Genomic DNA, 67524 nt, shown 5'->3' on the forward strand with positions numbered 1-67524 from the left:
GAGGGCTGTGGAAACCAGTGGGCCCATCAAGTTCAGTCCTTCCCTGGCCTTCAAAGAATTGTCCATGCCCACAAATGTCAACAGCCCCCAGGGACAAGGTAGGGACAGGTGAAGTAGGCATTGATGGTGGACTAAGGGATTGCACCCGTTCCTCAGATGTTAGATGTAGGTGAGTGAGGTGGCTGTTGCTGTAAGCCTGTTATAAAAGTAGTTGGGCTGGCCCTGGCCTGTGTGGCTCAGTTGGTTGAACATTGTCCCATGCACCGAAAGGTCTCCAGTTCGATTTCCAGTCAGGGCACATGTCCAGGTTATGGATTCATTCCCTGGTCAGGGTGTATGTGGGAGGCAACCAATTGATGTTTCTCTATCATATTGATGTTTCTCTCTCTCTCCCTCTCTCTCTCTCTCTCTCTCTCTCTCTCTCTCTCTCTCTCTCCCTCCCTCCCTCCCTCCCTTCCTCCCTCCCTCCCTATTTCTTTCTCTCTGAAATCAATAAAAAACATTTTTTAAAAAGCTAGGCTGGAACTTCAAGATCATGTGTTTGGGTGATAAGAGGTTTAATCCCTCCCCTCTTCCCCACTTTGAGGATTCCAGAGACCTGGCAGGGACTCACCAGGACACCAACCCTCACACATCTCGGGTAAGGACTTGAGCATACTTTCTCTTTGCACTTAGCGCAGTAGCCTTACCACTGAGATTTCATCTTCACTAAGCTTCTGGCCTTGGTTTCTGAGCAACAACCTTGCGGCCATGCTCATTCTGCCACTTACTGCCTGACAAAGGGTCTGCCATAGCACTAGATCATTTCATTCATTTTGCAAATTATTATTGAGTATCTACCATGTGCCAGGCACTGTTCTAGATACTCTCCTATCTTTTCCAGTATTCAAAAAAAAGTCAAGTGTATGTAAAAGTATGTAAAACCTATGTGTGCATCTTAAAGAACAAAAGACAATATTCCTGTAACCACCACCCAGGGCAAGAAATGGCAGTTCACACCTGCTACTTCATTTCTAGGGCTATAAAACTATCCCAAGCCGAAACTGGTTTGGCTCAGTGGATAGAGCGTCGGCCCGCGGACTGAAGGGTCCCGGGTTTGATTCCGGTCAGGGGCATGTACCCTAGTTGTGGGCGCATCCCCAGTGGGAGGTGTGCAAGAGGCAGCTGATCGATGTTTCTCTCTCATAGATGTTTCTAACTCTCTATCCCTCTCTCTTCCTCTCTGTAAAAAATCAATAAAATATATTTTAAAATGACTACCCTGACATTTGTGACAATTTCCTGCTTGACTTTGTAGTTTCTCATCTATATATAGATTTCTAAATGATATACTGTGATTTTTTGCTGGATTTTAAACCTCATAGAAATGGAATTGGACTGTATGCTTTCTCTCTCATTTCTTTTGTGATACATTTGTAAGGTTTATCTTTATAGTTGTACACAGTTGTTATCATTCATTTTTGTTGTACAGTATGACGTTGTTTGAAATACCATTCATTTATACATCCATTTAACTGCTAATGAGCATTCTTTTCAACTCTTGTCTGCTAGGACCAATGCTTAGGCTCACTTGGTACTCACATATAGGCACATGTGTCTCTAGTGAAATGTCCACCCTGGGAATCACCGCTTTTGAGAATTGCCAGGACTGTCCTCCATCCTGGAGTTGGAGTCCCCCTACTTTACGAAAGTCAACTGAAGCTAAGGGGGGTTTGATGGCCCAGGGTCACTCAGGCAGCTGGAGGCCAGAGTCAGGGCCTTTTCTAAATGCAGGCCACTGCCAGACTCAGCAGAGGCAGCCCTGGAGTAAGATGGAAAGAGGCACTAGCCTCTGGTGCAAAATGTAAGTGGACACAGGAATATTTGGCAACCAAGACGAATAATACTTGATGCCATTTTAATCAGTTATCTACAGCCTGTGCCAGCCACCTGTTTTGGGGTAAGGCAAGTGAAGGAGGGTCATGAAAATAAGAGGTCGAATGTTTTTAAAAAATTTTATTTTTATTTTGTTTTGTTTTGTTGCTGAGTTGTATTTTATTGTATGATTGTAATACAGTTTGTCGACAAATTCAGAAGCTGCAGAGTGTTTTGTTCTTTACAGGTTTTGTGTTTTGCTTTTGACATTAAACGAAGTGTTTTTTCATTCTTGTCTCACTTTTCTAGTATGGCTTTCTCCACGCTCTTAAACCTTTTCAGTTTGACAATTAGTTCCAATAATTGAGATAGCTACATGAGTCTCCCATTTTTATGTATCATACTTAAAAAAGGCTGGTGAAGCCAACTACCATTTCTAGGCCAGGAATGTTATTATTTTAAAACTTGATATTTTATTCATAATCTATTTTTCACATTAAATTTTTGGTTATGTTTTTTAAAAAAGATTGCACTTAAATGTTGTTTATCTTGATTACTGTTTGAGGGCGCTCCCTTAAATTCTGTGCTAGAGGCCAGTGCCTCCCTCACTTCACCCTAATCCCAGCCCTACCATCCCAACGTTCCTCAAACTCGTCACTTTGAACCTCCAGCGCCCTCCAGCCGGGCCCCTCACTGCCTCCGGCCACCAGGGCGCGCTGTCGGCTTGCCCCCAACGCACCGGGAGAGGAGCAGCGGGGAGCGGAGGGGCGGGGCGCGCTGGGGCGGGGCAGGGGCATCTCCGGCGAGGCTGGGTGAGAAGGCGGGGCCTCGGCCTCCGGACTGGGGGGTGGGGGTAACGCACCGTCCACTCCCAGGCCGCGTTGGGGAGAGGACCGGTCCGTAGGCTGACAGCCTGGGGCCTCAGCGGCGCCCCTTTCCCGGAGCAGAGCGCCCGGGGCCTCTGCGTCCCCTGGGGTGAGGATTCTCGGGGTGGGGCCTCTGCAACGCCATCCCAGGGCCCTCAGGAGAGAGGGGTGCGCCAGGGGTCATGCAGCATCTCACTGGGTCAAAGCTAGTCAAGGACAGCAGCCCGCACCCACGGCCCTCTGCCCCACGATGGTGCCTCATTCTTTCTTCCCCCACTCCTCCTCCCCCCCTCCCAGCACATGGAGTTAGCAGAGCTGGAAGGACTGCTCAGGCCCCTTAGCTGTCCTCTGAGAGCGCAGTTCATCTGCTTCAGCTTCTTGGACTTCATCAGTGTCAGCCATGGTCGTCGGTGCCAATTCAAGGCCAGCAGGAACCCCAATTGGGGTGCAACGAAGAAGGAACAGCTCCACTGGCACAGCAGCGGGTGAGGCCAGCACAGCTGTGAGCGGCTCAGTGTCACAGCTGAGCTGTGAGGCAGGGAGGTGGCCTGGGCTGAGGCAGCCTGCCGAGGGGTCCATGTCCTGGGGGTGTGTGGGGGGGGTCTGCTCCAGCCAGGAAAAACACAGGACTCAGTAGGAAGGGGAATTCTTTGCTCTCTAAGCCGGAGGGGAGCTGACTTAGAGAGACAGAAGTGTGTCCTGGTTGGCCGCCCTCTTCCCCCATGGTCCCAGAGTGGTGGGTCCGCATGTAAATAAAACTCTTTAAATCCTTGCAGTTTGATTGGTCCAAAAGGCACCGTCCTGCTCCGGTTGGTGGGTGAAGATGCTAATGCGGATATAGTTGCGCAGTTCCAATTGGTCAGGGAAGCCTCAGCCAGGGTGGAAATGCATTCCAGAAACTCCTTTATAAGCCTGGCCCAGTGTTGGGGTCACACAGGCAGGTAGTTCCAGGAGGCAGGCAGCTTCGGGGCTTGCCCACTGAGCGCCCAGAGTTCTACTTTGGGCCTCTTCTTTCTCAGGGTCACAGCAGTAACCGGTGTTCTGGGACCCACCAGGCCAAGACCAGAAGCTCAGGGTGCTTACATTCCTTTTTAACAAAAAGGTGAAATCTTTTTAGAACTGGAGTCCGGACTCAAACTGTGCTTAGACAAATGAAAGGGTAATAACCATGGAACACACATAGGAAGAAGAAAACATACGAGAAGGTCACCGTTCTGTTCCGGTCAAGACACATGTCTGGGTTTCAGGCTCCGTCCCCAGAAGGCAGCCCATTGATGATTCCCTCTTATCACTGATGTTTCTATCTTTCTCCCCTTCTCCCTCTCTCTGAAATCAATAAACACTTTTTTTTTTTTTAAGAAGAAAGGTTGGAAAATGAAAAAAAATATTACAAAGTGTGCCCTTCAAATTATAGGCCCTCTCTTGCTCAGACATAAGAAACATCAAATCAGCCATTCTATCAAGGTAACTATTAATGTGACCAAACCTTTTCCCACTATACCGCAGTACCCATGAACACTGGAAGCACTAGCTGGAATCTGACCCGTTACCCAGGACTACCTCAAGCAAGGAGTAGCGGTTCCTTGCAATATGCCTACCCTGCCTGTAAACAGGCAAACTGGAAAGATGGGAGATGTGTACTAGATTTAAGGGCTGCAAATAATACCGTAGTTCCTTTACATCCTGTAGTCCCTCATCCACATACCTTACTTCCCACCATTCCAACAAATAGTAATGATTTCTCATTGGACTTATGCATGCATTTTTTCAGCATTCCAGCAACAAAGCAGTCCATACCTTTTGCCTTCACCTGGGAAGAAAACAATATAAGTGGACTGTTATGCCCAGGGGTATAGTGAAAGTGTCACTTTTCTCAGGCATTGAAAAAAAACTTAGGTGATCTTAAATTTCCAAGAAATTGGACATTTTTTCAAAATGTAGGTCTGTTTCTGACACTGTGGGACTCAAGATACTTTTCACTTGTTACAACACTTGGCCTCCAGGGGGCATAAGGTCTCTAAAGTCAGGTTCCATTTTTACCTACCTAAGGTAAAATACCTTAGGTATCTTGGACATTTAATACCAAAGGCTGGGCTGTTAATCAATCCTGACCAAATCAAAGGAATTTCAGCTTTCTTTCTTCCCCAAACAAAGGAACAATTAAGAGGACGTTTAGGGTTAACAGGTTCTTGTAGGACTGGGCACCACATTTTTCACTCAACCTGTATGTGCTCTGCTCCACTCAGACCCGACTGAATGAATGCCAGAAGGTGAAAAAGCTGTAAGTCCGTGAAACCACACTTAACTCCAGCTCTTGGGTACCCTGATTATGATTTGTCATTGGTTCTTTTATATATATAAGGATAGAGGAAACACTTTAGAAACGATCACCCCAAAATACTGTAATCACCATTGGCCTAAAGGTATTACAGCCAACATCTAGATTCAATAGCAGAGGGCTGCCCCATGCACAAAAGCCACCCACATGGCCCTGTTATGCAGGCCACTGGTGAAATTGTCTGAACTGTCTATGCCCTACCTTCCGTTGAGACTTAAACTCTCACTATCCTCAGCATTGCTCAATCAGCAGTTTAGCCGCATATGAAGTACTGTGTTGCTTTCTCTACCCAACGTTACTTTAGCTCAATAACATTCTTATTTTACCTTTTCTTATTTTGTTAATCCTCTCCCAAGGATATTTTTCCATTGGTTTGTAGAGAGAGTGGAAGGGAGGGGCAGAGACACAGAAAGAGAAACATAGATGTGTGAGAACATGGCCCCAACCAGAGCCGGAATCAAGCCTACAACTGAGATATGTGCCCTTGACTGGAATTGAACCCTCGACCCTTCAGCCTGAGGGTTGGTGCTCTAACCACTGAACAACCCTGTTAGGGCCAATAACAAATATATATATTTGATTTTTTTTCAGAGAGAAAGGAGATGGAGAGAGAGTTAGAAACATCTATGAGAAAGAAACATCAATTAGCTGCCTCCTGCACACTCCCTACTGGGGATGTGCCTGCAACCAAGGTACATGCCCTTGACAGAATCAAACCTGGGACCTTTCAGGCACAGGCCAACGCTCTATCCATTGAGCCAAATCGGTTAGCGCGCCAATAACATCCTTAACACTGCGACTTTGCTTCCCTCCCACAGAACAAAGACGACCTTGACTGTGTTCTCTTACTGGGTTATCTCCAGACTCCTAGGGATGATTTAAGGGAGGTGCCCATTGACAAAGCTGATATACTTTGGTTTATGGAAAGATTCTGTTTAAGGAGTGAGCGGGGAAATTATCATGCTGGGTAAGCCATTACCTCTTCAGTTGATGTAACCGAAAGCTTTTATCTGTCAGGAATAAAATCAGCACAACAGGCTGAATTGATCGCATTACTTGGGCCTACCAAGCCTGTCCAACTCGCGGCCAGCAGGCCACATGCCTCCTTAAATAAACTCGAGTTTGACATGCCTGAAAGGTCTGCCAGCAAACACATGAGCTGACCGCCGCGGTGCTTTGGGATAGCATGTGACGTGGGCATGCTATGGCAACACGTTCTGCTGATTCTGCCTCCCACTGTACCCAGCCTCTAACCTCGGCCACGCCCATCTCCCCCAGATTTCTCACCGCAGCCCTCCTTTCACATTCTCTGAGGCACCAATCTCTCTCCAGTGTTCAGCCCTCTCAGTCCTCCTCCATCCACCATCCCCAGCATCCTTCTTGCTGCCAATGCTACTGCCTGAAGTGCAAATCCTTGTCATCATTTGCCTGAATTATTGCAAAGGTCTCCTAATCTTCTCCCCATCTCTGCTTTCTGGCTCCCCTTCCATACCATCCACTAGTTAGAGTCCTTCCTTACACCTCAGACTCCAAGCCTAGATCTGACATCACTCCCGCCTGAGAGCAGCCTGCCCGCCACCCCCGTCCCCAGCGTGGCCTGCAGAACAGAGCTCAGGTGCCTCAGCACAGCCTGCAGCACGCCCCGGGCTAGCTGTGCCCTGCCACTGCAGGCCACTGGTCATGGTCACCAGTCATGGCCTTTGTCCCCTCTGCACCCTGTACTTCTTTTAGTTCCCCCAGCTGCCCAGAGTGCCCTTCCCTCTTTTCTGTCACCAAAACTTGAGCTCCGTGAGAGCAGAGACTTTGGCACAGTGCCTGACTCACAGTGGGCACTTAGCATTAGTTGAATCCAGGAACCTTCCCAGTTGCTCAAGTGTGTGTGAGTGTGTGTTTTATATATGTGTGTTGCATGTGCTGTGTGTGTGTATGTTGCGTGTATTGTGTGTGTGTTCTATGCTAACTCAGGTTTCCTTTATCTTTGTTGTCCTCCCAAGGTACAATGTGGACGCACTTGGCAAGTTACCCAAAGTGACCACGAAAGTGACAGCTCCTGATTTGTGTCTTTCTGGTCACTTTGCTTGCCAGCGAGTCGCTGGCTGTTTCTATGGTGACAACAGAGAAAGGAGACACAGCTGCTCGCTGGGGCCCAGGGCATTTTGTCCCCCATTTGTTTGTGGTAATGGGGCTGCCCCAGATTGCCAGGATGGTCTCATCCAATTCCCAGCAGCATCGGTGAGAGTGCAGAAAGGCCTTCTGGTATTTTCAAAAACCAGCACTGTGGTGGCGAAACACTGGTTTAGAGGATCCCTGAGGTGAACAAGCCACCCATTAGGACCTCTTTACATACCACCGGCCCAGGGAGCACAGCACGCAGGAGGTGAGACGAAGGTCTCAAGTGGGAGCAGCAGTTCAGACGCTGGTTACAGCCTGGGCTGGGTGACAGCAGGTGAGGCCTGTGACCAGGTGCGAGCTCAGCTAAAGCATTCAGTGTCCCCAGCACTACATACTGTATGTCTTCAGAGAAATCAGGTCACAGCATATAGGCTTATTTATTATTTTATATATATGTAATTTATTTCAGAGAGAAAGGCAGAGGGAGAGGTAGAGAGATAAAAACATCAATGATCAGAGAGAATCATTGATCGGCCGCCTCCTGCACACTGGGGATCAAGCCTGCAACCCAGGCATGTGCCCTGACTGGGAATCGAACCATGACGTCCTGGTTCATAAGTTGATGCTCAACCACTGAGCTGCCCTGACCAGGCAGCATATCGGTTTATTTTGATGCATAATTACAGTATTATGAAATGGAAGAAGAAAATAAAAGTATAGGACAAAGACTCAACTATTTAATCTTTAGCAAGTTGGAATATATATTCATATGTAATTTATTGCTCAACTTCATTTTAATAAATACTAGACCTCTTCACTTTAAGTGCCCATTAAGTTTAATTCTTTAAAACTATATATACTCCAAAGTGTTTATTAAAGATATTTATAGCTGTCATAGCCACAAAAGGAGGCAAAAAAGGTTTCCAAAAAAAGTTTCAACATGGCCCCAGTACAGGGGAACAGAAACTGGAAATTTGCTGGTAAAGTTTAGAGATTCGCTGAGTTTCACCGAAAATGGGTAGCAATGAATGAAGACTTAAAACCCCATCTCAAACTGGCTTTTTGCTATTTTATGTAAGTGAAAGATCTTTCTCAATTCTGGCACATCTTGACCCGCAGGTTCAAATCATATTAACAAGGCTAGCTCTCCCTCCATCTTTCCGGCGTGCTCTGAAAAATGGCTTCAGAATTTACTTCAGTCTGAGGCTCCTGGACCTCCAAGTCCCGCTGAAGCACTGTCTCAACATTCCAACAGAGAAGCCCGAAATGGAATCCCAAGGTTCTGGCCTGTAGGAACCCTTAACAGGACCCATGTGATTAGGGCCCACTCAGGGTCCGGTTTCTGGAGGAGGCCACACACTAAAATGAAGAGAGAGACTGGAAAAGAGTTACTTTGGGACAAATGGGGGGCCAGGCGGGAGTCAACCTCTAGTGGGAAGACTCTAGGCTCTGGCCTTGTTATCCCTTTTATTGAGGCTGCTATGGGATACACCCAGTACCCTTAAGCAGCTTTGGGAAACACCCCTAGCCCTTAGGCTGGTAATAAGCGGATTATCATACCAGTAAGGATTTACATGATTACAAGATGGGGAAGTTGCTATTGTCTCAATTAGATAGAGAGTGGTTGGCTCTGACCTTTCAGAGCTCAAGGTTGACCAGCCTCTTTCTATTAGTGAGACAATGATTGGTTTCGTGCATATGCCCCTCCCAAACCTACCACTGTGGCCAGCAGAGCAGAATGTTCTGGTTGGCTAGCCCCGGATCACAGGACCCCTTTTATAATAGAACTGGAGGAGGGAGTCAACCCCATGTGAGCTGTGAACTGAAAATGAGAGAGGGTGGGAGACTGCACAGAGAAAATCCAGCACGCGTTATTACGAGAGGAAGCCACAGGTGTGTTGGGCAGGTGTCACAGAACAACTAGACTCTAAGCATCTAGTCCCTTCCAGGGGCAGAGGGAGCGAACAGCCCCTTTAGAGCCCACCATGCTGTTGTCCTTAGCCCACCCGCGCTCCACCCTGATTGCTATTGCCAGCTCCCTTTGTAGCTAACCGTGTCCTGAATCACCACTCAGCTGTCTTTCTGGGATAATTCCAATGTCAAACTTGCTGTCCTGGAGCCATAAACAAAATGTGCATTCAATAGCTTACATGTTGGGATGCTCTCTGTGTTGGAAAACATGCTCATGATACATAGCACCTCCGGAAAGAGGCACAAGAGAGGCTGACCTGGAGGCTTCCCGCCACCCCCGTCACCACCAACAGCTGAGGGATGTTTGAAAGGGGCTGGGGTGCTGCCCTCAGGGTTTACTGAACAAGTAGGAAGCTGGCTCCTCTCTCTGCCTGAAGTGAAGCAAAACCTACACCCCCGATAACCGGAAGCATGGGCAGCAGCCCCAGTGATGTGGGTGAGACAACTTGGAAAACAAAGTCGAGTATAACACTGCAGGAGCAGCTCCGCACTTACACAAAGGCAGTGAGGACAAAGCCGAGGTCAGCCTTGGGAAGCACAGGCGACCAAAGAGAAATCCCTGACCCTTAGGCCGGGGCACTCAGGGGGTGACCAGCAGGCAGTCACTGAGCACCAGCAGCAAAGCCCAGTGGGAACTTCCAGACTGACCACAGGATTGGGGGTCCCCAGGGAACCGCTTGGCAATGACCAGCAAAACTCCCAGTGGAGAGGGGGAACCAAGAGCCTTTTCAGGTAAAAACACCCCTCTTTATTTTTTTTTAAATTTTTATTTCTTATAATTCTTGATTCATCCTCACCCAAGGATATTGTTTTCCATTGGTTTTTTAGAGAGAGTGGGAGTGGGAGAGAGACACACAGAGAGAAATATCTATGTGAGACAGACACATTGATTGGTTGCCTCCTATACCCACTGGACTGGGGCTGGGGCTCTAGCCTGCAACTGAGGTATGAGGTTTGTGCCCTTGACCCTTGACCCTTGACTGGACCTTCAGTCCTCAGGCCGATGCTCTATCCATGGAGTCACACTGGCCAGGGCCGCCCCTCGTTATTTCTCCAAGAGCCTTATCGTAAGTGGGGAGGGGGTAGGAGGGAGCTGTGAGGAGGGAGAAGCCAAGTAACTTTAACTGAAACTGGGTCCCCTCTTCTCAGCAGTAATCTCAAAGCCCAGGCGGGAACACTGCAGGAGGAACTCCTTATGGCTCAGCGAGGCTCAGGAATAACCTAACGCTACCTGACATCTGACTGCTTCCCAGGCCACTACAGAACTCACTGGGAAAATGTGCCTTCCTCTTTTCCTCCTCCAGGTTTGATTAGGTCCACACGATCCCCTTTCCTTGTGTGTGCTCCTGTCAGGTCCACCCGCTCTGGCTCAAAGCGGGCGGCCCCTGCTGGACGCCGCATCAGTAGACACGGACTGCAGAGCCTGCCGAGGCCGCAGCTTCCTAGTGACATTTGTCCTCTGGGCCCGCGAGGCTCTCCGTTTCCCTTGGAGTAGTCAGACCTCCCAGATCGAAATAACACACTTAGCAGGAGGCACTGGTCGAAGCTGTGGCCGTCGGGAATCTTTGGAATACTCTTCCTATATGTGGGCATTTTCAGCAGATAGAATTCCCGCCTCCCCAAGCAGAAGCCAGAACTCAGTTACCCAGACTTTCCTGAAACCAGAGCCCATGTGAAGGCCTTGGATCCAGAAGACAGCCAGTCACAGAGCAAGCTTCCCGAAGGCTCCACGCTCCGGAGAGGGTGGGAGCAGAAGGAGCTGGCTCTCCTGGGCAGCACTGCTGACGGCTGGGCACCCGGGGTCCAGTGGGTATGGACTGGGTGGCGTCTGCCGGCCCTGCCCCAGGAGGGCTGTGTCTGCTGCGCGGATGCTAGGCCTCTGTGGCTGTCCCGTGAGCTGCCCACGGGTCACAGCCGCGTATCTTCTAGAAACTAGAGTGAGTTCTGCTCTTTGCAAAGAACTGTGAATTCCCACGCCAGTTTGGCTCCGTGTGCAGGAGGCAGCCAATCAATGATTCTCTCTCATCATTGATGTTTCTATCACTCCTCTCTGAAACCAATAGAAAAATATATTTTTAAAAAGAACTGTGACTAATACATATATAGAGGTCTACAAAACTTTTTAGAAGAATTGACCTATAAGCCATAGTTTCGCTACCCGTGGTTTTCCAAATATATCTATATATTGAGGTGCTGTTATGTGCCTGATTCTAAGCTGGTATCTCCTGTGCTACCTTATTTAAATTTCATAAATATAATTTAAAGTACAAATTATTATATATTTTAAAGATTTAGGAAACTGATATTCAAAAGGACACAATTCATTCTGCAAATGTTTACTCATGGCCTACTGGGTGCCAGCCCCTGGGAATAGAGCACCGAACAAAACTACTGCCTGCAGCTATAAAGAGAAAGGCTTTCTGTGTCAGAATGCCCTTCACCAAATGCCCCTCACCAAATGCCCCTCACCAAATGCCCCTCACCAAAACCAGAGGCACAGCACAGCAGCTGTCTGGACCGAGGACCTCAGGCCGGTCAGGCTTCATTTTAAATATAGAAACCCCTAAAAATAGCCGCCCTGCTGCAGGCTCCACAGGTGATTGGCCCGGCGCGGGGCAGGGGAGGGGGGAAGGGGGTAGGGAGCCAGGCCGGTGAAGGAGAGGGAAGGACAGACAGTCCTGTGGACCCAGCTGCAGCGTGATGGCTCTGGCTCTGCCTCTGAGGACCTGGAGCCGCGGGCTGGCCAGTGCGGCCCAGGGCGGCCACGGCGGGGCCGGAGGTGAGTGGGCCCGGGCTGTGGCTGCTGCACCTGGTACCCGGCCCGCCCAGCCTGCAGGGTGCGGGGCCTCCAGGGTCCCGGCCCCGGCCGCTGACTCCCCCTCTCCCGCCCCCTGTCCCCCCCCCCCCACCGCTGACTCCCCCTCTCCCGCCCCCTGTTTCCCCGCTGACTCCCCTCTCCCGCCCCCTGTCCCCCCTCTGACTCCCCCTCTCCCGCCCCCCCTCGTCCCCTCCCCCCGCTGACTCCCCCTCTCCTGCCCGCTGTCCCTCCCCGCCGCTGACTCCCCCTCTCCCGCCCCCTGTCCCCCCTCCCCCTCCGCTGACTCCCCTCTCTCGCCCGCTGACCCCCCGCTGACTCCCCCTCTCTGGCCCGCTGTCCCCCCTCAGGCAGCACCTAACACCCCTCTCCCGCCCGCTGTCCCCCCTCCACCTCCGCTGACTCCCCCTCTCTGGCCCGCTGTCCCCCCCCCCCCCCCCCCCCCCGCAGGCAGCACCTAACACCCCTCTCCCGCCCGCTGTCCCCCGCAGGCGGCACGTGGCGCCTGCTGACGCTGGTGCTGGCGCTGCCCGGCGTGGCGCTCTGCTCCCTCAACTGCTGGCTGCACGCTGGCCACCACGAGCGCCCCCCCTTCGTGCCCTACCACCACCTGCGCATCCGCACCAAGGTAGGGGTGTGTGTGCAAGGGGGTGCGGGGGTGCAGAGGGGAGTGTGTGTGTGTGCGGGGGGCGTGGGGGTGTGGGGTGCAGGGGGGTGCGGGGGGGTTGTGGGGGTGCGGAGGGGTGTGCGGGGGTGCGGGGGTGCAGAGGGGAGCGTGTGTGTGTGCGGGGGGTGTGGGGGTGTGGGGGTGCAGTGGGGGTGCGGGGGGTTGTGGGGGTGCAGAGGGGTGTGTGTGGGGGGGTGCGGGGGCAGCGCGGGGTGACGCTCGCTCCCCCTCTCTCCGCAGCCCTTCTCCTGGGGGGACGGCAACCACACGCTATTCCACAATCCCCACGTCAACCCGCTGCCCACTGGCTACGAACGGCCCTAGCCCCGCGTCCCCGCCCCCGCGCCCCCCAATAAAGATGTGGCAGCCTGGCTTCGCCCGTGGGACAGGGGATGGGACGGGGACGGGGACGGGGACGGGGACAGGGACAGGACGAGGGACTGGCGGGATGGGCGATGGGGCCTGCGCAAGCGCAGAGCGCGGGCTCCCCTCCAGGCCCGATGGGGCGGGCGGGGTGGGGGCGGCTCTCCTGTTACTCATGAGGCTCCAGGCCTCGGGCTTTCAGGGTGAAGGGAGTCCCGGTTCCTGGAAACAGCCATGCTGTCAAACAGGGTCTGCACTCCGCAGAGGCTCAGGCCCTGGCTCTGGGGGTGGGGGTGGGTAGGAGTGGGGATATCCCGACCTCGGCTCTTCTGTGTTTGCATGGAGCCTGGCTCTCCTGGCTTCCGGGAACCCAATCGAGGGGGTCGAAACCGACTCTGGGCATGGCATTCACTGAGACCGGCTGCTCACTGTCCATGGCCAAGGAGCAGGAGCCTGGGCTGAAACCCAGTACCCCCCTCTGCCCCCTCTGTCCTCCCCTGTGCCCCCCTCCCCTGACACTGCTCACACCACCACCCAGAGGAGGCGGGCAGGCCTGTGCCCTGAGGCAGAGAGAACATTCTCTCTACACAGAGGGTTCGCCCAGCGCTTCCTGGAACAGCCCCGGGCCGGACCAGAGCTCTCTCATAGCAGGGAAATGCGTTTTCAATCATTTAATGCGGCAGTGCTCACACAGAGGAAAGCCCATGCTGGCCCCGCCTGCTTCGGTAAAGGGGGTCCCACTGAAGAGGGTGGCAAGGCCGCTGGAGGCGGGCAGCACCCGCGAGGCGCTCAGCCGGCCCGCCCTATGCGGGAATTACTCCATGGAAGCAGGTTCGGGGCCGGCAAGCCCAGCCACGGGGAGCAATAAGCAGGGGAGCAGGTCACTGGGACAGAGGCTCACTGGGGGCCTCCCCGCTGAGCATGGCAGCGTCTTCGGGCTGGTCGTCCATCATCTCTTTGTACCGCCGTTTGAAGAAGCCCAGCTGTGAGGGAAGTGATGAGAAGATGGGGTGAGAGGGCAGGGAGGAGGCTGGGAGTGAGGGGGAAGGAACTGAGCTGACTGCGTGGTGCGCAGAACACATATGTGGACACAGCTGTCACGTTTGCAGTGGCCCCTGATTTCAAGACCAGCGGTTAGACACACAGTCTGGAGCAGAGAACGCACAGATGCCGTGGTCGGGCTCATTTCTGTCTTGCCGTAGCCACTCTGTGAGGCAGGCATTATTATGATTATTCCCAAAATAAGAGACAAACCCAGAAAGCCAGGGCAACCTGCCTGACATTAAACAGTAAGAGGAGCTGAAATGAGCCCCCAGGCCGGCCTGGCCCATGGCCTGGCTCTTCCTGCTGGGCCGCCCTGTCTGTGGGAGGCCTGGGTGGGCTGCGGGCGGCGCCAGGGGTGGGAGGCGGCACGCACCTTGTACAGCAGGAGCGTGATGAGAGCCAGCAGCAGCAGTCCGCCCACAGAGCTGCCCACAATGAGGGGCACGGGGTTGTGCACCTCCTGCTTTTCCAGCACCACCTCCGCCTGGAAGGAGGGGACCGGTCAGGAAGCATCGGGGCTCTGGCTGCCCCGCTCCTCCCAGGCTCCCCAGCCCTTACCCCGCCCCGGCCTCCAGGGCAGACTCCTGGGCTGAGCTCAGAAGCCCTCAGGGGTCAGGGACCTCTGTCCCAGCCGGGGTCTTCACCCCCCCCCCCCCCCCCGGCTGTGAGCCCCACAGGCACAGGGACTCAGTGCCAGAGGCCTCACCACTGGCTGCGCCTCGCACACAGTCCTACCTGGGCTCTCAGAAGCGCCTCCTGGCCCGGGAGCTGGGCGAACACGGATGTGTCGAACGTGACCTCCGCCACGCTCACCACCGACACCTTCTTCTGCAGCGTCTGCAAAGGGCAGGGAGCTGGCAGCTGGCTCCGGGGAGAGCTGGCACCAGGGCGATGCCCGCGCTGCCCTGAGGCGGCACACACATTCAGGGACCCCGGGGGCGGGGGTTGGGGGGCTCTGCCCTGGGCCCACACACCTGGCTGACCCAGCCGAAGCTGAGGTTGCCCTTCAGGATGAAGTCCAGTTCCTCCTGGACACCGAAGGAGGGGACGTCACAGCGGAACCTCCGGCAGGCGGCCGCCGAGCAGTCCTAGGGACAGGAGAGCAATGACGTTAGGGAGGGCCTTAGCTTAGGAGCCACAGAGGAGAGAAAGTGTCAGATTTGGGGTGAGGGACAGGTTAACAATCATAGGACATAGACAGGCTGTCCTCGAAATGTGTATGTACTTTAACAGTTGATAGTTCAATTTTGAAAATGAGCCGTATTTTAATAAACACTGCCCTAATACATTTTGGGGTTACCCTATATCAGTGGTTGGCAAACTCATTAGTCAAGAGAGCCAAATATCAAAAGGACAACAATTGAAATTTCTTTTGAGAGCCAAATTTTTATTAAAATTTTTAAAAAAAATGTATTTTATTTATTTTTTACAGAGAGGAAGAGAGAGGGATAGAGAGTTAGAAACGTTGATAAGAGAGAATCATTGATCAGCTGCTTCTTGCACACCCCTACTGGGGATGTGCCCACAACCAAGGTACATGCCCTTGATCAGAATTGAACCTGGGACCTTTTAGTCCACAGGCCAACGCTCTATCCACTGAGCCAAACCGGTTTTGGCCGAGAGCCAAATTTTTTAAACTTAAACTTCTTCTAACGCTACTTCTTCAAAATAGACTTGCCCAGGCGGTGGTATTTTGTGGAAGAGCCACACTCAAGGGGCCAAAGAGCCGCATGTGGCTCTCGAGACGCAGTTTGCCGATCACGGGCCTGTGTATAGCTCTGCAACCTCGCTCTGCGTTTCCCTGTGTTCCCCATGAGCTGCGGTCTGATGGGGGGCCAGGGCCTTCCTCACCAGCACAAAGCTCCCTGGACTCTGAGTCTGGAAGTCAGGCTGCTGGGGAGGCTCCATCTCTGACACACAAGAGAGACCCTAGTGAGAGAGAAACAGCCGTAGATGAGGAAAATGTCCCGGGCGAGAGGGTGCGGGGCGCTGTGGGGACCGCCCTGCCCAGGGAGGCGAGCCCGGCAGCACCTGTGAAGGGGCCACGGCAGCCACGTCCCACACGGCTGTGCCATGCAGCAGCACGGGGACCCAGAAGTGCACGCTGATGGCCAGCTCCCGCTGGCTCAGGTTAGTCACCTGCAGGAAACCGAGACAACATTCCGGTGGGCCCTGGAGCACCCCAAATCCCATTTCTTTCTGTTCTGGCTCCAGACCCCAGCTCCTCTCCATCTTCCCCATCAACTTTCTATGTTAGCAGCACCCGGGAGGGCAGCCATGGATATTTCCTGGCCTCTCACGCGATATCGATGCTCAGCTTCTTTCCTGCTCTTCTCATCGGAGGTTGAAAAGTTGACGTACTTGGTGGATTCTTCCTTCCTGGAGAAAGAGGGCTTGTTGGTGAGACACGGCGCTGGGGCCATCGGCAGTGACCCAGGTTCCCACAAGCCTCTGCAGCTGCAGCGTCAGCTCCCCGTGCCCTTTGCCCTCTTCACCAGAACCGCCAGCTCGTCCCGGTGCCCTGGCTCCCTCAGATCCCCATGCCTCTGCCCTTACTCCCCTTCTGGAAATTTCCTCCCATAACAGTTAACCATTTCCTATGGGAAAAAGGTGTTTACATGCGTTTTGTAGATTTGCTTTCTATAGCAGCAATTATCAACCTGTGCTGCAAGAATTTTTAAAACATGCAATACCTGACTATTTTAGTCAGAGCACTGGCCTCTTTTCCCTAAGTGTCAAAAAAAAAAAAAAAAAAAAAAAAAAAAAAAAGACAACGGCCAACAGAACAATAGCCAGCCAGTGTGAATGAACCAAAATTATATATATTTTTGGTCAAATTGGCAAAAATATATCTTCTGGGGGTGCCACAGAATTTTAGTAATTAGTTTATTGAGACAAAAAGGGTTGTGAACTGCTGCTCTAGTAGATTAAAGCTGACTTCAGGTGAGGCTTGCTCTGGCTACTGTAAGAACATATAAGCCTAGGGAGGCTTGCAGGAATGATTACTGGATCACTCAAAAAATGGATCTTGAGCGCCTCCATAATGGGGATGAAGAAAATCAATGTAACTATCCTGGGCAGTTAAATAAACGTGATGGAAGATGGCACATGGGCACAAGCTCATAGAGTGGACATACAAGTTCTTGGCTGCAGGTGGCTTTCCATCCATCTATTCATCCATCTGTCCTTCCATCCACCTATCCTTCCTTCCTTCCTTCCTTCCTTCCTTCCTTCCTTCCTTCCTTCCTTCCTTCTTTTCTTCCTTCCTTCCTTCCATCCATCCTTCCATCCACCCATCTATCCTTCCATTCACCTATCCACCCATCCATCCATCCTTCCATCCATCCATCCATCCATCCACCCATCCATCCATCCATCCATCCATCCATGGCCTTCTCCAGTAAACATTTACCCTGTGCCAGGCTGTGCTTGGCTCTGGAGATTCAATGGTTAAGTTATAAATCTTGCCTTTGCAGACCCCACAGCTGTGGCTGTCACTTTGATGATTAAGAACATAGGAGCCAGCCCTGCCAGTGTGGTTTTGTGGTTGAGTGTCAACCCATGAACTTCTGATCATGGTTCCATTCCCAGTCAGGGCACATGCCAGGGTTTTGGGCTGGACCCCCAGCAGGGGCAGTGCAGAAGACAGCTGATCAGTGATTCTTTCTCATCATTGATGTTTCTATTCCTCTCTCCCTCTCCCTTCGTCTCTGAAATCAATTGAGAGAGAGAGAGAGAGAGGGAAACATAGAGGCCAACCACCTGGGCTCACATCTGAGGCCCACCACTTCCTGCCTGAGTAATTTAAGGAAACTACAGAACCTCGAGGGAGCCCTGTAGTGTTTTACTCTTTTGAAGTGGGCTGCTTTCTATAATGGAGTTGTGATGTTTGCAGCAGTACATAAATGTCAGAATTTGTTTCCTTTAATATTGTTAGTTTTCCTCTGACCCCCCTCTCTGCATCAGTTTTCTACCTTAAAATCATCTCATTCTAAATCTCTTTTCACATTTGAGTCAGACACACAGCCTCCGTAGGGAAGTATGTTGTCTGGAGCTGGAATAAGCTCTGGCCCATCTAGGTTTGACTCCTGGTTCTGCCACTTACCAGCTGAATGTCAGGCCAGGTTATTTAGCCCCTTGATTTCTTTGTTGGTAAAAAGAGGTAACAATAACTATATCATAGAGTTGTTCGAAGGATGAAATAAACATAAATACATGTGAATTGCCTCAATGCCTGGCTCATCATAAGCACACATTACTATAAGCTCTGAGGGTAAGTTTTAGTATTTTCCCATGGACATAAGGGGAAATGCACACAGAGTGTGGACGGGCAATGACATTGCTTGACCCCCATCCCTCGTTCCCCTAAAAATTCACACATCAGCAGTGGGCTGTCCCATGGCGACCCTGCCAGTTTCTGACCAAGTCTCTCACCCTCTGGAGGCCAGCCTGGCTGGCCCCAACTCCTCCACCTTTGGCACCCAGAGCAGCGCCCTGCATTCGCCTTTCTTGTGCCTGCCGTGGCCTCCGGCTGTTAGAGACCTTCCCATAGTTTCTCACACCTCCGCTGCCTCTCAGTTTTGTGAAAACCCGACCTTTCCTTTCCTGTGTGTGTGGAAAGACCATATCCTGCTGGGCACACGGTCCCGCCTCGAGGGCTGAGAAGAGCCTCAGTCTCAGTCCAGTAGCTTAGCTTGGGCACACTCCTGGTTAGCACCAAGGACAGGACTGACTCCAGGCTGCATCTCAGAGAGAGGAGGTGGCACACAGCAGCACGGTGTGTGCGTCCCCCAGCAGGCCAGGGTGGCAGAGAAGAAGCAAGAATTATGCCACAGGCGCACCTCAGGGATATTGTGGGTTCAGAACCAGACCGCCTCTATAAAGCAAATATTGCAATTGAGTCCATCGAGTCTTTTGGCTTCCCAGTGCCTAACGAAGTTATGTTTCCATGAACACTGTAGTCTATTAAGTGTGCAATAGCATTATGTCTAAATAATAAACATACCTTCATTAAAAAAAAATACTTCCTTGCTAAACAATGCTAACTATCCGAACCTGTTGGAAAATGGCACAGATAGACTTGCTTGACACGAGGTTGCCACAAACCTCCTGTTTGTAAAAAACACAGTATCTGGCTGAAACCAATTTGGTTCAGTGGATAGAGCACTGGCCTGTGGACTGAAAGGTCCCAAGTTCGATTCCGGTCAAGGGCATGTACCTTGGTTGCGGGCACATCCCCAGTGGGGGCTGTGCAAGAGGCAGCTGATTGATGATTCTCTCTCATCAATGTTTCTAACTTTTTATCTCTTTCTCTTCCTCTGGGTAAAAAAATAAATAAAATATATTTAAAAAAAAAACACACACACACAGTATCTGTGAAGCACAAGAAAGTGAAGTGCAACAAAATATATGTCTGCATGTGGTATAAGCATATGGCGGGTCACAAATATTTACATGTGAGGAACCAGAGGGACTGGTTCAGATACTCATCCTCAAAAGAGCAGGCTGGGCTGCAGGGGAGGTACTGGCCTTGGAGGAAGGCCAGAGGCCCAAGGAAAGGGCCAGGGAATAGTCACCTGCTGATCACTGTGTAGACAGCGTATCTCACTGGGAGCTCCAGCTGGAAGGTGGTCTTGTTGGTTGCAGGCTTATTATTCTCACTGGAGAAAGCGGGGAGCCCAGTTGGAAAGGAAACCAAAGAGGAATCTCAGGCTGGTAAAGGAGCCTAGAGGGTGGAGGACACACCAGACCTGGCCTGGGCTTACCTGCTGACATTGGCCCTCAGAAGCAACTTGTCTCCCAGGGTGGCCTTGTAGAAAACATCAAATGTGACTATGAAGGTGCCCTGGTGGCAGAAGGAAGGAGGAATGGGGAGAGGGAAGGTTATGGGGCACTGAGGAAGGAAGTGGGTCAGGACGGGGAGGAGAGGGAGGAGGATCTGGGGGTAAGCACTGACCTTACTGCCCCCTCGGAAAATGGGGTGGTTGATGCTACAGCTACTGCTCCTCAGGCTCTCACTCCCTGTGGGCTCTGCCTCACAGGCCAGGTGAAGTGGGCGCTGATGGGGCTGCTTCCGGAGGAGGAGAGAGAATCCAAAACAGTTACCCACATGCATATATGAGCTTCATAGATGACAGTGGTGGCATTACAGAGCAATAGAGGAAAGGACAAACTTTTCAATTAATTATCTCGGGAAAATTGGCCCATACAAAAACAAACAAACAACAAATTGGATTCCTGTCTCACTCCATCCATTAAAATAAATTCCAACTAAAAGACTTAAATGTCAAAAGGCAAAATTATAAAGCTTTTAGTAGGTAATATAAGGAAGTATTTTTTCATTACCTTGGAGGAGGGAAATATATCTTAAATAAGATCCATACATAAAAACACTAAAGGAGGACCTCCGGTCAAGATGGCAGAGCAGGTAAACTCTGTGATCAGCTCCTCCCATGGCCACATCTAAACTACAAACAAACTACAGAACAAGCATCATTGAGAAGCACCTAAAGACTAGCTGAATAGAAGTCCTATAACTAAGGCTATACAGAAGAAACCACATGGAAACTGGTAGGAGGAGTAGACATGGGACAGGTTGGTCCCAAACCTGTGTGTGGTGGTTAAAAATCAGGAGGGATATTTTGGCTGTGGAGGTCCCTTCCCAGATCAGCCCCATAACAGGCTCCCCAGCTCAGTGTATCTGAGCCAGGAAGAAAAGCATCCTCAACTTCTGGCTGTGATAACCAGCAGGGGTTGTGGCTGAGTGAGATGGGGAACATACAAATGGAGATTAAAAACAAAAAGAACCAGTCAAAAATGAAGAATACAATAATTGAAATGAAGAATACCTTAGAGCAGTGGTTGGCAAATTGTGGCTCTCGAGCCACATGCAGCTCATGAGCCATGGTTTCCTACTCTGTTGACTAATGAGTTTGCCGACCACTGCCTTAGAGGGAATCAACAGTAGTTTAGATGAAGCAGAGGGTTAACTCTGCAACTGGAAAACAAGGGAGCAGAAAACACACAGTTTAAGGGCCCTCTGGGATGCTGGAATGAGAAAAGAGAGAGCAAGAAATTGAAAACCTATTTGAAGAAATAAAGATGAAAAACTTCATCATTATTGTATGCAATGGAGGAGGAAGAAGAGAAAAAGGAAGAGAAGGATAAAGGGAAGGAGAAGAAGGAGGGAGAGGGAAGGAGGAAGGGGAGAAGAAAGAGAAATAAAAATATAAATAATAAAATGGAAATATCTACATACCTATCAATAATGACTCTATTTAAATATTTTGTTGACTGGATAAAGAATTTAAAGGGATTAGCTAAAGAACACGGCAATGATAGCTTTAAATGTAAATGTATTAAATGCTCCAATCAAAAGACATAGAGTAGCTGAATGGATAAGAAAACAAGATTCATATGTATGCTGTTTATAAGACACCCACCTCAGAATGAAAGATACACACAGACTAAAAGTAAAGGGATGGGAAAAGATATTTTATGCAAATGGAAATGAAAAGGAAGCTGCAGTACAATACTATACTAGACAAAATAGACTTTAAAACAAAAGCTATAACAAGAGACAAACAAGTACTCAGCAATGTCAGTTCTGGGCATTTATTTAAAAAACCCCAACACTACAAAAAGACACATGCATCGCCCTGGCTGGTTTGGCTCAGTGGATGGAGCGTCGGTCTGAGGACTGAAGGATCCTGGGTTTGATTTCTGTCAAAGGGCACAGGCCTGGGTTGTCGGCTCCATCTCCAGTAGGTGCAGGAGGCAACCAATCAATGATTCCCTTTAATCATTGATGTTTCTATCTCTCTCTTCCTCTCCCTTCCTCTCTGAAACCAATAGAAATATACTTTTAAAAAAGACATATGCATCCATACGTTCATTGCAGCATTGTTTACAATTGACCAAGATATAGAAACAGCCTAAGTGTCAGTGTGATTGATGAGTGGATAAAGAAGACGTGGTATATATATATATATATATATATATATATATATATATATATATACACATACACACAAAGAAATATTACTCATCTACATAAGAGAATAAAATCTTTCATTTGCATTAGTGTGGGTGGACATAGAGGGTATTATATTAAATGAAATGGGTCAGACAGAAAAAGATAAATGTCATGTGATTTCGCTTGTATGTGGACTCTAAAAAACAAACAAACAAAAATGAACAAGCAAAACAGAAACAAACTTAAAGCTACAGAGAGCATTTTGATGATTTCCAGATGGTAGGGGGTTTGGGGGAATGAATGAAAAAGGGGAAGAGGCCCTGGCCAGTGTGGCTCTGTGGATAGGGTGTCGACCAATGCAACAAAGGGTGTGGGTTCAATTCCTGGTCGGGGCATGTACCTGGGTTGCAGGTTCAATCCCAGCCCCATTCAGGGAGGGTACAGGAGGCAACCAACCAATGTGTTTCTTGTACATCAATGTCTTTCTCTCTCTCCCTCCCTCCCTCTCCCTCCCTCCTTTTCCCTCCCTCCCTTACACTCTCTCAAAAATTCAATGGAGAAAATATCTTCTGGTGAGTATTAACAAAAAGAAAAGGAGCACAGGAGATTAAGGCATACAAATTGTCAGCCATAAACTCAGTCATGGGGATGTACAGCATGGGGAATGTGATCAATAATGTAGTCACCATGTATGGTATCAAATGGGTAGTAGACTGATTGAGGTGAATACTTTGTAAGTTATATAAATGTCTAATCAATATTTTGTACACCTGAAACTAATATAATATTGTGTCAACTATGGTTAAAAAATAAAAAAAATATTTTAAAATACACTAAAGAATTATAAAAATCAACCACAATCAAATTAAGACATTTATTAAAAGCCACTATAAGGAGACTGAAAAACAACAAAGATATTTATTGGAAAAGATATTTGAGCACATGTACCTGGAAACGGAGTAGAAACCAGAATATGTAAAAACTCTTACAACTTAATAAGAAAAAGGTGGACAACTCAATAGAAGAAGAAGAGGACCTAGAAAGGAACTTCCGAAAAGAAGATACCCAAGTGACCAGGAAATGTATGAAAAGTTTTTCAACTTTATTAGAGAAATGAAAATTAAAACTGCAAGGAAATATTATCACTCACCTACTGGATAGATGAAAATTTAAAAAATTGGATAATGACAAGTGTTGGAGTGGATGAAAGTCACAAGAACTCTCATACACTACTGGTAGAGTTTCGATAGGTGAAAATGGTTTGGCTTTACTTATGAAAATTGAAGACACACTTATCCAATGATCCAGCATTCCCACGTGTGGTATGTACCTTCCAAATATTAATGCATAGGCATACCAGAATATATCATCAAGAATGGTCATGGCCAAAACCACAAAACAACTTAAAATGACTGTCAATTATAGAACAGGTAAATAAATGGTGAAATAATCATACAACAGGGCTTCTATGTAGAAGTGAAATGTTCCACAGCCACAAACAACAAGAATGAATCTCACAAACACAGCATTAAAGAAAAGAAGAAAGACCAAAGAAAGTAACATGTTTCTATTCAAATAAAGCTCAAATATTGGCAAAATTGAACAGCATTAGGGATGTACTCATGGGTGGTAAACACTATAAAGAAATACAAGGAGTATGCCGAAACTGGTTTGGCTCAGTGGATAGAGCGTGATATTTAAAAAAAGAAAAGAAAAGAAAAGAAAAGAAACACAAGGAGTGATTGTCACAAGTCAGATAGCGATTACTTTGGGGAGAGAGTGAAGTTTGATGAGAAAAGGTGAATATTGAGAGCACCCTATTTTATTTCTTGACCTGGATTTATTTCCCACCGTGGTGCTAATTGCATAGACATTTACTTAATATTATTTGTTAAAGTGTATATCTGCTTTACGCACTTTTCTGTGTGTGTGTGTGTGTTTTTAAAAATATATTTTATTGATTTTGTACAGAGAGGAAGGGAGAGAGATAGAGAGTTAGAAACATCGATGAGAGAGAGTCATCGATCAGCTGCCTCTTGCACACCCCCTACTGGGGATGTGCCCACAACCAAGGTACATGCCCTTGACCGGAATCAAACCCGGGACCTTTCAGTCCCCAAGCCGATGCTCTATCCATTGGGCCAAACCGGTTTCGGCCTTTTTTGTGTGTTTTATCTTTTATCATAGGAGACATAAAAGGGGCCTACTATAAGCCAGGGCAGGGGAAAGGTCCCAGCCAACCAGACCCCAAGGAGCTATTTACCTGAATTCCCAATACTCGCCGATAGGACAGCCCTGCTGGGTAGTAGAAGGTGATCACAGTTCTGTAGGAATCCTCACCCTCATTCCACACAGCCACTGTCAGGTTGAGTTCTGGGGAGCTTCCCACCACCAGGGCCTGCGGGCTGAAGGAGGAAGTACAACCGGAGAGAGATTCCACTGGAAAGGGTTTGGAATGGAATCAGGGGCAGGGGCAGGACACTGGGAGCTCATGAGCTATTAGCTGATAACATTCCAATCATTTCTGTTATAACGACAGCCAAAGGGGAACACAAGCACTCATCCTGCTGGTGGGAGACCCAAAAGCTTGCATGCCTGGATGTGGGAAGAGAGAGCACTCACCCTGAAAAGCTGAGGTGGACACTCAAGTCCCCTTCACAGAGGCGATCTTGCCCACAGTTCTTCTCAAAGGGGAGCTGCAGCAAAACAGTAGGTCTCTTCCCATCGATGTCTTACTTCTTCCCCAACTCCCTCATTAAGAGCACTCATCAACAGTGAGCATTACTGAGCCCACACCCTGCAGACATTGTTAAGAGTCGATACTCGGACAGGCTTTGGGTTGGATGGGGTGGGAGAGGTAGGAAAGGTAGGAACTACAGGTGACTAGACCTGGTTCTTGCCAAGAGAGCAACTTGAAGAGAGTCACAGAGGTAGATGCACACGGCTATGACTCCAGGTATGTGACAGGTGGCACATCACCGTGACATGCTACGAGGCCAGAGAAGAAGAGACAGATGCCGAGTGTGGATTCCCAAAGAAAGGGAGGTAAGACTGGGGCTTCAGGGCCTAAGGATCGCTGAGGTGGAGAGAAGATGTCCTCCACATAAGAGGTACAACAGGGACAAAGGCACAGGGGTAGGGATGAGGCACGTTAGGAAGGGTCTGTGAATGAAAACCGGAGTGTGTGTGTGTGTGTGTGTGTGTGTGTGTGTGTGGGTCCAAGCGGACAGGGTCTCTGTGATGTGGATGGCGGGGGGGGGGGGGGTGCCCTTTTGGACTCCATGTGGTTAGTGGGCGATTGGGAGCTACTGGAGTTTCTAACGCACATGGGGACAATGAAAGTCAGCACATCCCTGGGGCTTGATCGGGAGACAGACTCACAGAAGCCGTGAAGAGGTCCTGGGAGCCCACGGCCAGCACAGGGCGCAGGTTCTGGGCCGAGGGGATGGGCTGCCCCTCCAGGGAGAAGTTGACCCGCAGGATGATGGGGCTCACCACGTCCTCCACGCAGTCCTGAGGGAGGATGGGCCTTTAAGAACCCCTCTCTGCCTCCCTCCTTTCCCTGAGGGGGGGTGGGGGAAGAGTGGCTTCCCCTCCACCGGATTCATTTCCCACTATCCACAGCGCCCTAACCAGCTTCTCTGACCCCAACTTCCCTCTCTCAGCCTCCCGCTTCCCACCTCACTCAGCGAGCGGGGAACAGGGGTGCCAGCCTGGGCTCCCCCTCCCCCTCCCCCTCCCCCTCCCTTTCCCAGAATGCAAAGTCCTCACAGGTAAAAGCAACTTCAGGGTCTCACAGTGCTCTCCCAGACCCAAGACTTTTTTTCGAGCCACAGTCCAGTTCCTGGTCTCTGCAAAGACGGCGCGAGAAACCAGCCGGCCGGGGTCCAGCGCCAGGTCATACCTCACAGAGCTTTGGACGTCGCCTGAAGCGGAGGAGGATGGAGGACAGAAAGGGAAAGAGAACCTCCAGGGTCCTGTCTCGTCGTAGTCATGCAACAGATATTGCTGAGTAGTTCCTATGGTCCACGTGGATTAGGGGGAACGGGCCAGGAGAGGCTGGCGTGGGGGAGGGGCCGGGTCACTGGGGTGTTGTGGAGAGGGGGTGGCCTTTACAAACAAGGGGAAGGGGAGAGCGGGGGGGGGGGGGGGGGGTGGGGTTAAGCAGGGCTGTGAGGAGGCCAGGTCACTCTAGGGTAGGGGTGTCGAACTCAATCAGAGAAGGTGCCAAAATCTAAAATCCAGCCTAAATCGCGGGCCGAATGGTTTACTGAACAGTCATAAACTGTCATTGTGAGGGAAACGCAGCCGAGTGCAGTGATGACAGCACGGTGCGGGCCACATTGCAAGGCCTGGCGGGATGGATTTGGCCCGAGGGCCTTGTGTTTGACACATGTGCTTTAGGTCTAGGAGGAGGACTAGTTCCTCCAGGAGGAGGATGGGAAGGTGGAGAACAGACATGGTGAGAGCTCCAAGCCCAGGAGGAGAAGAGGGCGGCCTCCCGGTGGGCAGTGGCTGGCGGGGGAGGGAGGTGCACAGACTCCAGACTGACGCTGGAGGCAGACCTCTGGCCCAGGCGGGCGGGGAGAGGGGGCGAGAAGGGACCCAGGTCTCCGCCACCAGCAGAAGTGGGTGTGCAGTGAGACTTGGCTTCAGGGCCCACCGGTCCTGAGGATAGGGCTGGGCCTGGGGGCTGAGGGACTGTGCCCACTGGAGGAGACTCACCCAGCCGGTCCGGTGAGCTTTTGCGGACAGTGAGACAGACGGTGGCGCTCCCAGCTTCCAGCGGGGAGGGCACCTCTCCCAGGCACTGGTGCTCAGCCTGCCCCACCTCGGAGGGGGCGAAGCTGATGGCCACCCCCACGCTCAGCACTGGCCGGCTCCTAGGGGCACACACAGGGCTGAGGAGAGGATCTGCCTCTGGGAGGACGAGGAAGGGCAGGTCAGACGCACGCCAAGCAGGGTGGGATGTGGGGGCTGTCACCTGAGCAGCAGCACGTGACCCCGGGACCCCACAGCCAGGTCTGCCAGTCCATCCTGGGTGAGGTCCTGACCGCCACTCAGCGACTGCCCGAAATGCTGGAGCCGGGGGGAGAGCTGGGAGCCCGCGACACGCTGGCCAGGGAGGAGAAAAGAGGAGGTCAGGGGAACGATGGGGAGAGCTGAGGAGGAAGGTTTGGGAAGGAAGCTGCAGCGAATGGGATCGGAGTGGGGAAACTGGATAGAAGCGATGAGGTAGGATGGCAGGCAGGCAGAGCGAGGGTCTCAGGGACCCTGAACAAAGAGAGGGGGCGATCTGGGGCCAACTCGTCATGAGGGTGCAGGTTGACGACAAAATAAAAGCATCACAGTGGGAACACAATAGAGCCAGTTATTAATTTATTTGTGTTTATTCATAAACGTTGGATGAACGGACTCCCATTGAGCTATATTTACACACAGCCTATGGAGTGGATTAGTTATTTAATGTTTCATAGAAGGAAACTAAAGCCAACTCAGCCCTTTGCCTAAAGGCACACAGCTGGCCTGCTGGCCAGGCATTTACATGGGCCTATAGCACCTGTGTCAAACACAAGGCCCGCGGGCCAAATCCGTCCCGCCAGGCCTTGCAATGTGGCCCGCACCGCGCTGTCATCACTGCACTCCGCTGCGTTTCCATCACAATGACAGTTTATGACTGTTCAGTAAACCATTCGGCCCGCGATTTAGGCTGGATTTTAGATTTTGGCCCCTTCTCTGATTGAGTTCGATACCCCTAGCCTATAGTCTCTTAACCATTAGCTACAGTCTCTTAACCACCAGCTACAGTCTCTTAACCATCAGCTACAGCCTCTTAACAATAAGCTGCCCACGACAAGCCGAAGCCTGCTGGAACCACAGGAGAGAGGAGACAGTCTGCGTAGTGGGCTGGTGGGCGTCAGGGAAACAGGCCGCTGAGAGGAGGAGGGCGTGGCTCCTGCCAAGGCAGCAGGTGTGTGTGTGTGTGTGTGTGTGTGTGTGTGTGTAGGGGGTTGGGGGGGGGGGGCAGAGGAGCAGCAACAGGTGGATCTAAGAAATGCGAAGGCGGCTGAAGAGGGGCCTCACCTGGCTGTGGGCGGGGCTGATGCCCAGCCCTGACGTTCCGTGGAACAGGTACACGGCTCCCCGGTTCTCCTGCTCCCCCGGGGCCCCGACGGCCACGTCCGCCAGCTTGTCCCCGTTCACGTCCCCCAGCGCGGTCAGGGCCGCCCCAAAGCGGCCCCAGGGGTGGCCCTGCTCCCCGCGGAGCACGGCCTGGCACTGCCACCTGGCCCTCTGCAGAAGAGAAGCAGCGCCAGTCCCAACCTGGGCAACCCCTCCCCCCACACCCAGCCCCACCCAGCAGGTCCCCTCAGCCACTCACCCCCCGGGGCAACGGGCACACAGACACCCGGCCCCCCCGGGTCGGCTCGTAGTAGTGGGGAGCCCCGACGAGGACCAGGTCGGAGCTGCCATCTCTGTCCACGTCCACGGAGCAGAGGGAGGCCCCGAAGTAGGAGCCAATCTGGAGGCAGAGCCTCAGGTCACCCTGTCTGCCCTGGCACAGGCACCCCTGGGCCAGGTCCCGCCTCTCCCTGGGCACAGGGCCCCCCACAGAGTCTGGAACCCCTTCTGCTCCCTCCTCCCCGGAGACCCCCCTCAGGGCTCCCACACCCACCTGGGCCCCTGGGACCTCAGCCTTCGGCCTCCACTGCCCGGCCTCCCGCGTGAAGAGGACGGCCTTCCCGGTGTGCTGGTGGCGGGGGGCCCCCAGGACCAGGCTCTGCACCCCCTTCCAAAGGGCCAGCTCCGCGGAGTAACCTGGGGGGCTGGGCCTCAGCACAAAGGCCGGCTCCTGCCCCCCCCTCAGCCCTCCCCTCGTCCCCTGCCCCCAGGCCGCCCACCTCCCCCCTGTCCTCCCAGCAAAGCCTCTCTCACCCAGGTAGGAGTCCACCATGTCCACATTCTCCTGGGACATGTTGATGAAGGTGGGCTTCATATTTTGGGGGTACAGGAAGGCACCTCCAGACCAGCCGAAGCTCCCCACAGCGCCCAGAACGGGTCCTTCCTGGGAGAAAGGTCTGGGGCTGAGCCAGGGGAGAGGAGAGAGCAACTCCATGGCAGCCTCACTCATCATTGGAATTCCTCTTCCCCATCCGGGCCCTGCCGGTCACCCCACCGCCTCTCACTGCCCAGGGTTAGGTCTCCTCAAATCCAAGTGTGCAGCCACCACCCTCCTGGGAACCAAGATGGCACCCGTCACCAGGCCTTGCCAGGCACCAGTCCTCTCCTGCTGGGACTCAGCGCCTCCCTCTGGAAGCCGCAGCCTCCTCCCTCCTGGGGTTGCTCCTCCCCGGGAGCCATTTCCTGCTCCACTCAGACCGTTTACTTGGGAACTGCTGGTTGTGGATAGTTTAGGACATTTACAGAAGTAGAGAGCATATAAAGAGCCCATAGCACCATGGCTCAGCCTAGGGACCAGTTCATGGCCAGCTCATTTCACTTCTACGTCCCCTCGCTCTCTCCTCAAACTGCCTGGAACCTCTGGACACATGGACCACACACTGGCCTTTGGACAAGGCACGTGATGTGTCATGAATGAGTCTGCATAGTGAGGCCCTTCCCACGGCCGTGGCCATGGCCCTCTCCTTACACCTGCCCTTCGCTCTGCCCGGCTATGCTGGCCTTCCAACTCTCCGCGACAGTGACCTTGTTCCTGCCCCAGGCCCTTTGCACGTCCTTTCCCCTCTGCCTGGCGTGCTCTCCCCACGCGTTTCCAGGGCTGGCCCTTCCTCATCATCGAGCTTCAGTCACCACCTGGGTCTCCTCTGAGCCCCTCTCTGGCTCTGTCCGACCCTCAGCACAGTGTGTGGTTTCCTGGTTGTCACCGCCTCCAAGAGAGAAGCATTGGCTGATCTGTGCTCTGCCGTGTCCCCAGGACAGGGTCTGCTTTCCTGTTTACTGCTGGGTCCCAGTGGCCAGCCCAGGGCGGACCTGAGACCGGTTTGCCACGCACACGCTCCACCCACCGTGGTGAGCACTGCGCTGAAGCCTTCTTGGGACATCTCATACTGGAAAGCGCTGCTTGTCCTCGACTGGGTTCCTGCGGGAACAGGCCACTGAGGCTCCGGGGCTCAGAGCGAGGGCGGGGCCGTGGCCTGGGGCGTGGGTCAGGTTTGGGAGCGCTGTGCGCTGTGACAGGGGGTGGGCCTTCAGACCCGCAGGGGACAACTGGGTCCGCACACCTTCAGTCCTGAGACCCCGGCTCCTTCCCCAGTTACCCTCCACGGCGAAGATCTTCGCCTGCAGCCGCTTCTGGATGCTGCCAAGCGCCGCGAAGTTGTCCACCTTGAACACGTGGTCCTGCGAGGGCGCTGAGCCAATGACGTCCAGCTCCCGCCGGGCGGCCGGTTCCTGGAAAGCGTCTCCCACCTGCAGAGAGGGGGCTGAGGGGGAGCCCCGGCCTCTGCTGCTGGGCCGGGGCGGGGGGGAGGGGGGGAGGGGGGGCAGGTGCAGGCCGAGCCCGTGCGAGCGGGGGGGGGGGGGGGGGGGGGAGAGGGCGCACCCCGATGGCGTAGCGGACGATGCCCGCCCTCTCGGCTGCGGGGATGACGTCGCTGTATTCCAGGGGGTCCTTGTATTTCTGTCCGTCCGTGATGACAATGAGGATCTTCTTGGCACGTTCTCGGGCCCCGTTCTGACTGTGAAACAGATCCTTCCTGCCGGGGAGGACGGGGAGATGCTGCTGAGGGCTCTGACTGGGAAGAAATCGTCTCAGCACCAGTAGCTCATCCGAGGGCGCCCCAGACCGCCAGGCATGTGAGAAGTCCGCTCAGCCCTTCCGGAAAGCCATGCTGACGGGGCCCGGAAAAGCCAATAGCGAGGATTCGCAGGGTCCCTGCTCCTGGAGGTCCATCCGCGGTGGACTCACTCCGGAGGCAGTGTGGTGGGCAGGACTCCGGGGTCAGCCGCTGCGGGCGAGCCACTTGGCTCTCTGAGCCTTTGCTTCCCTCCATCACGACGAGAGTGACGATACTGCCATAGCCAGTCCCCCAAGATGGCCCCAGGAGCCCCACCCGGCCCCCTTCCCACGCTGAATCTGCCCGGGGCTTGCTCTACTCGCCCGCATGCAGAGGAAGAGACCCTGCCAGTTACGGTGGCTTTGCCCCAGGGGAGCCAGCCCTGAGCCACAGGAGAGAGGCCTAGCTACCCGGTGCCGCTCTCCCGGTCCAGCCTCAGGGCCCCCTGACCGGCCACACGAGGGACGGGAGCCTGTGTGACATGGCTGAGCCCCGGACAGGACAATAGCAATAAAGGAGCTGTGGCCTGAGCCCCTGAAGCTGGGCGTCGTTAGGCAGCAATAGGCCATGGAGACAAACGGTACCAGGTGATTCCGGGGATCAAGCAAGGCCACGCTGTGACCACGAGGGCCTGTCGGAAGCGGTCCCTCTCGGAGCTGTGCAGCCCGTCACCCCGTGGCGGGTGCTCTGTAGCCTGCAGACCCGGGACTCTCCCCTCCATGCCCGTGTAACCCTGCAGACACCTGACTGCCCAGCGCCAGGGGAGGGGTCAGCACAGGTCCCGGAGCTCCTGCCCCACCACGCTGCCTCCGGAGCGAGTCCACCGCGGATGGACCTCCAGGAGCAGGGACCTGCGAGTCCTCATTATTGGCCTCTCTGGTCCCCGTCAGCACGGCTTTCCAAAGGGGCTGAGTGGACTTCACCAGCCTGGCAGTCTGGGCGCCTGGACTCCCCGGCCCTCCGATGACCTTCCTCCCAGAGTCAGTCCCTCAGCAGCATCCAGGACACTCTGCCCGCTCTCCCACGTTCTGTGCTGGCCTCACCCTGGCCCTCTCCCCGGCCTCCGCACCCCGTCCTCTGTGCTGGCCTTGCCACCCCGTGCTGACAGGGGCCCGGACCCGGCTGTGCTGGCCACTCGGTATCCTGTGAGCACGTGTAGTGATGCTCCCATGTGCCAGTTTTAAACATAAACCCAACACCAGAAGTTACCGAATACCACATGAGCACCCGGTTAAGGAAGGGGCAGGCGTGGTGAGGAAGGAGGGGTGGGCGGGGAGGGGGAGAGGCGGTGCCTGCGGGGAGGGGAGGAGGGCCGCTAGCACAGCCCTGGGTTTATCCTGTGCCTTCTCCGCAGGAGCTCCTCCCACGTGTTTCTCCTTTCATCCTACACCAGCTGGTGAGCTTATTCTCACTGGACAGAGTTCGGAGACAGAAAGCTCAGTGACTCCCAGGGCTGCCCAGACCACAAGTGGGGAGCCAGCACGGGGACCGCATGTGTCTGAACCAAAGGCCGGAGCTGGCTGCCCCAGGTGGGCTCAGGGTCCAGCAATGTAAGGCCAGGCCAGACCCTCCCTTCCCTTTGCGTCCCTTTCCCTAGAGTAGGGGTGTCGAACTCAATCAGAGAAGGGGCCAAAATCTAAAATCCAGCCTAAATCGCGGGCCGAATGGTTTACTGAACAGTCATAAACTGTCATTGTGATGGAAACGCAGCGGAGTGCAGTGATGACAGCGCGGTGCGGGCCACATTGCAAGGCCTGGCGGGACGGATTTGGCCCGCGGGCCTTGTGTTTGACACATGTGCCCTAGAGCCTCCCTCAGCCTAGAGAGAGGGCTGTATCGGACCCAGCGGGAGGCGGGATCCCACAGGCAGCAGGGGTGGGGGAGGGGGGATCCCACAGGCAGCAGGGGTGGGGGAGGGGGGATCCTACAGGCAGCAGGGGTGGGGGAGGTGCAGGCAGCAGGGGGTGGGGGAGGTGCAGGCAGCAGGGGGTGGGGGAGGCGGGATCCCACAGGCAGCAGGGGGTGGGGGAGGTGCAGGCAGCAGGGGGTAGGGGAGGGGGGATCCCACAGGCAGCAGGGGTGGGGGAGGTGCAGGCAGCAGGGGGTGGGGGAGGTGCAGGCAGCAGGGGGTGGGGGAGGCGGGATCCCACAGGCAGCAGGGGGTGGGGGAGGTGCAGGCAGCAGGGGGTAGGGGAGGGGGGATCCCACAGGCAGCAGGGGTGGGGGAGGGGGGATCCCACAGGCAGCAGGGGTGGGGGAGGGGGGATCCCACAGGCAGCAGGGGTGGGGGAGGGGGGATCCCACAGGCAGCAGGGGTGGGGGAGGGGGGAAGGGGGAGCTTACACCACCCGCTGGATGGCGGAGGCCGTGAAGGTGAGGCCGCTCAGCTGGAGGATGGGGTCCAGCAGGCCCTGGGGGCTCGGGCTGGCCCGGAACTGGGAGAAGCTGAAGTGGGTCTCCAGCACGTTGGAGTACTGCATCAGCGAGAACTGCGGGCGGAGGGGCGGCTCAGGGCCGTGGTTTTGGGGTGTAATAGGTGTTTTATTTTGGAACAGTTTTGAACTTAAAACCACGGTCTGTGAGGCCAAGCACACACACTGAAACCCACAAGGGAAGAAAGTGACTCAGAAAGAAACCGGGGCGTGGGAATCCATCGTCTGCGAGGAACAGCCTTGCCAGCGGCAGTGTTTGCCAAACTTGGACTTTAAAACCCGGTGACACATGAGATCAGCTGGCAGGGTGCTTCCTCCCTCCTCGGGAATCACACTCACTCATTCCCGGGGGTCACATACTGAGATGGGGCAGCCACGAGCTAAGGACTGTAAAGAACCATCTCTGGCCAAGTTACTATCAGCCACATTTCACAGCAGAGTTATTTTACAGATTTTCCATGCTTTCAAGCAGCAAACACATCATGTTTTCTGTGGCACGTGGGAACCTATTAAATCACCTGGGAGGGGACTCCTGGGGTCAGACTCAGATTGGCCCTGCGCTGGCACCTCGCCTTGACCCTGGCCTCATCACAGCACAGATCCCCTGAGCCAGCCGCCCCCTCCCCCTCGATGCCACGGCCCTCCCAGGCTGTGGCCCCCGGGAACAGATCCCCCTCATCCCACTGCGCAGGCCGGGGGGACCCCGTCCTCACCAGGGTGTTGGTGCCCTTAAACTGGTCCATCACGGCTCGGACGAAGCTCTTCATCTGCTTAAAGTCAATTTGGCTGATGCTGCCCGAGCCATCGATGAGGAAGACGATGTCCATCTCCTGGTGCGGGCACTCTGCAGGGCGGGCGGGAGAATCAGACACACGTGTGGTGCCAGCCATCTCCGGGAACCCAGACCGCCTTCCCCTGCACAGACGCAGGAATCGGTTCCCACCTGGCCTCCCACCCTCTCTTCAGAGGAGACCGCTCCCGTGGCTCCAGCCCTGCTCCCCTCAGCGGAGCCCCTGTGGTTCCTCTTCCCACAGGCCCGGGGAAGGGGCAGGAGGAAGTAGCGGGCAGGGGCCCAGTGGTTCCTCCGTCGTGTGGTCAACAAATACTTATTGAACACACTCTCTGAAATGTCATAGAGGTGAGGAGAAGGCATTTTAGCAAAGTGGTTCAGAGTGTGCATCCTGGAGCCAGCATGCTGGGCTCAAGTCAGGTCCACCTCCTGCCAGGGGTGGATTCAGACAATTATGTAACCTCACTGGCGTCAGTTTTCCCATCTGTGAAATGGGCACAATAATAGTGCCTCCCACGTGGGGTTATTTCCAGGATAAAAGGAACTGAAATGCACGCAATGTCTAAGATAGGGGTGCCTCCGGAAGCGTAGGTTGCTGTCCCCATGGGCACCACATACTGGCGTGGGACTGGGCCAGGGAGGGACACGGTGCAGCTGGGGCGGGCCACCACGCCTGACCCCTGTCCCGACAGAGCGCTCCTCCAGCCACAGGGAATCAGCTGTGCAGGCCCCTGTGGTGTTCCTCTTGGGAACCACGCCATCCAAAAGGGAGTTGCTCGCCCACAGTTACACCTCCTGTTCCTGGAAGCCACCTGTATCCAGCCACGCTCCAAGCTCAGAGCTCCAAGCTCTAAGCTCCAAGCTCCGAGCTCCGAGGTCCAAGCTCTACTTTGATGTCCAAGGTCCAAGTTCCAAGCTCCAATTTCTGAGCCCCAAGCTCCAAGCTCCAAGCTCCAAGCTCTAAGCTCTGATGTCCGAGGTCCAAGCTCCAAGCTCTGAGCTCCGGCTGAGGCCTCTGACCCATGGCTCTGCGCCTACCCTCTCCCTCTGCCCAGTCCTGCTTTCCTCACACTCACAGGCATGGCTCCCCGGAACATTCCAAAGGGAGCCTCAGAGTCTTCCCTGGGAAATGTGAGATAGGACCAGAGCTTTAAAAAGGTGCCAGCCCTGCCTGTGGAGTCCACACTGCAATGGGAGCCAGGCCTTGAGCCGGTGCAAAGAAGACGTGTCAGATGGTCCCCACGCTCGTGTGGGGGGCTGTGGCCCAGACCTAGTGGCTGCCTGCAATGTGCCCACATCCTGTGTGCCCCGGGCTGGTGGGGCCAGGCACCCAGCGAGGAGGAGTGAGGCCCAGCTGCGGCCGCTCCTCCTCGGCCTCCTGCTCTGCAGAGAGCGAGGGGAGCTTGGAGTGACTAAGACACTAATTGAAATAAGGATTCGAAACAGATCTCTAGGCTCCTAGGTTTTTCAAATTAATAAAAAATTTTAGAAAAGTCTTTGGGGCTTTTTAATACTAGAATTATAAATCTATTATTTTAACTAATGACTATTGGCGTTATATATAAGGCGGTTGTCGAACTACTCACAGCCTTTTCAATAAAAAGAGGCTGTGTGCTGTGGATCCATTCAGCGTTTAAATGCCACTGCCCCTGCCTCCCCGGGACTGGGGAATCCAGCGCCCAGGCAGGCTCAGAGGCCCTCAGGCCCTCTTCTCACCCACCCCCAACCCATCCCACCCCCAGCTGGGAGCTGGTGTTCCCTGTCACCATCTCTTGCACGTGCGCCCACTCTCCCAGCTGCATCTCGAAGGCACCCCCCCCCCTCCGGCCACGCGAGCTCCCTCTGATGTCCCTCTGTGCCCCCGTCCTGCGATGCCCTGGCCTCCAACAGCGGCTCTGAGAGGACCGGCCAGCCCGGCTGTGCTCTGAGGTCCTCCCTCCCTACGGGGGCCAGCGCTCACCTCTCCGACCTGCTTTCTCTGTGTGAGGGGCGGAGGGGGGGGGGTCACCTGCCCGGCACCCAGGATCTGTCTGTGAGGAAGCAACGAGGCCGGCCCTCCACTGCCTGGACGCCGCCCTTCCCTTCCAGGCCAACGCCGCTCCTGCCGGTTCCCCTTCCTCAGGCCCCAGAGGCTTCGGGGAGACAGTCCCCTCCGAGCGTTTAAATGCCACGTCCCCAGCCTGGCCGCACGGGCACCGAGAGCCGCACCCCTCCCCGCTCCCCCTGCAGACCCTGCGGCTGCTCCCCTTCGCTAAGAGCCCACCGCGTCTGGCATCGCGGCTTCCCCCACCCCACGCACTGTCCCCGGTCAGGTCCTCAGTCAGCACGGAGCAGCGGCCCCTGGGCCCACTGTCCCCTCGGCCCCGGAGGAGGCAGCTGGCCTCCCTCTGCCCGCGGGCCGGCCGCGCCCTGTGTCTGTTTAACCCTCACAAGCACCTCGGTGATGCAGCGCCATTTCACGTCCGCGGAAACCAGGGCCAGGGGGTGACCCCGGCGAGAGACGCCTGTGGGTGCCGGGCCGTGCTCTGTGCGCCCCAGGACCTGCCCCTCGCAGGGGGGACGAGGTCATTGGGGACCCGGCAGCTCATCCCTGAGGCCGCAGGGAAGGCCCCTCAGCACAGGAGCCGGAGACCGGCCTCAGGCCCTGCCCTCCGGGGCCAGCCCCTGCCCCACGAACTCTGCCCCAGACCTACCTGGCTGGGCAGCCGGGACCCTCAGCTCCACCTGCAGCTGGGAGCCCAGCCGGAGGCAGGACCCTTCCAAGTGCATGTTCTCCCCGCAGGCTCTGTGCAGGGTGGGGCCGCAGGCCTGGGGGCAGAGGCCTGAGTAGGCAAGGGGGCCCAGACCACCCCTCCGGCCCCCTCCCAGCCCCCTCCGGCCCCTGCCCCTCTAGACCCTGCTGTGACCCAGGAAACTCACCAGCAGCCCGGAGTGGTTGGCGGAGGCCGCTAGGGACAGGCCCAGGGACATGTTCACCGCCTCTGGGGGGACTGAGGGCAGACACCGTGGTCACACTCGGGCACACCCTCAGTCTGGGGAGAGTCTGGGCTGGAGGCTGAGGGGCGCTCGGGCATGGGAGCTGAGGCCGGGTTTCTGGGTGGCATCACTCACTGGGCAGTGAAATGGGCTCACACAGGCCCGAGGCGGCGTCGCAGGCGTACAGCCGTCCGGTTTGGTTGGCTCCCACCACCTCCAGGGGGGCTCCCACCACGAGTCTGCAGGCACAACCATGACACTCGCTGCAGGAGGGGTGGGGGCGTGGGGTGGGGCACAGGGTGGGGGGTGTGGGGTGAGGGGGAGAAGTGAAACTTTGCTCTTGGCACTTGGTGCTTGCGGGGTGACTCAGAAATCAGGGCCTGTTACGGACTGAAGGGTCCCGGGTTCGATTCTAATCAAGGGCACATGCCTGGGTTGTGGGCTCGATCCCCAGTAGGGGGCGTGCAGGAGGCAGCCGATCAATGATCCTCTCTCATCATTGATGTTTCAATCTCTCTCCTTTCCTCTCTCTGAAATCAATAAAAATATATTTTAAAAAATCAGGGTCTGAGTGTAACCCAAAAATGGGAAGGACCATGCAGATGGTGTGTGTCTGTGTGTGTGTGTATAAATATATGTGTGTCTCTGTACACAGAGTTTTTTGTTTTGTTTTTAACATTCGCCAAAAATAACTGTTCACAACAAAACTGCATTTCCCAACTATGAGTAAGTGCCTTTTGTTTCTGGGGTGCCATCCTTCTTAGTCACCCCAAGAAACAGATCGCCTCAAGTTCAATGGAAAATTTTCTGAAGTCCTAGTTTTCAAAACAATTTGATGATTCTGTAATGAATTATATAAAAATATAACATAAAAAATTTAAGTTGAACAATTTAAAACAGCTGTAGCTATATCAGAATCCATCACTAAATCTATCCTATTATATATAATAAAAGCATAATACTGTATGCACATTGACCAAACAGGGAAAGACCAGTCAGTGGGGGCCGGTGACAGGCAGAGCCAGGCCAGCCGAGGCTCGTGCCAGGGGGCAGAGGGAGGGAACGGCGATGGAGGCGAGGCCGGCACCATCCCCTGACCGCCCATCTGGTTCTCCCACAGAGGGAGGCCAGGCAGCAAGGGCGGGGTGATGCGGGTGGCACGTCCCCTCATTGGCCAGCCCAGTCCCCTCCCACAGAGGGAGGCCAGACTGTGGTAGGCCCTCTCCCCGAGCTGTCAGGCTGTCAGCAGGCCATCCCCTGAGGACTCCTGGACTGAGAGAGGGCGCAGGATGATGGGCAGAGGGACCGTCCCTCCGCCTGTGCATGAATTTTCATGCACCAGGCCTCTAGTAGTCCTATAAATGCAATGGTTTCTTTGCCAAACTTGAGAGAATTTTTTTAATTTTGGAAAAATTTTTTAACACCACTAGCAACTGCCCCACTTAGATGAGAAAATCAGAGGAATACGGGTGGGCTTTAATTAACTATCTGAGCAAGGCTTCGTTAAGCTGGTGTTTAAAGTGCCTTCGCCGGAGCAGTTCCTGCAGGGAACGCTGAGGCCCGTGTGTCGAAGATGCTGGTGGAAACCTAAGCAGCTGGTTAGACCTGGAGCAGCCTGGTCTGCTGGTCTCCATGCACGAGCCAACTTTTAGTCAAACTGTCCTTCTGTGTGCTTCTCCCCATCCCACTCCTAACACGCAGGCTCCGTCTTTTTAGTGTTTGCGCTATAAATCAGCAGGAACATGGAAAAACAATGTCGTTGTAGCAATGGGAATATCACCCAATATATTCTACTAGAGGCGCAGGGCATGACATTCGTGCACTGGAGGGTCCCTAGTGGCTGCCGGCTGCCGGCCAGGCACCCGCGCTTCCCCTGGTAGCCTGCTGGGGCCTCCCTCCCTTCCCCCGGCTGGCCCACCCCCTGGTTAAACCCCCAGACAAACTCCCAGTTGAGGGGATGATCTGCATACTATGCTTTTATTACATAGGATTTGCTTTATTATAGATGCTGGTGAGCAGTGGTCAGTCAGTAGCTCTAGGTTCATTTTTTTTTTCTTTTTAAGGCAGAGGGGCCCGAACACAAAGGGGTGGCAGTGGAAGTGGGACAGAGGCTGCCTTGGGATTTGTGGGTGCTGGGCGGTCAGCAGGGCCCAGGGGCCGGGGGCGGGAGCTGGAGAATTTCTCCATGTTGATCTGGGTGGGGTTACCTGGCACACAGAGAAAAGTTCTGAGCTGGGGTGCTCGGATTTCAGCTGTTCGGTCTGTGTGTTACATTTCAAAGCAAAGAAAGAAAAACAAAAGGCTGGCGCCTGGCACTTGCTGCTCTGTCCCTGCCTGCCAGCGGCGAGAAGGGGCGGGATGGGCATTGGGGTCGCAGTGACTTCTGCGCGGCCCTTCCTGGCCGGGAACTGTCCCGGGCTCTCAGGCTGCTGCCCAGCCCGGAGCCTCCCGACCCCCTCCTGGACTGGACCTCACCCTTCCTCTCCTCACCGCACAGCGAGCCTGCGCCGATGGGAGAGCTCGCCTGGGGAAACAGCCCGGACTCTGGGTGCTCGCATTAACAGGGGACTTCGGCTCCCTGGTCTCTGTCCAGGCACGAAGTTTGCCGGCCCGATGCAAAATTAAAATGCGAGGCCTCTGCCCTGGCCCGAGTGGCTGGGTGGTTAGATCACCGGCCCGGGAACCGCAGGGTTGCGGGTTCAAATCAGGGCCAGGGCACGTACCTGGGTTGCAGGTTCCCTGCACTGGGAGGGGTGAGTGTGGGGGCAACTGGCTGATGTGGCTCTCTCACATCGATGTTTCTCTCTCTCTCGCCTCTGTGCCCCTCCTACTCCCTCCCACTCTCTCTAAAACGGGTGGAAAACATACCCCCCAGTAAGGATTAACCAATAACTAATAAAATAATAAAATAAGATGTGAGGCCTCTTGTTCTTGAAAATAAGTGTTTTCCTCTCTACCTGTCCTGGTATTTCTGTCTGGCATTTGGTTTCACTCTCCCTCAGGCACAGGGGTGCTCCCAGGGCCAGCACAGACCCTCACAGGACCCGGCAGGCCGGGCACAGCACATCATGACCTTGCCCGGCCCAGGCGGGGGGCCCAGGTCAGCAGCCGTCACTAGGGAGGGTGGGAAGCAGGCAGCTGGGAACCTTCCCCCAGAGGCTGCGGGAGGCAGGCCGGTGGTCTGCACTGTCCCATCCATCTTACTGACACGCAGATGCAGAGACTAAATTGTCAATCATTTCCAGAGGGAGGCTGCAAAGCAGTGCTTCTGTGCAGGGGGCAGGTTCAAGGCCTCTCTCAAGGCCATGTGCTGCCCGGAGTGCGTGGCCGGCCTGAAGCTGTGAACAGCTAGTGGTGTCCGGGCCTTGTGTGCTTCCCCGGGCACCTGGGCGCGGCCTCTCCTGAGGCAGTAGCAGGCGAGGGGCGGGGGCGGGGGGGGGGGGGCTACCTGGATCTGCCGAACTGGACCACGCTCTGCCCGAAGCCGGCTCCGTCCTCCTGGAAGACCGTGGGCTCCTCCACATCCAGGTTGAACCCGTGACAAGCAGCCAGAGCTGAAGGGAGTGGGGAGGAGGGGGGAGGGAGGGTCAGAGAAGCCCCTGCCTCTGGAACCCCTTCTTGGAATCTTTTTTTTTTTTTTAAATATGTTTTATTGAATTTTCACATGGAGGAAGGGAGAGGGGTAGAGAGTCAGAAACATTGATGAGAGAGAAACAGCATGAGAAACATCAACCAGCTGCCTCCTGCACACCCCACTCTGGAGATGTGCCTGCAATCAAGGTACATGCCCCCGACCAGAATCGAACCCAGGACCCTCAGTCCATTGAGCCAAACCAGCTTCGGCCCTTCTTGGAATCTCGATGCCCACCCTCCCCCAGCCTGGGCTTCCCATCTGCCTATCTTTGTTCTCTGGTTTGCCAGCGGCCGTGTGGCTCCTGTCTCCCTCCCTCCCTTAGAAACGATCAGAACTCACTGCCAAGGACAGTGATGCAGAGGGAGGCCTTGGGGCCTCAGAGGGCACCCAGAGCCTGGAGCCAGGCCCGGCACGGCCTGGGATGTCAGGTCAGGAGCGCCTTTTAAAGACAAAGGGACCAACCACAGGGTTCACTGTCTAAATGGGGACCGTCTGAGAGAGAAAGGAACACCACTAACAATCACACCCTAACACTGGGGCTGCCCCCACAAACCAGGGCACGCAGTCACCCCGCTTCCCCCTCTCCTCGTCCAGAGACCCTGAGAGCACACTTACAATTCTGGGAGCAGCCCTGGCCGGTGTGTGCAGTGGTTGGAAAGCTGGCCCGCGCACAGAGGGTCGTGGGTTTGATTCCCAATTAAGGGTGCATACCTGGGTTATGGGTTTGCTCCCAGCCCACCATGGGGCGTGTGTGGGTGGTCAACCAGTCGATGTGTCTCTCTCACATCAACATTTCTCTTCCCCCCCCCCTCCATTCCCTCCTCCATTCCGCTCTCTGAGAAGCAATGGAGACGTGTCCTCAGGTGGGGATAAACAGCAAAAGCACACAGACAGACAAAGGAGAATTCTGCGATCCGTTATTCGAAGTCACACGCTTCCTCGCCCCTCTCCCTGGCGCCAGGAGCTAAGAGGGTGGGGACTGTGTCCGTCCTGACCGGAGCTGGCCCAGTGCCTGGCCCTGAGGGGACCAGCCTGTCTGTGACTGACCGGAGTGGGACACGGCCCAGCCAGGGGCCACCCTCCCCGCCCTTCACTGGCCACAGGCTCCTCTGGCGGCTGCGCCCTAAAGCTTCGGGGAAACCCCTACATTTCAAGGCTTTTCTTGCTCCCCCAGCCCAGGCCATCACCTCCCTCCCTCCCTCCCCTCCCTCCCTTCCCTCCGCTGCCTCCCTTCCCTCCCAGGGCTCCCCACCTTCTCTTTACCGAGGACTCGACTTCAACCCCGAAGCCAGGGAACTCTAGGGAAGAAGGCTGGGCTGTGACCCTCAGGCCCGGGCTTCCGGGAAGAGGACAGAAGGTTAGGGTTCTGGGACCTTCTATGGCCACACGGGGGGGAGCCTCGCGCCCTAGGCCTTCCTGCCAAAGGATGACTCGGCGGTGACTGTGCTGCCCCAGGACCGACAGGCAGCCTCGGCCTCTGGCCTCTGGGGCCTCGGGGGCCGGGCAGGTGACGTTGGCGGGTTAAGTGGGCGGGTGTCGTGGGCGCAGCTCAGAGACACGGCCCTTCTCCAGGGGCAGCCATCCCAGGGGGCCCGAGCCGCCCAACCTGCCCAGGCCTCAGGAGAAGCCGGAAATCTGACTTCTGTCTGAGGTCGGACTTGAAGACACACACGCACTGAATTTTAAATGCCTCGGGAGGTGCCCTGACACCAGTTACAGCTTCCAGAGTTTTCTCTGGGCAGCAGCGCAAGTGCCAACCTGAAACCAAGATTGGAGGGAAACGCGGGCCCGGGAGGTGGTACCTGGCTTCCCCCCCCCCCCCCCCCCCCCCCCGGCTGCTGGCTCCTGTGGCCGCCCTCCCCACGCTGCCGCTGGCTCCTCACCCAGGCAGCGCCCCCACTGGCCCGCAGGAGGGGGGTGCCTGGGGGTGCGGAGGGGCAGCTCGCTCTGCCCAAGCAGCACCCAGCGCCCTCGTCCCCCGCCTCGGCTCCGGCCTCGCCCTCCCCACATCCCAGGCCATTCCCCCTTCCACACCGCGTGGACACCAGCCCCCCTCCCGGCCCCACTGCCCTCAGCTCCGGGAGAGCTGCCCAGGGCTTCTCCCAGCACCGGCCCCACTCACCCCCCAGGAAGAGCACAGCCCCGAAGGCCATCGCTGAGCGCCGAGGCGGGCGTGGGCTGAGCAGCTGCTGAATTGCAGGCTGAGCACAGCACGCCGAGGGCCCTCGGTGAAGAGTAAATCACTCAGGCCTTGAAGTGGGAAGAGAAGGCGTGTGGAGGAAGTCCCTGCTTCACCAGAGAGCAGAGGCAGGGCAGAAGCCAACGCCTCCCAAACTCCCCTCCTCCAGGGCCTGGCTGCCCCAGAAGACACCCCCCCATCCCCACCCCCGCCCTTTGACCCAGCTGGTGCCTCCGAAACCAGGCTGCACATGAACCCTAAGACATGGATGTGAGCAGGAGAGGGCAGCCCACCCCTCAGGTCTGCGCCCACACTACACTTGACATTTAACCTGCATGTTAAGTGTTAGAAATAACTGCCATGAACATATACTTAAAGCAGTACGCCGCAGTTACCGTATTTTTTGGACCATAAGATGCACTTTTTTCCCCCCAGAAGTGGGGGGGAAAAGTCCCTGCGTCTTATGGTCCAAATATAGCCTACACATATACTTTAAAAAAAAAGTTTTTTTACTTGCCCGGCTCTGTGTGGTCTCTGTGTGCTTGCCCGGCTCTAAAATGGTTCTAAATGCTGCTGTTTACTTTACAGGGTTGATTACATGTGTTTATGACTGTGATGTTGGGTTTTAATGCACATAAAATATTTTAGGACACTATTTGTTTCAGAATCTTTTTTTCTTCATTTCCCTTCTCTAAAAACTGGTGCATCTTATGGTCCAGAGCGTCTTATGGTCCGAAAAATACGGTAGGTATTTTCTCATACATGTCACCTTCTAAATCTACCGCTGGGCTTTATCTATCGGACCTTATTTCATGTTGTTATAAAACATTTATTTACGTTTAATTGTGTAATACGTAAAGCATACAGAGATTTAAGAGAACAAATAGCAACCACACCTTTACCTGCTCCTCCCAGATTTAACAAATGTTAGGACAGTCCGTGGGGAGTGGGGGGAGTGGTGGTGGCAGGAGGGACATAGGCCAGGTGTCGTTGAAAGAAGCAGAGCCAAACTGGTAAAGTCATACACATGGACTTACTAGTGAGCGATCAGTCACGGTGCATGTGACAACACGGATGAATCCTGGCTCCATCATAAATGGAAGGAGCCAGGCTCCAGAAGGCACATGTGTGAGCCCTTTTCTGTGAACCCTGAGGTGGAAGCCAGCGGGGGACCGCCTCTATGGGGTGGGGAGGAAGCTGCCAGCATCTGTCTAAATTTAGCATCAGCACTGAGTATTTTAGCATTTGTGAATTTAGGGAGGGGTCGATAAATGTGTGGTGTCTATTTTTTCTCTCTGTAATTCTCTGTGTGCTCAAAGTATCACACAATTAAACATAAATAAATGTTTTGTAACAACATGAAAAATGGTCCGATAGATAAAGCCCAGACTCAGAAGGTGAAACTGTATGAGAAAATCCCTAACTGTGGCATATTACGTTAAGTATATATTTATGATGGTTATTCCTAACACTTAAATTGTAGGTTCAATGTCAAGTGCAGACAATATAAAATAGCTTTCTAAACAGAACTTTCAGCTCAGTGTACTCGAGCTGATGCGTGGTGGACAGAGAGGTCAGCTGGACCCTGGGAAGGGCATTGGCGGTGCCCTGGGGAGGACGGGCCGGGGGCGGCACCTGCAGGCTTTGGGGCGAACGTTCCTATTTTCTGCTGATCATCGTTAGAGAGAACACACAGCCCCCAATGGAGCCACTCGTGCTAGAAGCCCGTGACACTGGTCCTACAGGGAATACCCGATTGGACCTCTCCCAGGACCGTCGTCACTAACCAGCCTGGGACCTCCGGGTCAGCACCAGAACGGCCCTCTGGGACGGCCTTCTCCACCCACAGGAGAGGATGGCGAGCCCCCTGGTAGAAGTCCCGGTCTAGCAAGAATCCCTCCGTTTCTTTTACTGCTAACCCCTCCACCACGCCCCCTTCCTATAAAACCTTCCCACAGAAGCCTCCCTCTCGGCTGCTAGGCCGCTGCTGCTGGGCTCACCAGTCACTTAGGAAAGCCAGTCAGATCTTCGAGGTGCTTGGCTGAATTTTGCCCTTTAACACGGTCAAGGCCAAGTTGAACAGCAGCTTTCTCCCTCTCGTGCTAACGGGTCTGTCGCATCCAGCGCCCTGTCAGCAGTTCTGCGGATCTGTGGCCCTCGCTCTGTGTCTATGATCTTGAAATAACTTTTAATGATTTCCCTAAATCCCAAAACGTAAAGGTCTCTTCATTTCTTCATCTTCGCTACACCTCATGGAGCAGACACGACCTTGAATGATGTCACCTTTCATATATAATCTTTCAGTTGGGACGTCCCTCCAAAAGCAAGGCTAAGGCTAACATTGTGCTGATGCAGCCGCTGTGAAGATTTCACCTTTGCTTCAATTATATTATCACTTGTCTCAGCAAAAGATTTTTGTTGCCCAGTTCATTTTTTTAAAGAACAATTAGGGCAAATTGCAGAAAAGATAAACAAGTGCTTGCAAAAACCCCACGTTGTATTTCCCCAGGCTGGTGCAGAAGGTGCCCCCCCACCCCCACCCCAGCAGCTCCTGTAAGCGAGGTGCCTCGACCTGGGTATCCTTGGGGCACTGAGGGGGGTTCCACACTCAGGAGAATCACCACTAAGAAGTATTTTTACAGCCTGTGACATTGCCATTTATAATAAGAAATATCCTAATAAAGAGGGAATATGCTAATTGACCATTACTCCATCACAAAGATGGCTGCACCCACAGCTGAGGCCAAGTTCCCATAAGGAGCCTTAACCAGCAATCAGCAGGGACCTGAAGCTTGACAGGGAACCTCAGGCCGTACCCCCCACCCGGAAGGGCTTGACGGAGGACCTCAAGGTGCGCTTCTCATCCTGGTGCTGGGCTAGGGGACCTCAGGCTGCTTCCCCTGCCCCAGTGCCAGGCTGGGGGACCTCAGACCGCACCCCCCACTCGGCAGGGCTTGACAGGGGAATTCAGGCCACGCCCCCCACCCAAGTGGGGCTTGATGAGTGACCTCAAGGTGCACCCCCAGTGCTGAGTTGAGGGAACTCAGGCCGGGCCCCAACCCAGGGGTCTTGACGAGGGACCTGAGCCTGCACTTTTGTCCTGGATGCAACTGGAGGTCAAAGTTCTCTCCTTTGTGCAGACTTGGGCTGCTTGACTTGCAGTTTTGGTCTGTTGTCTGAAAAGCAACTCAGTATCTTGTTAGCAACAAGGACCAGTTTGAGCTGGTTCTGCAGTTATACGCTTATGACTTAGGGAATTCCAAGAGTTTTAGGAGCTCTGTGCCAGAAACGAGACAAAGATTATATATATTATATACATACTAGTCATGCAGCCCAAGTCTGCACAAAGGAGAGAAGTTGCATCCAGGACAAAAGGCCCCCCTCTGCCTGCCCCCTCCCCCCACACCCACCACTACCACCACCGTGATGGAACCAAAGGACCAGGACAGGACCGGAACCTGAACATGGGAAAATCAGAAGCGAAGTGTCCATGTCCAGAAAGATCCGGCACTGGAGCCCCTTCACCATAAATGGCCAAGTTCCAAACCTCAACCGAAACCGGCCCTGCCAGCACTTCCCCCTCACCCCTACAACTCTCCCGACCCTGGGTCTGAGCTCAGCCTCCTCCTTTTGGACAATTTAGCAATAAACGCTTCTTCTCCTTTTTTTTTTTTTTTAATTTCTCAGAAGCTGACGTCATAGCACTGGCTCCCACGCACACACACAGGGCAGCGGGCCCTGCTCCAGAGCAAGAGCAAGAGCAATAAGTAAATGTGCACAGGGCCCGCTTACTGAGGGCCCGCTTACTGAGGTGACTTTGAAATCACCGAAGGGTGAGGGCTGGTCGTAGGAGAGCCAACCATGTGACTGGAGGGTGGGAGGTGCTGAAGAGTGAGTTGGCTCACCAGTGCTCAGTGACCCAATCAGCAAGGCCTGCGAACAAAGCCTCCAGGAACCCCACTAGGATGGGGTCTGGAGCTTCCGGGGTGGGAGGCAGGGGGTGAACACAGGAGGGTTTGTGGGGAGTGGCGCCTCGGAGGGCTGGCAGCTCCAGGCCTTCTGCCACACCTTGCCCTGCCCGTCCCTTCCACGAGCTGGTCCTGAGTTATGCCACACTGGTCACCTCAGTAATACGTTCCTCTGAGCTCTGTCAGCCACAGCCCAGGAGGGAGGGTCGTTGGAACCTTCAGGCTACAGCCAGTGAGTGCCAAGCACAGTGACAGAGCCCAGGCTGGCCGCCCACATCCAATGGGCAGCCTGCAGAGCCTGACGCTGTGTCCACGGAGAGAAGGTCGAAGTGAGCTGGATTGTACAGCACCTGCTGGTGCTGAGGAATTGCTCAGGGATGGAAAAAGCCACCCCCCCCCCCCCACCGACACACACCCCCATTGGAATTCAGATGCTTAGCACTGTTACATTTACATGTAAAAAAGAAATTGAAAAATACATGATGCTAAGCGAAATAAGCCAGTTACTAGAAGACAAACACTGCTATGATTCCACTGACCTGAGGTCGGTCCCTAGAGCAGTCAGTCATGGCAGGAGGGTGGTGGCTGCGGGGGCGGGGGAGGGTAACAGGAGCGGCTCCCCTGGGAGCACAGGTTCAGTCTGACCAGATGAGAAGGTCCTGGCGTGGAAGGGGGTGCTGGTCGGGCAGCAGAGGGAATGTACTGACACGCCAGAGGTGAACACCATTCTTAAAATGGTTACGAAGGCCAACTTCATGCTTCCTGTATTTTGTCCCAACTTAAAATAAGAAACAGAATCTCGAGCAGCCTCAGCCCTCCCTGACACTAGGTGTGAAAGCGGCCTCCTGCTCGCCTGCTTCTCCGCGCGGCATCGCACAGGGAACAGCCAGTGGCGGGTGTGGTCAGATCCACAGCTCTCTCTCCCAGCGTCAGCACGGAGTCGGGGGAGCCGGGGGGGGGGGGGGGGGAACCGCAGTTTCCCTGCCCTGCTCCCCCACTTCTGCAAATAAAGGGTATGTAGACCAGCCTCTCGAGGCCCCTGCTCCCTCAGCAGTGATGCTGCCCCGTCCTGCCGCTCACAGGAAGGCCATTCATCACCAGCACAGACATCACTGTTGGTCCCTCGGTGGCCAGCAACAAGCAAAAGCTCACCGAGCGCTCCCCCCTCGCATTCGCACTGCCCGAGAGCCTGGAGCTGACTCAGACCCCCCCCCCCCCCCCCCATTCAGTGACTGGGTCCAGTGTAAAGTGACTTCGACTCAGACGCTGCTGCTCCCTGTAGACTCCGACATCACACGGCGTCCAAGCTGTTCCTTGGTAAAGGAACGTTGTCCACAGCTTATTCTCCCGAGGTAACATCTACAGGCAGGGGGTAGCCGGCCACCCTCTTCCTGGCCGCTCCCTCGGACATTAAGCCTGCAAAGGGCCGATGCCCACCTGCTCGGCGTTCCGTGAGGTCAGGGGGTCGTCTAACTCAGTCCTGGCCCATGAGATCGAAGGGAATATCTGAGGCTTTTGCCTCCTTGTTGTAGAAAGATGGGAGGAGAGCCGAAACCGGTTTGGCTCCGTGGTAGAGCGTCGGTCTGCAGACTGAAAGGTCCTGGGTTCGATTCCGGTCAAGGGCATGTACCTTGGTTGCGGGCACATCCCCAGCAGGGGGTGTGCAAGAGGCAGCTGGTCGATGTTTCTCTCTCATTGACGTTTCTAGCTCTCTATCCCTCTCCCTTCCTCTCTGTAAAAAAAAATCAATAAAATATATATTTAAAAAAAAAAGAAAGAAAGAAAGGAAGATGGGAGGAGACATTAGGCTGGTTCTCAGCCTTGGGGGTCCCTGGAAAATCTGAAACCAGCTCTACCCCCTGCCCTGTGGGTGCGAAGAGACTGAAGAAGGAGATAGGGCATCCAGGTTGCTCGGTGGCAGGTGTAACAAGTCAGGGGACTCACGTTCGGGGCCACAGGAGTAGATCTACCCCGCCTGCCAGGACCTTAAGTGTCTGCAGAGGCCTTAACGAGGTTCAGTCCCGGGGACCATCGGGCGGTCTCAGCCACACAGTGCCCTCTCACGGCTGCCTTGAATGAAGAATACTGATCCTGGCTGGTTCCTCCGGAGTGCACTGCTCAGGAGCCGTCTGGTCCGCTCCGTGGGCGGTGGCTCCCGCTCCGTCAATCCTGAGGAGCTGAGAGGAGAGCTGCTCACATAGCCAGGAGCTGGGCTGTTTGGTTGCAGGGAGTGGGCCGGGGAAGGGTATCTCACCAGGTGCCATCCTGTGCCCGGGCATCACAGGAGCAGCGGAAGTCTAACGTCAAAATGACAGGCACAGAGGAGGAACCTGTGTCAGGGGCCTCCCCCTCCATAAGCGTTCCCCTGGGGCCTAGTCCTTAGTCCCTGCGGCGTTAGCACCCTGACCTGCTTTGCGTGCCATTCACGCTGGCAGGGGAGGCTGCCCGGTCAGCCACGAGGAGGTGGCGTGCCGGTGGGATCTGCCAGACCAGGACCCCTCCTCCTCCCCTCTCTCAATGGAGCGAGCTCCATCCCAGGGAAATGCATTTCCAGGCCAAGGTCAGCTTGCAGCAGGCAATGGGGAACCAGCTCCCCCTCTCTCAGGGCACTTAGGAGTGAAAAGTAACCCAGCCACCCCTTGGGACACCCCACTGCAAATTCCCGTCCATAACACGGCTCCCGGGTGCGATGGGCCTGGGTGTTCTCCAAAGCATGGCACGCTGACCACCGTGAGGTTGGAGCAATGGCTGTCTTGGGCAGCTTCCACACCTTTCCGGTGTTGGGTGTCTTGGCAGGGGTCCCCAGTCTGGCATATGGGGCAATGGGCCCTCCTGCTTGATCAATCAAATGCACTAAAGCCTGGGATAGTTCTTCAGCCCACCCAGCCGAGGTGGCTTTTCGTGTTAGTAATTTAATCCGATGTCCTCAGGTTCCATTATTCCTCTCTGCCAACCCTGATGCTTGCGGGCCACGTGGGCGTAGCACCTCCATTCGACGCCATGCTCTGCAGCCCAGTCTTGCGTGTCACGGCCTTTCTTTTTTCTTTTTTTTTTTTCTTTTAATATATTTTATTGACTTTTTACAGAGAGGAAGAGAGAGGGATACTGGGGATGTGCCTGCACCCAAGGTACATGCCCTTGACTGGAATCGAACCTGGGACCTTTCAGTCCGCAGGCCGACGCTCTATCCACTGAGCCAAACCGGTTTCAGCGAGTATCATGGCCTTTGAATGGGACCCTGGAGCACTGCCTGTTTGCTGGTATCCATGCATGGGCCTCAGTAGCTCAGCCCCCTCCTGGCGACAGCCTGGTTACATGGTGACAGGGGAACGCTGGGTCTGGCCAGAGGCAGGGTCCACGCAGACCAAGGTGTATTCAGACCCTCACACAGGGGCCCGGGCCAGTGTCATCAACTTACCAGCCCTCACTGGTGCGAACTCCATGAGACAGCCCTGGTTCCTCTGCCAGCTGCTCAGGCTTGATGAAAACACGAGCACTGACCACGTCTCTGTACTTCAGGGGCAATCCAGCATCCTAGGCAACATGCCCCCCCACCCCCCAATGCCATGAGGCCACTCTTCCCGTGCTCCCCACCTGCTGTGACTGCTGTTGCTCGGACCCACACCTGCGCTGGGCATCGGCTTCCTGCTGGGAGGGGTGTCCCATGGGCAGGGGTGTCAGCGCCTTGTGAGCTGGGCCGTGCCAGGCAGGCAGGGCCGCCTCCGACTCTTACAGGTGAACCCAAACCTCCCCCCACAAACCATGACCCTACACGGGCTCATTCATGAGAACTCAGCCCTCAGCTTCCCTGGATCCAAGGCATCGGGTGAGGCCCTTTAGAACAGCCCAACTGCCCGTGCAGAGGGTTAGCAGCCAGGGCTCCTGAGCCGTCACCAGGGAAACCACTGCTGAGGTTCATTCCTGTTTCCATCCAGATGGTGTCAGTGTTGGGCTGAATAGCTAGGCGGTCCCTGTGGCCCGGCTGCCCTGACCAGACCCACCTTGGCATCAGGCATGGCGGGAATTTCCCTCATTCTCTCTCCTGGCTGCAGGGCGCTGCCACGGGGATAGAGGTGGCCATTTGGGGGCTCTCCATACTCTCAGGGCCGGGAGCACCTCATTCCAAAGGCAGCGGTTGGTGGACAGGGTGCCAATAGAAATGCCACACAGTCCACGTGGGAGTCGGAGCCACTGCAGAGGTGGGTCATGGGACATAGTCCCACCAGCCCCGGAGAGGGAGCGGAGCCTCTCCATGACCGCTCTCCTTCCTGGAGGCTCTGCCTGGAGCGAGCTGGTGTCTGCTCAGAGCTGGGACCACACCCTGGGGTGCTCCCTCCTGCTGACTGCGGTGCCCTTACCTTCTGGAGTCACAGACTTCGCTAACTCCGATGGCAGCCCCCGCGGAGGTGCCCGGAGCTTCCCCCGGCTTGTCTAGTACTTCGCCTGCTCAAAGGCACCGGCTGCTCGGACCCCAGTCGCACACGTGCCTGCTCCTCACCAGCAGCAGACGGGACGGAGACTCCGTGCCAGGCGGGGAAGGGACGTCCTCCAGACCCACACCCCCGGTGAAGGCTGCCATCTCCTCCACGTTCTGTGAGGCCCGAGAGGCTGGCACCTCATCAGTCACAGCTTCTGGCACCGTGTGTGCCTGGGCCTGGCGTTCTGCTGGCTGGCTGCCCCGCCCCTCCCAAACTCCTGCAGCAGAGGCGGGTCCTCACAGGTGTGCGGGTCTCCTCAGCATGCCAGCCTGCTTACTGCTGGCAAAGCAGACCAGACGGGCACAGGCCTCGGGCTGCCGTCCTGCGGCATCCGGTGGGGCCTGCGGGCAGCCTGGGAGGCACTTGCAAGTCCCCTTGTTGCCCCTCAGGTGAAGGCAAATCGCTCTGTGACACAGAGCCCGGGGCACACTGGACGTCTTGTGTGAAGGTGTGTTTTAGTAATTCAAATTTAGTTTTTAAAATTAATTTAATTTTATTTTACTGGGGTGACATTGGTTAATAAAATTAGATAGGTTTCAGGCGTACAATTCTATAATACATTATCTATATATGCATTGTGTGCTCACCACCCCAAATCAAGTTTCCATTTATTCCCCCTCTCCTACCTCCTACTCCTACCTCCCTGCCCCTACCCCCCCCTTGGTAATCACCTTCCTGTTGTCTGTGTCTAAGAGGTGGTTTTTCTCTTTGTTTAATCCCTTCAGCTTGTTCACTCAGCCCCAAAACTCCTCTCCCCTTTGTCAGCTGTCAGTCTGTTCTCTATGAGTCTGTTTCTATTTTATTAGTTATTTTATTTTGTTCATTAGATTTCACATATGAGTGAAATCATATGGTATTTGTCTTTCTCTGACTGGCTTATTTCACTTAGCATAATACTCTCCACATCTATTCATCTGTCGAAAAGGGTAAGACTTCCTTTCTTCCTTCCTTCCTTCCTCCCTCCCTCAATCCCTCCCTCCCTCCTTTCTTTCTTCCTTCCTTCCTTCCTTCCTTCCTTCCTTCCTTCCTTCCTTCCTTCCTTTCTTTCTTTCTTTCTTTTTTCTTTTTTCTTTCTTCTTGCTTACAGCTGAGTAGTATTCCATTGTATAAATTTATTTTATTTTATTTTTTTAAATATATTTTATTGATATTTTACAGAGAGAAAGGGAGAGAGATAGAGAACTAGAAACGTCGATGAGAGAGAAACATCGACCAGCTGCCTCTTGCACACCCCCCACCGGGGATATGCCCGCAACCAATGTACATGCCCTTGACTGGAATCAAACCTGGGACCTTTCAGTCCGCAGACTGACGCTCTACCACTGAGTCAAACCGGTTTCGGTGGTAAGTAAGGGATGTTTGTAACCCTAACTGTTTAACCGCCTGGTGCTGGCCCCAGTTCAAGACCGTATTTTAGGGGGTTGCCAGAGGGAAGGAGGTAGGGGTGAGGGGTGAAGGGGGCTTATATATATGGTGACAGATGATTTGACTTTGGGTGGTGGGCACACAGTGCGGTGTACAGATCTTGTATCATAGAAATGTACACGTGAAACCCACATGATCCTATTGACCATCGTCCACCCAACACTGCCTTTTAGCGAGGCCGTTGGTGGCTAGTGGGGGAGGTGGGGGAGGGAGAATGGAATCGGAGACTATGGTCCATGTGTTTCTAGGTAGAAATTTCAAGTCATGTGCTCTGGGGCACATGACCTGAAATGTTCCTGCTCTGGTGTTTCCATCTGGAGCTTTGACAAGACAAATGGCCTTTCCCAGGCGGACACTTTGTGCAAATGAACTTCATCCTCCCACAGAGAGAAGCAGCCTCCCTTCTGGGTGACATTTGTCCCCCTCAAGGCTGGTGGCCTGAGTGAAAGGGCCAGGAAACTTCTCAGGGCGGAGCGAATCCAAATGAGGACAGGAGGGAGTTTCCTTTTCGTTTTTCTTTTTAAATATAATATATATATATATTTTATTGTTTAAAGTATTTGTACATATGTTCCCCCCCCCCCCGATTGACCTTCCTCCAGCCTCCCCTACCCTCTGTCTTATGCCCTCACCCCCCCAGTGTCTTGGGTCCATTGGTCATGCTTATAGGCACACGTAGAAGTCCTTCGGTTGATCTCTTACCTCCCCCCGCAAGCCTCCCCAGCCTTCCCGCTGTTGTTTGACAGTCTGTTCAATGCTTCTCTGCCTCTGTATCGATTTTGTTCATCAGGAGGGAGTTTCTCATTGGTCGCCTTGGGGGTCCGATGGCCCATTTCCCGGGGCAGCTTGTCCACTTGCTTCCGCCATCATCTCTTTGTACTGGCGTTTAAAGAAGCCGGCCTACAGGGGAGGAGAGAAAGTAAGGTCAAGGCGTCCAGTGAGAGAGGGGGAAAGAGAATGGGGAAGGGGATGGACCACCATTCAGGGGCCCCTGCGATGTCCAAGCAGTGCTGTGGCAGCACTGTGACGCTAGACTGGACCACATTCTGTGAGTGGTAATTACCCTTAGGATGTGAAACAAGACCCAGCGTGGGCCAGGCACTTGTCTAGTCACAGAGAATCCACGGTGGTGTCCACATCAAACACAGGGCAGTGCTTTCCATGTTGTACCTAGAGGCCTGGTGCATGGATTTGTGCACCAGTGGGGTCCCTCTGAGTGGTGTGTGGGGATCTGGCCTAAACCATCAGTCCAGCTCCGCCTACCACTCCTGCCTGCCACTCCTGCTCATCCTGGCCCCGCTGTGCCTGCCACAGGCTTGCACAGCCGTGAGCCCTGCATCTGGCACCCATTTGTCAGCTGAGTGGCACTTCCACTGTGGGAGCACACTGACCACCAGGGGCAGCTCCTGCATTGAGCGTCTGCCCCTGGTGGTCAGTGCATGTCATAGCGACCGGTTGTTCAGTTGCTTAGGCATACACACACACACACACACACACACACATATATATATATATATATATATATATGTATTTGCTGTCAAGGGAAACACATACAAAAGCAGAGACAAGTGGGAAAGAAAGGGAGAGAGCTGAAGGAGGCCTGAGAACAGGTAGGAGGCACACACATGGAGGACAGTGGGGACTGCTGATGTCAGAGTGGAAGAGGCTCTCTGGCAGGCAGCGACAGCGAGAATGTGGGCCCGACTCCGCGGTGAGCGCCGTCTCACGGTGCAGAGAGCGGGAGCAGGCGCCAGGGGTGGGAGGCGGCACGCACCTTGTACAGCAGGAACGTGATGAGAGCCAGCAGCAGCAGTCCGCCCACAGAGCTGCCCACAATGAGGGGCACGGGGTTGTGCACCTCCTGCTTTTCCAGCACCACCTCCGCCTGGAAGGAGGGGACCCGTCAGGAAGCATCGGGGCTCTGGCTGCCCGGCTCCTCCCAGGCTCCCCAGCCCTTACCCCGCCCCGGCCTCCAGGGCAGACTCCTGGGCTGAGCTCAGAAGCCCTCAGGGGTCAGGGACCTCTGTCCCAGTCGGGGTCTTCACCCCTCCCCCCCGGCTGTGAGCCCCACAGGCACAGGGACTCAGCGCCAGAGGCCTCACCACTGGCTGCGCCTCGCACACAGTCCTACCTGGGCTCTCAGAAGCGCCTCCTGGCCCGGGAGCTGAGTGAACACGGATGTGTCGAACGTGACCTCCGCAACGCTCACCACCGACACCTTCTTCTGCAGAGTCTGCAAAGGGCAGGGAGCTGGCAGCTGGCTCCGGGGAGAGCTGGCGCCAGGGCAATGCCCGCGCTGCCCTGAGGCGGCACACACATTCAGGGACCCCGGGGGCGGGGGTGGGGGGGCTCTGCCCTGGGCCCACACACCTGGCTGACCCAGCCGAAGCTGAGGTTGCCCTTCAGGATGAAGTCCAGTTCCTCCTGGACGCCGAAGGAGGGGACGTCACAGCGGAACCTCTGGCAGGCGGCCGCGGAGCAGTCCTAGGGACAGGAAGTAGGTCAGCCCAGGGGGCAGGTGTGTGTGTGTGTGTGTGTGTGTGTGTGTGTGTGTGTAGGCAGAAGGTATCACTAAAGTGTCTGATTCAAGGGAGCAGCCACAAAGTCGGGAACGCTGTGCAGCAGACACCCCTCAGCCCATCACACAGACTCCTGAATGCAGCCCCCCTGATGGGGGGTGTAAGGAGGGGGCAGCCTGTGCTCCTCACCAGCACAGAATTCTTCTGGACATGGGCCCGGGGGCTGGGCTCTGTGGGCTCCGTTCTCTCTGAGGAGCAGCGCATCGATGGGTTCTAGGAAGACAGAACAGGCGTCTTGGCGGGGACCTCAGACACTGGGGGGGGGAGGGGGCGGGACGCGGGAAACCCGGGCAGAGGCCCAAGTCGGGGAGCCACACACAGGCCTCAGTACCTGGGGGTGGAGGAGCTCCAGCGCTGACCACACGGCTTCCTGGTTCAGCTCCACCGGCACCCAGAGGTGGATGCTGACCGGCAGGTCCCTCTGTCCCAGGTTGTTCACCTGCAGAGGGCAGCGAGGCAAAGCGTGCCGAACCCACAGCCACCCCGCCCCCTGGCCGCTGGCCTCGGCCGGGGCTGGAGCGACCATCACTCACCTGGTACCGGAGCTGGGCCCCGCGGCTCCCCGCCTCCTCGGAGGCCGAGAAGTTGAGGTACTTGGTGGAGTCCTCATGGCTGGGGAGAGAAGAGGCACGGGTGGGTGGGCGTTCCCTGGGGTCCCCCCGAGCAGCTCGGAGGGGCCTTGGCTGTTCCAGGGGAGTGGTGGGGCTGACCTGAGGGTGGGAAGGTTTAGGGCACATGTGTCAAACACAAGGCCCGCGGGCCAAATCCGTCCCGCCAGGCCTTGCAATGTGGCCCGCACCGCGCTGTCATCACTGCACTCCGCTGCGTTTCCATCACAATGACAGTTTATGACTGTTCAGTAAACCATTCGGCCCGCGATTTAGGCTGGATTTTAGATTTTGGCCCCTTCTCTGATTGAGTTCGACACCCCTAGACTAGAGAGTGGGGCTGAGCCTCTGGCTGGGTGTTCGCAGAAGCTGCCCACGGAGGACACTGCCCGGGGGGGCCGCGCAGCGGGGCCGTGAGAGGGACAGGCTCTGCAGAGGTCACACTGTGTGCCTGCCTGTGAGCACACGCTGCGGGAGACAAGCTCAGAGCCCGCACTGCTGGCTGCCGGGAGCCCGCGTGAGGGGCAGGGAGAGTGTGGAGCTGTGGGCAGCAGGAGGGCAGCCGACGAGGTGTACCCAGCTAAGCCCCACGGCCTGTCCCATATCACAAGCGCATACATCCTGAGGGGCAGGGTCTATGTCTGGTGCTGATCACACAATAGAGGCTCAATGAAGCTTTGTTGAAGTCGAATGTATGAAAAATGTTCAACATGAAAATTCTTAGGAAAATCGATTTTAAATGAAAGCCAGTACCTACCCTCATCACCCACCCCTCCTGGGGCCGCATCTTTTCCCTGACCCCTCTCTCCCCGGGACAGACGGAGTGTCTCTCCCTGTCCTTCCCAAGGGGCATGGGGAAGGGAGGAGGAGCGGTTCTAAAGGCCCTTTGAGGCATAAAGCTGCTCCTTGCAATGAAGAACTGTCCTACCCAAATGCCAAGGGCCATGGCCAATGCCACAGAGAAATTATCCCACCCAAATGCCACAGGACCTGCAGTGTTGAGCTGAGGCCTCCCCTGACAGGAGCTCCCACCCCTCTTAGAAGCTCACGAAGCCTTAGGCCCCAGAACCACAGAGAGGCCCTGGGTGACTCTGCTCTAGGTCTGGGCAACCTCGCTCCCAGCGGGGCGGTGAGGACCTGGAAGACAGAGACGTCTCTGCACCTCTTCTGGAATCCAGGACACTCGTGGGGCTTTGGAGAAAGCCCGAGAACTACAGCCTCTATTGAATGTCACATGCAGTGATGACGTCGCACCTCCTGTTGTCAGAGCCAGCCCACAACAAACACTCCGGGTGATTAGCAAGTGCTGCTAGCACCTGTGCTATAAGGACTAGACAGTGTCCCAGGTGTTGGAGAACCCCAACAAGTGTCGCAGGAACAGAGAACCCCAGCCCCGTCTGAGCGATGGGAGGGACGGTGCGGCACCTGGTGATCACGGCATAGACGGCGTACTTCACCGGGAGCTCCAGCCAGGAGCTGGTCCTGCTGGTCCTGGGCGTGTTGTTCTCGCTGGGGGAAGAGCAGTGGTGTGGGCAGGCGCCCCAGGAGGCAGGCGCGGACACACACACACACACACACACACACACACACACACCATGCCTGGCCGCTCACCTGCTCACATTGGCCGTCAGCAGCAGCCGGTCGCCCAGCGAGGCCTTGGGGGAGACGTGGAAGGTGGCCACGAAGGTGACCTGAGGGAGAGGCAGGCTCAGCTGGAGGCGGGGTCATGGCCCTGAGACCGGGTGGGGCAGGGGAGTGGGAGACAGCTGACCTGAGCGCCCTCGCGGAAGATGATGTGTCTGAGGCTGCAGCTGGTGCTCCAGGCGTCCTGGCTGCCCGAGAGGGCGCTGTCGCAGGCCAGGCTCAGGGAGTGGAACTGCGGCCGGCTCTGAGCAAGGGCAGGGGAACGGCAGGTGAGCGTTTGTTAGTGTCCCAAAGGGACGCCATGATGGAGAGACAGTTTCCTGGAACCCACTCTATGATTAGGTGGTGTGTGTTTTTAATCTTTAGACACTATCTGTCTGGTCAAATTTCTTCCTAATGTAGAAATCTCAGATTTATTAAAAATTTCCCCCTCTTTTTATTTACTGTTATTTTTAAAAGGCTTTCTGTTATGGAAATTTTTAAATATGCTCAAAAGTAGAGAGGCTAGATAAATCAAGCCATCGCTCAGCTGAAATGGCCAACATTTTCCTACTTTTGTTTTATTCAGCTGCTTCTTCACCTTTTTTCTGAGTAATTTAAAGCGCATTCCGAATATCACATTGTTTCACCCAGAAATTCCTCCAGATGTACCACCGGCCGCAAGACAGCAACTCATGGCCGGCAACATAAGCAACAGCTTAATGCCAGCCAGTGTCCGGGCCTGTGCAGTCTTCCTGGGCCAGTGGTCAGCAAACTCATCAGTCAACAGAGACAAATATCAACAGCACAACGATTGAAATTTCTTTCGAGATCCACATTATTTAAACTTAAACTATATAGGTAGGTACATTGCTATTAATTTAATTAGGGTACTCCTAAGCTGGCCTTTGCTAAAAACTCAAGGGCCAAAGAGTCGGCTTGCGAGTGTGCCGACCACTGTCCTAGGTTGTCGCCAAAGATGCTGTTTTACAGCTCATTTTAGAAATAAACACCCATCAGAGGCCCGCATGCTGCATTTGGCTGGTGTGTCTAGAAGCTTCCAGTGCTGGGGCTCTCACGCTGATGCAGTTGGATTTTGCCATTTCTAGTGCGTTCCTTTGAATGCTAACCAAAAGATGACCCCATTGGGAATACAGGCCTACGAGAGACATAAGAGACCAGCCAGCCAAATGGAATGTAGAGGCCTCGTTGAGATGCTGGTTCCAATAAACCAGGTATAGGTAAAAAGGTATTTTTGAGACGAAGGAAATTTTATTATGAATCCTTCGCTTCACTGGATGCAATAATGGTATTGGGTCTTGTTGGATGTGGGGACGGTCCAGAACGATAGGGGGAAAGAGAGAGGAGTGACATGATGTCTGGGATTATCTTAAAATATTTCAGCAAACAGAGGGGGAGCCAGATGAACTAACTACAGCAAAATGTTGGTAATGGTTGAATCTGGGTGATACTTTTTTTGTTTTGTTTCGTTGTTGTTTGTTAATCCTCACCCGAGGATATTTTTTTTCACTGATTTTTAGGGAGAGTGAAAGACAGAGAGAAAACATCAATGTGAGATAAACACACCAGTGGGTTGCCTCCTGCATGAGCCCTGACCAGAGCCCAGGCTAGGGAGGAGCCTGCAACCTGAGTACGTGCCCTTGACTGGAATTGAACCTGGGATCTTTTGGTCCGCAGGCCAACGCTCTATCCACTGAGCCAAACCATCTAGGGCGGGGTGATAAGTTTTTGAGAGATTTGTCCATCTACTCTCTACTTTTATAAATGTTTAACATTTTTTGTTACATTTAAAAAAAAAATCTGTTTCACTTTGGTCCTAGCTCTGTCTTCCAGAGCTAGCATTGCCAAACGATAGTCCAACGCCACTCTTCATAGAGGAAGTTCTATTGGCGCTCATTCACTAGCATCTTATCAATGGCTGCTTTCACTCCACCCCAGCAGAGCTCAGCAGATGTGACAGACGCTCTGTGGCCACAAAGCTGAAATATTCACTTTCTAGCTCTCCAGAGAAAAAGCAGGCCAAGACCTGATCTAGAGTTACCATCAATTTAACCCCTGCTTCTACAAGACAGTGTCTAAAATATTTGAAGGTAGGCTTTCCTTTAAAAGAAGAATATTGATGTGATGTGGAATAAAAATAAGTTTAGGGCAGAGTCCCCCCTTTCTCCACATTAGCAGCCCGCTGGGCACTCATTCCTACCAGTTCGTGTCCTTAACACGGGATGCCCAGAGTTGCGCACAACATGAGCAAGTCCCAGATGGCACAGCCGAGTCTCTCTGACCAGGACCAGCCCGGATTCTGGGTTTGTGAGAGGCTGCTGCAATGGCAGCCCAGCCTGAGGTCTGGACAAGTCTCTGCTGATGCCTGGCCGTTACTGGCTTCCCCAGAGGGGGTCATACCTGGCTCACTGCCACACGCCGGTAGGACAGCCCGGGCGGGTAGGAGAAGGTGACGGTGGTCCCGTAGGAGTCCTCTCCGGTGTTCCACACTTTCACTCCCAGGCTCAGCTCCAGGTCGCTCCCCACCACCAGGGTCTCCAAGCTGGGGGTTGGGGGGGAGGGCAGAAGATGAGTCTATGTCTGGGGTGGAAACGGTGTGGGGATGAAGCACAGAGTGGGGAGTGGGGGCCCGGGCTGGGGTGTCTGGTTTCTGAGCACAGGGTGGAGATGTCAGGGAGAGCCAGACAGCAACTCTAGGGCCCAGGAGAGGGGCTGGGGGATGGGGCAGGGCCTAAGGAGGTGGACGCTCACCCAGAGGCGTCAATGGTGATGCCAAGGTCGTCCTGGCAGACATGGTCGTCTCCACAGTTCTTCTCAAAGGGGAGCTGAGAGGGAAGGCAACATGGGGTTTCTCCGAGGCCTGGTGGCCACACCCACTGCCCCCTGAAGGTCCCCACCCCAGGACTCACAGAGGCCGTGTAGTGTTTGGGGGTGTCCGGAGCCAGCATGGGCTGGAGGTTCCCAAGGGAAAGGATGGGCTTGCCCACCAGGGAGAAATTGAGACTCAGGGTGATGGGAATCATCGAGTCCTCCACGCAAGCCTGCAAGGCGGGCATTGGGGAGAGGAGGGGGCTCAGGGCAGCACCCGCAATCACTAGCTGAGCCCGTCTCCTCGTCTGTGAGATGGGTAACTGTGATGCCTGCCTACCTGCGCTGGGGAAATGCTCGTTGCTAAGATTCCACCTTGAGAATCCTCTGCTGGGCTTGCCCTCTGCCTCGATCTCCCTTCCCCCGGCTCAGCCTACTCAGGGTCTTCGCAACTCCCTGCTCGGGGGCCACAGGACCCTCTGCTGTCTCCCTGGCTCCCTCCTTCTCCACAGCAGTCATCACTACCCGGCCCCCGTCACCTAGGACCCAGATTGGTTTTGCTCTCTCCCCGCCTGCCCTCTGGGCGTGGACTGTTTTGTCCCCTGTGGTGCCCCTGGCACCTAGGACAGGGTCTGTCTCAGAGGGACGGCCTGATGCAAGAATCCCAGCCCCCGCTCTAGTTCTCTGAAGCAGCCATGCGTGCCTCTGCCATGCAGCTGTGTGGTTTCTGACAGCTGCAGCCCACCCACCCATTCATTCATTCATTCATTCATCCATCCATTCATTCACTCAGCCATGGATCCACTCACTTATCTGGCTAAGAAATGCTAAGCTCCTCCTGCATGCGAGGCGGCTGCTGGGCTGAGCTAGCACGGGCACCAGAGCATACTGGTTCTTTCCCTGCCCGGCCACCGCCAGCCTCAGCCTCGCCCCGTCCCCAGCACCCGAGACCCTCACCGGGAGCAGCAGCTTCACTTCCTCACAGTGCTGGCCCAGGCCGAGGAGTCTACCACGAGTCAGATGCTGATTGTTTGTCTCCTTGAAGATGGCACGGGGACTCAGGCGGCCAGAGTCAAGGGTCAGGTGAAAGGTCACATCACTTTGGAGGTTGCCTATCGGGGGAAGTAGAGCGGGGGAGGGCTGAGAGGACCAGGAACTCTCAGGTGGGCACGGGGCAAGGCAGGAGGCGGGGGCCTGGGCCGGAGAGGACTCACCCAGCCGCGTCCTGGGACTCTCGTGCACGCGAAGGCAGACGCGGGCATCGGCCAGGTCCCGGATGGAGGCTGAGTGCTCCCGACACTCGAACACGGACCTCGCGATCTCAGTGGGTGTCGTGTGGATGTCCACCCACACCCTGAGCACAGGCCTGGTCCTGCGTGCAAAATGCCAGCCCTTGGTCCCAGGAGGGCCGCCTGGGGTGGGTGGGGAGACGCTGTCCTGGGTAGATCTTGGGGCTGCCGGGGGAGACCCGGGAAGGCTCTTCTCACCTGAGCAGCAGTGCATGCCCCTGGGCCCCCACGGCCAGGTCCACGAGGCCGTCCATGGTGAGGTCCTGCCCCCCGCTCAGCGACTGCCCGAAGTGCTGGAGCCTGGGGGAGAGCTGGGAGCCTTCGATCCTCTGGGGAGGGGGGGGGGCAAGCCGGTTCGGGGTGAGAAAAACGAGTTGGAAATCAGCAACGGGAGGCACGGGGAAGTAGGAACGGCAGGGACAGAGGGGTGAGGAGTGAAAAGATGTCACCATGAAGGGCTACAAAGGGGGTGAGGGACCATGAAGACTGGAGCAAAGAAAGGAGGGCCGGGCTGCAGGGATGCACGGTTCTCAGCAGCCTCTCGCCCTTTTACTTATTTATTTTATTAAATATATTTTATTTATTTTTTACAGAGACGAAGGGAGAGGGATAGAGAGCTATAGAAACATCGATGAGAGAGAAACATCAATCAGCAGCCTCCTGCACACCTCCTACTGGGGAGGTACATGCCCTGACCGGAATCGAACCTGGGACCCTTGAGTCCACAGGCCAGCGCTCTATCCCCTGAGCCAAACCGGTGAGGGCATGTCCTCTTCCTAAAGTTCCAAGCTCTTTGAAGCCCTTCAGTGGTTAAGCTGTACTGACAATGATTGATTGTAAGGCAGCACCTGCTACGCGCCAGGCACATATGCCTCTGTCACCACAGACGTGCTACGTGCCGCCTGCGTACTAACTCATAGTCCTCCGGGCAGCGGCCTGGGGAGGCTGGCTTCCGGTCCCACCGTGGACAGCGGAGGAGGGAGCACAGGCAGGTGAGCAGTGACCACGGCGCATCCCTGAGACACGATCCACACACTGTGCAGCTTGCCGTTTACACAGCCCCATGTTTCCGGATGCTCACAGCGAGGCGCCCACCAACGAATCCACTTTAGAACATTTTCATCCCCCCAAAAGAAGCCATACGCCCGAGCCATCACCATGATGTCCTTCATTCCCCCTCCCCCGGCCCCTGGCGGCCACTGAGCTACGTTCTGTCTCCAGGGACCCCCGTTCCGGAGCTAATGTAAACGGAGCCAGAGCCGGGCGGTCCCTGTGCGGCCCCTCTCTCAGCACCATGCTGCCAAGGCCATCCGCGCTGCAGCCGAGTCAGCCCAGGGCGGGCCTTTGTGCGTCTGCTCGCTCGCTCACGGGCACGGGGGCTTTCCCTTGGGGTCGGTGTGAATGACGCTACAGGAACATGTGCCGTGACGTTCTGTGTGAACGTGTTTGCAGAGTCTCTGGGTCGTGCTATGCCTCCTGCCTCAGCCCTTAGCACCTGCCGTCTGTGGTCCAAGGCAGCTGCACCGGCTTCCTCCCCCTCCCCCCCGCCAGCAAGGAGGGCACCAGACCCTCCGCATCCCGCCAACCTGCTGTTGCCTCTCCATTCTAGCCCCCCACCCCCACCTCCCACCCTGGGGGCTGTGAGCTGGTGTCTCACTGTGATTAGCTGATGACTGGGGCACCTTTGGCGAAGTGTCCTCTCAGCCCTGCACCTGCTTTTATGTGGGACTCCCTTGGCTTTGCCGGGGAAGCAGCCCCCCTCCCAGGGAGCCCTGCCCCGCTGGGTGGGGCTCCCGTCTAGACGGGTGTTTGCAGGATTACCGAGGGCAGCGGGGAATGAAGTGTGGAGCCTCCGGGAGGTGAAGGGGTGCGTGCACAGGCGGGCCGAGCAACCAGCCCAAAGTGCTGGCAGCGAGGGGGGGGCAGGGAGCGGGCAGTGGGGGCCCCCAGGGAGCGGGCAGTGGGTTAGGAGACTGGCCCGCCCTCGTCCCCATTCCCAATCCACTATGAACCCTGGACAAGCCCAGCCACCGGCTTCTCCAGACCCCAGACCCCATCGGCCACGGCGGGCTGGCGCCGGGCCTGGGGCCGGGATCACAAGTCCTGGACAGAGAGCCCACCCAAGGACAGTCCCATCGGACGCTTCCATCTCTCACGCCCCAGTTTGCTCGCTGACCAGGGAAGCAAGGGTGGGCAGGGGAGGGCAGAGGTGGACAGACTTCTCTAGGTGGCAGTGTGGGAGGCAGGGAGGAGCAAGGGGAAGGCTGTCTGAGCGACAGGATCTGCGACAGGCCTCACCTGGCTGTGGGCGGGGCTGATGCCCAGCCCCGATGTTCCGTGGAACAGGTACACGGCTCCCCGGCTCTCCTGCTCCCCCGGGGCCCCGATGGCCACGTCCGCCAGCTTGTCCCCGTTCACGTCCCCCAGCGCGGTCAGGGCCGCCCCAAAGCGGCCCCAGGGGTGGCCCTGCTCCCCGCGGAGCACGGCCTGGCACTGCCACCTGGCCCTCTGCAGAACAGAAGCAGCGCCAGTCCCAACCCGGCAACCCTCCCCCCCACACCCAGCCCCACCCAGCAGGTCCCCTCAGCCACTCACCCCCCGGGGCAACGGGCACACAGACACCCGGCCCCCCCGGGTCGGCTCGTAGTAGTGGGGAGCCCCGACGAGGACCAGGTCGGAGCTGCCATCTCTGTCCACGTCCACGGAGCAGAGGGAGGCCCCGAAGTAGGAGCCAATCTGGAGGCAGAGCCTCAGGTCACCCTGTCTGCCCTGGCACAGGCACCCCTGGGACAGGTCCCGCATCTCCCTGGGTACAGGGCCCCCCACAGAGTCCCAAACCCCTTCTGCTCCCTCCTCCCCGGAGACCCCCCCTCAGGGCCCCCACACCCACCTGGGCCCCTGGGACCTCAGCCTTCGGCCTCCACTGCCCGGCCTCCCGCGTGAAGAGGACGGCCTTCCCGGTGTGCTGGTGGCGGGGGGCCCCCAGGACCAGGCTCTGCACCCCCTTCCAAAGGGCCAGCTCCGCGGAGTAACCTGGGGGGCTGGGCCTCAGCACAAAGGCCGGCTCCTGCCCCCCCTCAGCCCTCCCCCCGTCCCCTGTCCCCCAGGCCGCTCACCTCCCCCCTGTCCTCCCAGCCAAAGCCTCTCTCACCCAGGTAGGAGTCCGCCATGTCCACATTCTCCTGGGACATGTTGATGAAGGTGGGCTTCATATTTTGGGGGTACAGGAAGGCACCTCCAGACCAGCCGAAGCTCCCCACAGCGCCTAGAACGGGTCCTTCCTGGGAGAAAGGTCTGGGGCTGAGCCGGGGGCCAGGAGAGAGCACCTCCACAGCAGCCCACCCTTGACACCCACCTCACCTGCCTCCTCCCTGCCCCCTCACCCCACACCCACCTCACCTGCCCCCCTCACCCCACACCCACCTCACCTGCCCCCCCTCACCCCACACCCACCTCACCTGCCCCCCTCACCCCACACCCACCTCACCTGCCCCCCCTCACCCCACACCCACCTCACCTGCCTCCTCCCTGCCCCCTCACCCCACACCCACCTCACCTGCCCCCTCACCCCACACCCACCTCACCTGCCTCCTCCCTGCCCCCTCACCCCATACCCACCTCACCTGCCCCCTCACCCCACACCCACCTCACCTGCCTCCCCCCTGCCCCCTCACCCCACCCCAGGGGCCAGAAGGGCCCACTCACAGGCATGAGCACCGCGCTGAAGCCTTCCTGGGACATCTCCAACTCGAAGGCGCTGCTGCTCACGGGGTGCGTCCCTGGGGGAGGCATGGCACTTGGGTTCAGGGCAGGGGGGTGGGGGCGGGGCAGGCTTTGCCAGGTCTGAGGACACCTCAGCCTTTTTTTTTTTAATCCTCACCGAAGGATGTGTTTCCATTGATTTTCAGAGAGAGAGAGGAAGAGAGAGGGAGAGACAGAGAGAAACATCGATATGAGAGAAACACATTGATTGGTTGACTCTTGCACTCGCCCCAACTGGGCCCGGGCAGGGGAGGAACCTGCAACCAAGGTACATGCCCTTGATGGGAATTGAACCGGGACCCTTTGGTTCGCAGGCCGACGCTCTATCCACTGAGCCAAACCGGCCAGGGCAGGACACCCCAGCTGTAACAGGGTCTGATGGCGGAGACTGCCCAGAGAGCGGGGCCCAGACGAAAGCACCCGTGAATGAGGTGTCAGAAGTGAGTTCCACCGCTGACTTACCCTCAATGGCAAAGATCTTCTCTTTCAGCTGCTCTTGAATGTCCCTCAGAGCATCAAAGTTGTCCACTCGGAGTATGTGCTCGGTCCAGGGCATGGACGCGATGGCTATCAGTTCTTCAAAGGAGCTCTTGTCCTTAAAAGCCGACCCCACCTGTCCCCACAGGAAACTCGGTCAGAGAAAAGACAAGCCCAGAGTGCCTGCCATGTCAGTGTCATCCCCCTCCCCCCCCACACAGAGGTTAGCAGAGGGTCAGGTCCCAGGCAAGCACAGGCCTCCTCCTGAGGGCAGGGGAAGCCGAGAGCTGGGGTTTCTGCCCCTGAAAGGGATGTCCCCAAAGAGGGAGCAGAAGGCAGGCATCCCACATCCTACCCCGACCGCATAGCGGATGATGCCCTTGTCCTCCGCCTCGGAGATGACGTCCTTGTATTCCAGGCTGTCGCCCATTTTCTTCCCATCAGTGATGACGATGAGGATCTTGGAGGCATCCGCTCGGGCCCCATTGTGGACACTGAACAGCTCCCTTCTGCAGGAAAGAAGAGGGTCCGGAGGCGCCTGGACAGAGCCCCTCAGCCTCAGTGGCCTGCGGAGGTGACTTCCTCCGAGCCTGATGCGTGCGCCCAGAGCACCCACCCGCCCTCTTGGTGAGGAGCTCGGGCAGAATCTCAGGTCCATCGGCCCCATTGTCATGGAGCCCGAGGAGGCCCGGGGGAAGGGCAGCCGCCTGGAGGGGCGGGAGAGTCAGGACTCACATGACCTTCAGGATAGCTGAGGCCGTGTACGTGTACCCCTTCAGCTGGTGCACAGAGTCCAACAGCTGTTGTGGATCTGAGCTCTGCCTGAAGTCCCTGAACGTGAAGTGAACCCGGAAGGAGCTGGAGAACTGCATCAGGGAGAACTGAGAGAAGCACTTAGGCTGGCACGGCTCTCCTCAGGGCCCCAGCGCCCTCCCCAGAGCCCCTGGACCCTCCCACAGCCCCAGAGCCCTCCCCACAGCCCCAGCGCCCTCCCCAAAGCCCCAGCGCCCTCCCCATAGCCCCAGCGCCCTCCCCAGAGCCCCTGGACCCTCCCACAGCCCCAGAGCCCTCCCCACAGCCCCAGCGCCCTCCCCAAAGCCCCTGGACCCTCCCACAGCCCCAGAGCCCTCCCCACAGCCCCCAGAGCCCTCCCCACAGCCCCAGCGCCCTCCCCAGAGCCTCATTCTCCTATAGGCCTTCCCATCGCCTGCCCTGCCCCACCGGCACACCTGGGTCATGGGTCTCTGGAACTGGCTCATCACAGCTTTCGCAAAGCTCAGCATCTTGTTAAAATCACTATATCTGATGCTGCCTGAGCCGTCGATCAGGAACACGATGTCCTGCTCCTGCCTCGGGCACTCTGAGGAAGGAGGTGGCACCGTCCTCTGCAGGCGCTCCCAGAGCCCAGACCCTCCTGGTAACAAGAACTCAACCCGTCCCCCCCCCCCCCCCCAAGGCTTCCCTGCCCCCTGCTCAGGACAGGCCGGCAGTCTCCTGGGGTCTCTAAGAGGCTGCACCTATGATTCGGCTGCTCACAGCTGCATAGCCAGCCTGGCTGGTAAAAACATGAAAGGCCCTCCAATGCAGATGGCGAGAAGCTGCTCCCCTCTTCTACCTCAGGGGCCGAACCCCTGGGCCCTCCCCGCCTCCCCCACAGCATCTCCACTCTGCC

The 67524-nt window shown here is 55.5% G+C and overlaps 3 protein-coding genes across 9 annotated transcripts in view; 1 reads left to right on the plus strand and 2 right to left on the minus strand.

Moving 5' to 3' along the window:
* The first annotated feature begins 11779 nt into the window (after positions 1 to 11779).
* LOC118731633 (cytochrome c oxidase subunit 6A2, mitochondrial) lies at positions 11780 to 40103 on the plus strand. Of its 4 annotated transcripts, XM_036460338.2 has the most exons (5): positions 11780 to 11920; positions 12448 to 12584; positions 12864 to 12937; positions 36610 to 36619; positions 40082 to 40103. In XM_036460338.2, exons 1-4 carry the CDS (start codon positions 11842 to 11844, stop codon positions 36617 to 36619), a joined length of 300 nt encoding a protein of 99 aa, XP_036316231.1. In that variant the 5' UTR covers positions 11780 to 11841; the 3' UTR covers positions 40082 to 40103. The 4 variants fall into 4 exon arrangements, with proteins under 4 accessions (XP_036316231.1, XP_036316230.1, XP_036316229.1 ...); XM_036460337.2 differs by lacking the exon at positions 40082 to 40103 and having other exon boundaries at positions 36610 to 36659; XM_036460336.2 differs by lacking the exons at positions 36610 to 36619; positions 40082 to 40103 and adding an exon at positions 28505 to 28516 and having other exon boundaries at positions 12864 to 12953.
* Positions 13763 to 42889, minus strand: ITGAD (integrin subunit alpha D). Of its 3 annotated transcripts, none has more exons than XM_045570290.1 (30): positions 42758 to 42889; positions 40450 to 40555; positions 37137 to 37240; positions 36945 to 37015; positions 36719 to 36833; positions 33949 to 34079; positions 33147 to 33292; positions 30569 to 30722; positions 30285 to 30435; positions 30033 to 30106; positions 28942 to 29071; positions 28682 to 28824; positions 28388 to 28528; positions 28090 to 28299; positions 26990 to 27120; positions 26731 to 26906; positions 25777 to 25931; positions 25387 to 25518; positions 24628 to 24701; positions 24269 to 24410; positions 19987 to 20100; positions 19796 to 19875; positions 19607 to 19690; positions 16331 to 16409; positions 16062 to 16169; positions 15882 to 15959; positions 15005 to 15118; positions 14766 to 14867; positions 14404 to 14514; positions 13763 to 13969 (listed from the first exon to the last, which is right to left on the minus strand). In XM_045570290.1, exons 1-30 carry the CDS (start codon positions 42786 to 42788, stop codon positions 13868 to 13870), a joined length of 3489 nt encoding a protein of 1162 aa, XP_045426246.1. In that variant the 5' UTR covers positions 42789 to 42889; the 3' UTR covers positions 13763 to 13867. The 3 variants fall into 3 exon arrangements, with proteins under 3 accessions (XP_045426246.1, XP_045426245.1, XP_036316236.1); XM_045570289.1 differs by having other exon boundaries at positions 26731 to 26888; positions 37137 to 37264; XM_036460343.2 differs by having other exon boundaries at positions 13764 to 13969; positions 26731 to 26888.
* Positions 42890 to 53353: 10464 nt separating this feature from the next.
* The window catches only part of ITGAX (integrin subunit alpha X), an 18779-nt gene continuing 4608 nt past the window's right edge, over positions 53354 to 67524 (minus strand). Inside the window, exons 6-30 of one of the 2 annotated variants that reach the window (XM_045570291.1) lie at positions 67082 to 67212; positions 66588 to 66733; positions 66208 to 66361; positions 65838 to 65988; positions 65319 to 65392; positions 64765 to 64894; positions 64504 to 64646; positions 64209 to 64349; positions 63912 to 64121; positions 61812 to 61942; positions 61539 to 61696; positions 61282 to 61436; positions 60426 to 60557; positions 60268 to 60341; positions 59917 to 60058; positions 57644 to 57760; positions 57484 to 57563; positions 57298 to 57381; positions 55798 to 55876; positions 55596 to 55703; positions 55394 to 55477; positions 55056 to 55169; positions 54895 to 54918; positions 54460 to 54570; positions 53354 to 53585 (exon numbers count right to left, since the gene is read on the minus strand). In XM_045570291.1, the coding sequence (XP_045426247.1) occupies positions 53487 to 53585; positions 54460 to 54570; positions 54895 to 54918; positions 55056 to 55169; positions 55394 to 55477; positions 55596 to 55703; positions 55798 to 55876; positions 57298 to 57381; positions 57484 to 57563; positions 57644 to 57760; positions 59917 to 60058; positions 60268 to 60341; positions 60426 to 60557; positions 61282 to 61436; positions 61539 to 61696; positions 61812 to 61942; positions 63912 to 64121; positions 64209 to 64349; positions 64504 to 64646; positions 64765 to 64894; positions 65319 to 65392; positions 65838 to 65988; positions 66208 to 66361; positions 66588 to 66733; positions 67082 to 67212 (2972 nt within the window). In that variant the 3' untranslated portion in view covers positions 53354 to 53486. Of the gene's footprint in view, positions 53586 to 54459; positions 54571 to 54816; positions 54919 to 55055; positions 55170 to 55393; positions 55478 to 55595; positions 55704 to 55797; positions 55877 to 57297; positions 57382 to 57483; positions 57564 to 57643; positions 57761 to 59916; positions 60059 to 60267; positions 60342 to 60425; positions 60558 to 61281; positions 61437 to 61538; positions 61697 to 61811; positions 61943 to 63911; positions 64122 to 64208; positions 64350 to 64503; positions 64647 to 64764; positions 64895 to 65318; positions 65393 to 65837; positions 65989 to 66207; positions 66362 to 66587; positions 66734 to 67081; positions 67213 to 67524 lie in introns of both variants that reach the window. The other variant, XM_036460341.2, reaches the window with a different exon arrangement.

Source organism: Pipistrellus kuhlii, unplaced genomic scaffold (genome assembly GCF_014108245.1).
Source record: "Pipistrellus kuhlii isolate mPipKuh1 unplaced genomic scaffold, mPipKuh1.p scaffold_m20_p_31, whole genome shotgun sequence".
NCBI classification, from domain to species: Eukaryota; Metazoa; Chordata; class Mammalia; order Chiroptera; family Vespertilionidae; genus Pipistrellus; species Pipistrellus kuhlii.

What these genes read in the sequence shown, in the direction of transcription:
- LOC118731633 (XM_036460338.2), top strand. Translation starts at nt 11,842, where the DNA reads ATGGCTCTGGCTCTGCCTCTGAGGACCTGGAGCCGCGGGCTGGCCAGT. An exon ending in CGGCCACGGCGGGGCCGGAG is followed by an intron (nt 11,921 to 12,447) that starts GTGAGTGGGCCC and finishes TGTCCCCCGCAG; the next exon opens with GCGGCACGTGGCGCCTGCTG. An exon ending in ACCTGCGCATCCGCACCAAG is followed by an intron (nt 12,585 to 12,863) that starts GTAGGGGTGTGT and finishes CTCTCTCCGCAG; the next exon opens with CCCTTCTCCTGGGGGGACGG.
- ITGAD (XM_045570289.1), bottom strand. Translation starts at nt 42,788, where the DNA reads ATGGCCTTCGGGGCTGTGCTCTTCCTGGGGG. An exon ending in GGTCACGTGCTGCTGCTCAG is followed by an intron (nt 26,889 to 26,989) that starts GTGACAGCCCCC and finishes GTGTGCCCCTAG; the next exon opens with GAGCCGGCCAGTGCTGAGCG. An exon ending in GTCTACACAGTGATCAGCAG is followed by an intron (nt 16,410 to 19,606) that starts GTGACTATTCCC and finishes CTCTTTCTCCAG; the next exon opens with GAAGGAAGAATCCACCAAGT.